This window comes from Alexandromys fortis, unplaced genomic scaffold (genome assembly GCF_014885135.2).
Source record: "Alexandromys fortis isolate MF-2015 unplaced genomic scaffold, M_Fortis_MF-2015_v1.1 scaffold_102, whole genome shotgun sequence".
Classification (NCBI taxonomy): Eukaryota; Metazoa; Chordata; class Mammalia; order Rodentia; family Cricetidae; genus Alexandromys; species Alexandromys fortis.
This window is the reverse complement of record NW_026067984.1, coordinates 2,650,338-2,722,426: the sequence shown is the minus strand read 5'-3', so window position 1 is coordinate 2,722,426 and position 72,089 is coordinate 2,650,338. Positions and strand designations below refer to the sequence as shown.

At 41.6% G+C, this 72,089-nt stretch overlaps 2 protein-coding genes and 1 long non-coding RNA gene across 4 annotated transcripts; 1 reads left to right on the top strand and 2 right to left on the bottom strand.

Annotated features, from left to right (window-relative positions):
* Window positions 1-11,628: 11,628 nt before the first annotated feature.
* LOC126511547 (uncharacterized) lies at window positions 11,629-21,429 on the bottom strand. Of its 2 annotated transcripts, none has more exons than XR_007594720.1 (3): window positions 17,115-21,429; window positions 16,102-16,274; window positions 11,629-15,224 (listed from the first exon to the last, which is right to left on the bottom strand). It is a non-coding gene; the product is annotated as an uncharacterized lncRNA (long non-coding RNA). The 2 variants fall into 2 exon arrangements; XR_007594721.1 differs by having other exon boundaries at window positions 16,102-16,237.
* Window positions 21,430-21,547: 118 nt separating this feature from the next.
* On the top strand, window positions 21,548-36,881 carry Tdo2 (tryptophan 2,3-dioxygenase). The gene is made up of 12 exons (XM_050158726.1): window positions 21,548-21,691; window positions 21,903-22,008; window positions 22,705-22,795; window positions 25,289-25,359; window positions 26,349-26,476; window positions 27,719-27,905; window positions 29,524-29,631; window positions 31,516-31,627; window positions 32,681-32,738; window positions 33,968-34,047; window positions 34,879-34,969; window positions 36,330-36,881. Exons 1-12 carry the CDS (start codon window positions 21,657-21,659, stop codon window positions 36,481-36,483), a joined length of 1,221 nt encoding a protein of 406 aa, XP_050014683.1. The 5' UTR covers window positions 21,548-21,656; the 3' UTR covers window positions 36,484-36,881.
* A 2,352-nt stretch (window positions 36,882-39,233) lies between these two features.
* Window positions 39,234-56,274, bottom strand: Ctso (cathepsin O). Its single transcript, XM_050158727.1, has 8 exons — window positions 56,100-56,274; window positions 49,992-50,097; window positions 49,309-49,448; window positions 47,212-47,379; window positions 45,948-46,069; window positions 43,179-43,342; window positions 42,427-42,519; window positions 39,234-40,581 (listed from the first exon to the last, which is right to left on the bottom strand). The coding sequence occupies exons 1-8, from the start codon at window positions 56,205-56,207 to the stop codon at window positions 40,547-40,549; spliced, it is 936 nt and encodes a 311-aa protein (XP_050014684.1). The 5' UTR covers window positions 56,208-56,274; the 3' UTR covers window positions 39,234-40,546.
* Between the last annotated feature and the right edge of the window lie 15,815 nt (window positions 56,275-72,089).

Here is a 72,089-nt window from a genome sequence, read left to right as displayed (position 1 = left end):
ACTTTTGTTAATAAACTTCAATATGAATTCGCGTGTAGAAATGCTGCCATCTGTTGACCACGTTCTGTAATTGCATGCATCTCTACTGGAGTCTGTAGGTATTGTCATAATATTTCACAAACATTTATTCACTTCAACATAATTACATTGGACATCTATTTAGAAACCCCATTAAGTTGAATCGGAGTTAGTATGGAGGCAGAATAAGAGCCCTCGGGTGATGGAAGGGCAGGGACTTGGTGCCCCCTTTATCCATTCACTTCCGTGAAAACTAAGCAGGGTGAATCCTGCGAGATGAATTCCTCAGAGAAATCTTTCTTTGGGGTTAAATTGCAGACTAGGATACAGTCGCAGACTTCAGGTCCTCCTGACAGCAAGAATCTACTCCCTCCCCTTGTCTCCGGACCTATTCCTACAGTCTTTCTGGAAGAACTGTAGAACCGCCTGGTGTTTAAGTACCTATAGGAGAACCAAGGTGGCCTGCTTGCCAGATGCGTGCCGCTTGAGTTGCTGAAGGAGGCCTCTTCCTGTTGCTAGGTTTAGAAGGCTGGTTCTCACTGGCTGAGTGTAAGGACAGCAAAAAGATGGGGTTTCCTGGGAAAGAAAACTTTGGACCAGAAGAGGGAAGAAAGCGCCGACAAGATACACTGTCTTCTTCACAACCTGACCAAGGCTCAGGGCGTGAACGCAAATTCCCTTAAACTCCACCTTCTAAGTTCTTGTTTTCAAGTCTGCTTCCTCTTTTCTAGATCAAAACATATTTCCCGGGGTGCCTTTGTGTAAAGACAAAAGAGGAATGTCCCCAAGTCCTGCCTATTTTCAGTGGCTAAGAGCAGGACTCTGAGCTGTAGGACAAGAATGTATTTGGACTCCTGATCCTACTTTCTCACTGATAACGCTCATTCCCCACCTCTCTCGGACAATAAAATGAGCTTCCCAGCATCACTTCCTCCCTCAGTTTGCCTTTTTATTAGTGACTGAATTCAATTTGAACTTCAATTTCTCTGCCCAGTTATGCACCCCCCCCCCTTCTCCATTTTCCCTCGCTTTCTTTTCTGAGATCAAATATCCCAGGATCCTCCACATAGATATCCCTTTTTTTTTTGTTAAGGGACTTTGCTTGACTTTCTAAGATATCTAATGAAAGATAAACACACAGGAGTTCACTTTCTCTGGCTGTAACAGCCGTTTAGGATGAGGATCTATGACAGAAGATAGATTTGCAAGCCTCGTTTACCTGACCCACCCCGCTTTTTCATATACAAACAAAACTAAGGAATCGTCCACAGTGCAAACTAAAAGAACTGATTTATCTTCCCCCTGCGCTTGCAGCACCCACAGCAAATGATGACTTATTAATACTGATAAAAAATGCTGGGCAGGAGAGTAAACAACAAGCCTCGCTGACCTTTCACTGAGATTCTGGGCTCGAGTGATAAATGAAATCAATAAGCACCGTCTAGAGGACCGAGTTTACTCTGGCCCTGGTCCCACTTTATGCTGTTGCTTGTGCAGCTCCTGAAGGATATTTTCATTAATTTTTTTATGTAAAATATTGGACGCTTTAATAAAAATTTTGGCTCTGTTGAGTTGCATGTGCAGCATGATATTAAGAGATTCTGGCCACTGCTTCTTGCAGCTACTGCGAGGGTGGGGAGGGGACCCAGGCTCTGCTCAAGTGCTGCCATTTGGTTCTGACTTTGCGATTTTGTTACAAGGTGTAATTTTATGTTTGATTTTTTTCTCCTGTGGAGAAGGTATGCCCATACCTAGTGACCTAGTGACGACTTTTCCTCCTCCTCCCTCCCCATCCTCCCCACCTTCTGCTTTTTATATTCCGACAAGATACACAATTTTGAAAAATAAACCCCTAAACATATTTAAGAGAATAAGTAATTTAGAAGTTTTAGTTTGGGTTTAAAATCAGGTAAAACTGAAATGGACAGAACCAAGTTCTACTATAGGCTGCAAGTACAGGTGAGTTTTCCTTACAGTACTGTTTTGTTTTCAGGTTTGCAGGCATAATGTCCCGGGCAGCCTGGTTCCAGAGGGATTGCAAGCAACCTCCACTAGCCATGAACTCCCCAACTGGGCTATACTTGACCTGGCTCTGAGTTCTCACTCAGTCCCTAAACAATCCTTTAAGTTACCGATACCTTTTGTTGCCCTATGTGAATCTTGTCTGAGATTTTCCCATTGATAAAAAGCCTACGCAAAACTTTGCTTAGAGGAAACCCTGAAAGCCGTGGTACCTCATGGATCAGGTATTTGCACTCAACACTAGTTTCAAAAGCTTCAGTTTGTTTTGAGATAGGGGAATTTACTAGCAAAAGTGCAAATATAGGAAATGAAGACTCCAAGAGGCAAAGAAAACAACTTCAGTCAGAGCCTGAGTCCCCCTACAGTCAGAAGACTAAATGCATTCTCAAGGTGTCTGACACTTCATTGTATGGACCCACGTGGACCCACACACACCAACGCCAAGTTACACGCAACAAGATTACATAAAGGTCATTTTGAATTAGGGTGACTAATTCTTTTAAAAGGTTGAATTTCATGTTGGTACTGTTCTTTTGGTGGTGTTTAATATGGATGCAGACTGATAATTTTCTTGTTTCAGAATTTCTTAAATGCATATGTTTTTGGGTCAGATCCATTTCCCACATCCTCAATTCCAATTCTTTTGGAACATAAATTTTGTTATTGTAACTAGGACTTGGCCAAAGTAAATACAGTCCTCACCATTTTTTTTTCTCCCAAATTAATGTATTCTTTTATAAACCCACCGAGTTCACTTAGCATTGTCAGTATGCACACGAGTGTAGAACTGTCTATCAGAGCATGGGTCACCTATCAGGGACTGCACCCTGAAGAGATCCGACCTTCCCCTCATGCAGCAGCCACAAATTGCCAAGTTCCTCAGCTACGGGTAGGACTTCAGGAGCCCCTTCTTCCTTCCTCTACATTGGGACTTGAGCTGGCTCGATCTTTTGCAGGTCTTGTGTTCACACTCATAGCTGCCTGGAAATTCATGTGTGCATTCAATTTTTATAGGACACAAGCAAGAAGCAAGTAGTTAATATGTCATGTGTACTTAATACAAAATCCACGTATCTGAAGTGAAAACATGTAGAGTGACCTCTGGATTCAAAGGAACGCCACGTGGCCAACACCAGCCTCAGTCCTTTAAACAAAGGAGGCTGACCAGAAACAGCGGGGAGAGTGAAAAGTCTCTGAAGGACACTTAGCCCGTTTAGTTTGCTATCTGTTGGTGCTTATTAGATGACAGCAGGTAGGCAGGCACTCTGAAAATACTGGGTGGTTGACAAAGTGATCTGTCCCAGCCTTGTACTAACTTAATCTTTATGTTAGGAATTTTCAGTATCGTATTTTGAAAAATGAAACCTAGTCAAATGGTTGAGACATTGGTTTTACACAGGCATGGACTATAGGAACAGCTGAGTTAGCACACGGCAGGCTCAACAGGTTCTTTCTGTGGAGAAAGATGTTCTATCGGGAACTCACCAAGGCCAGCTGGACTGGATCTGAAAAAGCATGGGATAAAACCGGACTCGCTGAACATAGCGGACAATGAGGACTACTGAGAACTCAAGAACAATGGCACTGGGTTTTGATCCTACTGCACGTACTGGCTTTGTGGGAGCCTAGGCAGTTTGGATGTTCACCTTACTAGACCTGGAAGGAAGTGGGTGGTCCTTGGCCTACCCACAGGGCAGGGAACCCTGACTGCTCTTCGGGCTGAGAGAGAGGGGGAGTTGTTTTGGGGGAGGAGGAGGGAAATGGGAGGCGGTGGTGGGGAGGAGACAGAAATCTTTAATAAAAGACCTGGAAGCTCTCAAAAAGCACCCAGATAAGGTAGAGGATTTGAACACATTTTTGACAAACACTCACAGCCAGATTCCGCCCTTTAAAAATGAACAGCAGCAGTGTTGCTGGCTTCAGTCAAGAGGAATTGAGCAAAACTCAAACAGGTAAACTGGTCATGGTCAGCAAAACAAGCTCAATGCCAGCACTTGCCTGAGGGTGGAGCTAAGATGCAGAAAAGTTGTGAATCCCCCAACGCAATCCAGGTCCCTACTCTGTAGCTCTAAAGCATATAATCCAAGTGGTGCCCTCATTCCATCTCAATGACCCCCTTTTTTAAGGTTCTTGTAGACCACTGGCTACTATGAAGACTCTCATTTGCCTTTATAGTTTTGGAAACACCAATCTTCATTTTCCATTTGACTATAGAGATGAAAGAAATTGGAACTGAAGATCAACTACATTGCTATGATTTGTAATGAATTTCACACCAGTGTCTCCTAGGAATAAGAAATACATCTCCATATAAGCACAGATGTAGGTCACCTTCAGTACTCAAGTACACAAAACCATACATGAAACACTACCTCTTAAGAGCACACAGAAGCAGAAGTGTGACATAGTAAGCAATTTGTTATGAAGGAGTTAAAAGTCAGAGCTTACCCCTAAAACTCTTTTCCTGGCTAATTCCCTAGCCTATTCCCACACATTTTTCTAACCTTTTCTTGACTTGCTGCAAATTCCCCTCATCAGGTAAAAATCTAGATCTACCAAAAAAAGAAAAAAGACTCACTTGTAACTTCTATGAACTCCCATGATGAATACAGTTCACATCAGACTGTCACAAACCCTTTGGGAAGATTTTGTGATGCACTCTGGTTGTACACAGCACAATATTAAAAGGCCATTGTTGGCCTCTGTACGTTTAGCTACTGTCTCTTCTGCATGTCAGAGAAATTTGGCCAATATTGGTCAATGTCATTGTGTCTGCTCTCCTTGAGTTCCTCTAAAGTATTATATACAATTCCCCTGAAATTCCTTTTGTTTTGCCACTTCTCTAGAGAAAGGGGGTTTTGTAAATACTCTTAATTGGTTTGGCTGGTGGGTAACAGTGTTTGGTGATGGGGTCACTAGTCTGTTCTTATTTTGGCCTGGTAGTAAGTCTGTATTGCCTTTCCTCTTAGGAAATTATACAATGAGCACACAGATCTGTCTGCTTTTTAACCTCAATGCATCAACCTCCCTTGTTAAGTTTTATCTTCACTGAGAATTATACGCGTTTTATCTCTTAATCAGAACATCCTTCAGGATGAATGGAATATACAGAGCTCATTCAAGATGAACAATCTTGGTTGAAGCCCTATTGAGCAATTTATGTTCAAGTGATCTACAGTCTCCAAATAGAACTTTATAAATATACAATTTATCTAATCCAGAATCAAGGATTAGAGATTCCAGTTTTTACTTGTAAGTAGTGGTCTCTAATCCAAACGTGATCTGAAACCATTTGTTTACATTTTGTTGCTATTTATTTTCAAAACCTCCTGTTAGATGCTTCGCACAGCACATCTTCACTCAGGATTTTCCAGTCTCCTTTTAATTGTAGGTTAAAGTCAAACATTCACGGTAGGAGCCACATAGGTGACGCTTCACACGGCATCATAGAGAGAAGCCCCAAGGTCCCAGTGTCTTCTGTATTTGTGACTGTACCTTCCTTCTATTGGATGGAATCTTCCAGGTTTTCCTTTGTGAGTGTATCTTTTCTTTTCAAAAATTAGCAAGCCGGCTATTTTAATAAAAAAGACTATCTCTCTGCAAAAATCTTTTTATGCCATGGCTTTAAGAAAAGCCAACGAACCTTGTTGGAAAGAATGGTTCCTATGATGTTTAGAGAATGATAGTGTTTGGTTCCTATCACCCTTCCTAATATTTGCCGATTGGAATTCTTTGATAAGAGTTTGAAGAGATTTAATTTCTGTTCTCCCAGATTAAAACATGATTGTAATTTGCAAATTCATGGTCTATTTAATTGTATACCTTATCATATTTTGACAACTACTAAGTGAAAAATTTAAATTTGCATTTTTCCTAATAAAAACTAATTAAAAATAAGCTTGCTGTACACTTTTCCATTAAGTGTTATGCAAAACCTGTTATGGAAGAGCAACTCTGATCTTGAGAATTCAGATTTGTAATGTTTGAGATATTGATGAGCCGAAACCAGGATCCTTAACTACAAGAAAGGAGACAGCTCATGAAAGATTCAGCCTTCATTTGTTGGAGTGTTTATGAAGAGAAGTGGAGGGGCAATGCCTGATTTCTGAATGTTCCTTTGAGTAACTATTCATGCTTTCTTTATACATTTTATAGCTCTAGGTTTATACCAGACATTAAAAACAAAGCTTCTATAACTTCGTGAGTCAAAGAAAAGGTGAATGCCATAATTTCTTATTTTATTCTGTGTCTGTTCTATGACTGTAAGCTAGCAGGATGCTGAACTTGTTTTCGAACAGAATTCTGATTTTTATATTTCTATACACCGACTGAAGAAAATGCCCATACTTAGAGACCTGGTATGTGAAAAGCAGCCATCCTTTGTGCTATACACAGGAGCAAGGCAGATAGAAAGACGTTGTGTCAGTGACATCATTAGTTAAATGCACCATGGACATGTGAGCTTTTGTAAGTCCCACCCCCTAGTCACTGTGCTCAGTCTGAGAAAAGGCACTTGGGAGAAATGCTGGTGGACTCCTTAGCCATCTGTCCACCGTGACCCGCTATTGGCTCAGCCTGCGGGAGGGTTCTGTTTGTCACACATCTACACCCTGGTCAGGGAGGACACAATTGCCCTTAAAAACTGAGGTATTTCATGCACAGCTATCAAAAAAATGTCCTTGTCATTGGTCAACAGAGAGGGCAGGATTCCACTAATGCTTAACTTGCAACTCGTGAAGCTGCCAAGTGATGTGTTTGTATAGCATAGGACACAGCGGGTCAAGGTTACCGGAAGGAGATTTCTCCGAATATTCACACTGAAATTTTATGTTCCTTTCTGTTTTCTCAATTCTGAACTTTTAGTTCTGTGCAATAGAACATCTTGGTAACTGTTGCCTGCATTCCAACGCCCTAGAACAACAACATCAACAAATTGCTGCTATTATAGCACATTTGGACATTATTCTAATGGGGATTATAAATTATATGCTAATGCTTCTTCTGCAAAACAAAACTGAAGATGACAAAACCAGGTATAAAGACAACCAAAAGACGGCAAAATAAAAACTAGAAAATCACATGGAAGACTGTACACTACAATTTATGAAGTTCTGTCATGTGGATTTTGCATACCACAGTGGAACAAGTAGAGTCTCCATAAACAAACAAAATCTATGGTCTTCAAAATCTCAGAATGAGATCCCATTTGGGAGGGCTTCTGGCAAGATAATTCTCTAAGGGTGTTATAAATAAGATACTTGCAGATTTAGGACAGACCCAAATCCAAACACTGGAGTCTTGATGAAGGGCAGCAAAGGAGGCAATGTGAACACCAGGACAAAGAGGGGAGAAGGCAGTAGAAGTAGAAACGGACACGGATAATAGAGCTGTCTGTCTAAAGGACTCAAGAAGTGTCTGAAGCTGGTAGAGTCAGGTTATAAAACGTCTTTAGGCTCACTTAAGGAGAGAAAACAGAATAGGAGCTGGAAAGATGGTTCTGTGGTTAAGAGTATTGGAGCTCTGGTCCAGCACACCCCATGTCAGCCAGTTCACACTGACTATTTCCTGTCCATGGGTCCGATAAAGAGACTCAGACCCCAAAGTCAGCCCCCAGTACCACACCTTCAAACGAAGCCACACCTGCTAATCCTGCTCACATTCTAGCGACTGGAATTAAGGCATTCAACAAATATATTAGTCTATGGTGGTCATTTCTCATTCATACGACCTCATTCTACTACTCCCCAGTCGCCATAGGCTTCTAGCCATGTCAACACAAAACACGTTTATTTCAACTTCAGAAGTCACCATAGTATTTTCAGTCTCAACATAGTTTAAAAGTTCCAAGTCTTCTAAAACTCAAGACAATCTCTTAATTGTAACCCCTTATAGAATCAAACAGCGGATTACATATTTCCAACATAAAATGCGCATTCTCATTTCAAAAGAAAAGATTGGGGAGCAGTGGGGAAACCCTGGACCATGGTATGACCAAATTGGAGGGGCTCACACACCAAACATGTAGTTCCATAACTGGTATCAAATGGCTTTAATGGCTGGTTCCACTCCCTGTCTGCAGCTTTTCCTGACAGACTTCCTACAGCTCTGGCACCTCCAACAAAAGATAGGCTTCACTGACAGATTCAGACAGCATCCTCCCAGGGAAAACCTGCCACATGCTGGGCTTCAGCGACTCTCTGTAACCAGAGGAAGATGCCACGGTCCTTTATACTTGTACATTTTTCATGATTCTAAAGCCAGAAGCACATGACTGATGTTGCACCTGATTATTGCAAAAATGTTGCAATATTTGGCCATCGTTGGATGCAACGTGACCCTTCCTTGAATTACATTTGCATAATCTTTGCTTCACCGTTTTTCGGAACATAAAAATTCCCCAGGCATTTACTTCTCGTAAGTTAGAAACATGACTGAGTGTGGTCCTATCCCCTTAGGGAACCCCTCCTATTCCATCTCACAGCAAGCTTCTTACACTTCATTCACAGCACAAGGCTTGATTCCAGAATTAAATTTAAGATCCTTTATTTGGCATGTGAAATGAGAAAATAGTTATTAAAAAAATAAATTAAAATAAAGATCCTTTCTTAAACTATCTCCCTTCCACCCCAACAGCGTGCTCCCATCCACTGCAGACTTAAAGATTACTAATAACCAAGAGAATCAATATCAGGCTATCTTTAAAATCTCCTTTGCCAATGAAATTAGTCCAAAGCTTTTTAATTTGACTTCAGGCAGATTTTAAGAACAAGGGCAGAGAGCAGTCACATCCTTTGCCAAAATATCACAAGAATGGGCTTAGCTCAGCTGCTCGTTCCTCTCCAAAACCTCTTGAGCAGAGCTTCTGTAGTATACGTTTATTCTCAGGGCTACTGCCTACCAGGCTCCTGCTAGTAAAACCACACAACTGTTTACCTAGTCCGAAGTCCCAAAGCTTTCCACGTTTCTCCCAAAACCAGCACGGTAAAGTTTATCACACGAACAGCCCAACTATCTCAGGTGCTCTTCAGTCACCGTGGCAAAAGAACATAACCAAGACAGCTTACTGAAAAATAAAGCTTTCCTTGGGGGCTCACAGTTGCAGAGCCCATAACTATTATCTCAGCGAGCATGGCGGTAGTCAGCAGGCATGGTGCTGGGGCTGGCGCCGAGAGCTCACCCCCTCCCCTCATCCATATGGCAGAGAATAACTGGAAACTGCGTGGACTTAAAAACCTCAAAGCACAACCCCCTCCAAGACCACAAATCCTAATCCTTCAAAAGATCTGGCACCTCTCAAGACTAAGTTCAAATATATGAATCTATGGAGGCCCTTCTCATCCAAACCACTACAAGAAGCTTGGCAGGACACATGAATCTCTCTCTGGAGGGAGGGATGTTGCTGCTGAATGATGCAATACAGTGGCCCTGGCACGGGAAATACAATCAGTAAAAGCTTTTACAATCTAGTGAGACAATATCATTCATAATCTAGCCACACTTTCACACAATTTTCCTGATCAAGGGGACATGGGGGGAAAAGTCAGCGTGATTGTTGAGCAGAGTTGTATGTTTGTTTGCTCTGGTTTTGTTTTGCTTTTTAACATAGGGTCTCATGATGTCGCCAGGTCTTTCCTGGACCGGTGGGGACTTCCTCCTGACCTCGCTTTTCCAGTTCTGGGATTACAAGAACATACCACACTTGGGAGTCTGAGTAGCTCATGGTGCGTGTTCACAGGGTAGAGCTGATAGTCCGTATGCACAGTAGAGCGCAGGATACTGAAAGTACGCGTATCTTAGGGCAAATATGGGAAAAACGTCACGACCAAAAGTAACTTGTGAAGGAAAGGGTTCATTTTCTCTTTTCCGGGAGGCAACACAGTGGCTCATACCTACCAATCTAAACTCCTTAGTCTGAAATCTTTAAAGAAAATGGTTTGGTTTTGACCAATTTGCTCACAGGGAAGAAGACAGTGCCCAAAAAACAACCGCAGAATACCTTTGTTGTGTGTGATATTTTACTATTTTGACTTTTTGGGCTTTTTTTTTGGGGGGGTCTACCACCCAGTTCCCAAATAAATGACAGAGGTTTATTCCTAGTTATGGATGCCCTGTCTTAGCTTGGCTTGTTTCTTTCCAGCTCTTCTCAACCTAAAATATCTCAACTACCTTTACACCTCGGGGCTTTTATCTTTGTTTCTATATGCATTTCTTTCCTTCTTACTCTGTGTGACTGGGTGGCTTGGTGGCTGCCCCCTCTGTCCTTTTCTCCTTGTTCTCTTGCTCTTCATAAATTTCTCCTTTTATTTCTAGTCTCTGCCTGCTAGCCCCAGCTGTCCTTTTCTCCTGCCTCACCATTGGCCGTTCAGCTCTTTATTAGAACCATCAGGTGTTTTGGACAGGCCACGAGTCACAGCTTTGCAGAGTTAAATACAGCATAAACAAAACTCACACAGCTTAAAACCACATTCCCTAACACTATAGATATGTGTTTATATGATCTTTGAAGGTCTCTTCATCCCAATAAAGCTATAATCATTCTGTGTTTCACATGGTGGTAGGAGGCAGGGGCTCGTTCAAGTGAATGCATGCGTGCAATTCATTAGAAAGACAGTTATTGTCTACCCATTTTATGTTTTAGAGGGAGGTGGGTACCTGTAAGTTCTGTGACCCATAGGGCTTATTTTAGGAAAATAGACATGTGAAACTTAGATTGCCTAACGCAGTAGAGATGTTCAAATTTAAATGACTCTTTGGAAGGTTCCATAAAATCTGTCAAGTAACTAGTACGTAGAATATACTTTGAGAAGTCCTGGACTGGCAAACACTGACCACTGCCTGTTCTCATTAGACCTTAACATCTCACATGTGGAGTTACACTTTCTGGAACTGACATGGTAAAAACACGGTGAAAGAAACACCGTGACGGCCACGGCGATTTGAGAAGTGTCTGTTCATAGGCTCGCGTGTTTGAACCCGGGGTCCCAGCAGACAACACTGTTTGGAGAGGTTACAGAACATTTAGGACACGAACCCTTCGTGGAGGAAGGAAGTCACCTGAAGCAGGTTTTAGATAGTGGCTTCTCCCACTTCTAGTGTGTATGCCCGCCCCACCTCATCCCCTCTCTGCCTGCTTGTGTGTTAAGATGGATTGCTTAGCTTTCTGCTTCTTCTCCCACGTCTTCCCCACCATTATGGACATCTAGCTCTAGAACAGTAAGTCAACTTAAACTTTAAGTTGCCTTTGATCATAGTACTGTAGTAGGCTACTGAACTATAGTTATTCTTAGGAATACGTTTATGAACAAGTGTACTTTAAGTGTTAAACTATCTTTGGTAAAACTGGTCTGTGGACCAGCCCTAAATTCCTACACAAAGTGATCTCTGCTAGAGCTTAACTGCTTGACAACTGCTGTCTCTTCGCTTCTTTTTTTTAAATTTATTTGTTGTTAAAGATTTCTGTCTCTTCCCCACCGCCGCCTCCCCTTTCCCCCTCCCCCAATCAAGCCCCCCTCCCTCATCAGCCCAAAGAGCAATCAGGGTTCCCTGCCCTGTGGGAAGTCCAAGGACCACCCACCTCCATTCAGGTCTAGTAAGGTGAGCATCCAAACTGCCTAGGCTCCCACGAAACCAATAGGTACAGTAGGATCAAAAACCCATTGCTATTGTTCTTGGGGTCTCAGTAGTCCTCATTGTCCGCTATGTTCAGCGAGACCAGTTTTAACCCAGGCTTTTTCAGACCCAGGCCAGCTGGCCTTGGTGAGTTCCCGATAGAACATCCCCATTGTCTCAGTGTGTGGGTGCCCCCCTCGCGGTCCTGAGTTCCTTGCTCGTGCTGGATGGAAATAGAAAACACTATCCTGAGTGAGGTAAGCCAGACCCAAAAAGAGGAACATGGGATGTACTCACTCATATTTGGTTTCTAGCCATAAATAAAGGACATTGAGCCTATAACTCGGGTTCTTAGAGAAGCTAAATAAGGAGAACCCAAAGAAAACATATAGGCATCCTCCTGAATATTAACCTTCATCAGGCGATGAAAGGAGACAGAGACCCACACATTGGAGCACCAGACTGAAATCTCAAGGTCCAAATCAGGAGCACAAGGAGAGAGAGCTCTCTGCTTCTTTAAACAATGTTTGCTGCAGACAACCTGATCTGCCCTTCTGTAAGTAACACAATTGCATTCTCTTTCCCTTAAAAACCCAAGCCAACCGGAGGTCTAAGATGTTTCCCCTTAATCTGTTTGGGACCATCCTGCATCAGTTAAGATTTCACTTGACTTCTTCAGGTCTCTTGGGAGTTTTTCCCTTCAAGGACTTCCTAACAGTACTTTAGGACCACAACAGCAGAGTAAATACTACAGCTACGCACTAATAATTATTGATCGGTGATAGAGTGTTTTAACTTTCTCACAAGAAGCAAGAAAAGTAGATTAAGTTTTCACGGGAGTCTCTCGCGTTAGAGGAAGAAGAAACTTGAGTTTGTTGGGGGTTTCTTTCGTGGCTCCGAGTAGCAAGCCCATTTCCTTAAGATATTGCGGTGCAGAGCACCCTGCCCATCTGCGCTCTATGCGCTACCATACAGTTCGTGAACCACGCAAGGGGCTGGAGATTGAAACATACAAAGAAAGACAGACAAAAAGACAGGTTGTGCTTGATGCTAGAATGCCCCCTTTAGTGTGTCCAGGGGCAGCTTTTATAGAGATAGCCACGCCCCCAGCCAAACACACCAGAAACCATTCCCCTGCCATCAGGAACTCCCGAGGGTCTCGTGCTCAGAGCAGCTGTAGGCACTCAGATCAGGGGAAAACAAGTTGTTTACAAGAAATTCAGCATCTGGGGGTTCACAGCTTCCAACACTGTGGTGTGGTTCAAAATGAGAAGGGCGCCTTAAAAGTTTCCTTAATTTTTAAGCCTTGATTGAAATGTTTCTGCCATGATGTACCTTTTCCGTGGAACCCCTATCACCTCAGGAGGTGTCTGCTCCTGAATTTCATCCTGCAGATGTTCACTATGCTACATCTTTGCCTCCACTGTGTTTTCCTATCTCAGTGAAATCTGGTGTTTTCATTGCATTCAACATACACTCAGAATTGCTACTGTCTGTTTACCCTGTTTGGTTGTTCTTTGTATCAGTTATCTGACAACTTGTTAAAAGTACACACAGATGGCCATGGGCATGCCTCTGAGCAAATACACTTGTTATCATGGAAAGCCGTCTGAATTCTCTACCCAGGACCCATGTGGTAGAAGGAAGAAACGAACTTCTAGAAAATGTCCTTTGACAACATAAAAAAAAAAAGTAAATGAAGACTATGTTAAAACACCATCCACTTAATTTTTTTTAGAAAGAAAACTACTTCAAAAATCTAGAGGATTGACGTTAAGAACAGAGGTCGCATTAAGTCAAAAGACTTTAGGGAAACAAGTAATTTCTTGAATTTCTCTGACAAACATCTGTAGGAAAATAACTACAAAATAAAAAATCCACTGCAGGAATGCTAGATTCCAGAGCACTGCCTCCCAGAAATAACCAACTGTTAAAGTAATTCATATCCTCTACAAATTTGTGAAACAAATGTTTTAAAATAATTATAGACGAAATTTCATTGAAAGTGTTGAATATTTGATTTGACAATTAGTATGCAGCTCCGTCTCTGCAAATCAGCATCCTCAAAGTTATAAGCAAACACGTCTTCTAGTCAGACTCACTGACTCTAGAAACCCTGACTAAATCCACAGGTTCCTCTAGAGGACTGCTTGCATCGTGGCTGGGAAAGAAAGTGCTGGGATGTCACTTTTGTCAGAGGCAGGGGAGAAAGCCAGGGTTGAATGAAGGTATTTGGCAACTGCAATTAGCTAACCATTTTTGTTGTAGTTGTTGCTTTTCTGATGCTAAATTAAAATGCAATGACTAAAGCAATTTGAGGGGAAATGGATTCATTTTTACCCTCAGAGGTGGGAAGATCAAGGCATCAGGTGATTGCTCAAAAACAAGTGGTCAGATTGTGCTGTTGGCATTAAGAGAACATGCTGGCCTTCAGCTCACGTTCTCCACTACTGTCCGGTCCAGCATGCCCTACCTAGGGAATTGGTGCCGCTCACACTGGGAAAGTCTTCTCACTTCAATTAATACAGTCAATATAATATCCTATAGAGATACCCAGGGACCAGCTTCTTAGTTGGTAATAAGGTCTGCCAACTTGATAATGAATATTAACCATCATTTTGTCTTATTGGGAATCGCAGAGATATTGTAATGTTTTATTTTAGGAGTAGAAGAAAAGAAAACTTCATGTAATCAGAATTACTTTTAAAGCAGATTCATACTATCACGCACCTTAAGACCTGAAGTAAAATAAATACTTTGAAAATATTTATATACTGCATCTTTTAAAAATAATTTCATTTACTTCTGATTTGAGTTACTGAAAGCTGTGTCAAAGTTGTTTACCAGCTCTGCTTCACGAGCACGTGTTGCCTTGGCCTTGAGGATCAGAGGATAAGGTTTTCACCTGTTGGCCCACCTGACCGTTGGGTATATAAGCTTCCGTGGTGCTATTGAATAAGGGGCTTCTTACCAGTGACTAGAGGTCCGTGTCTGTTTTCTGTCTCTATATGTTTCAACCTCCAGCCCCTTGCCCGAAGCTTAGGAACTGTATGGTAGCGCATAGAGCACAGACAGGCGTTGTGAGCAACACCTGGTATTTCTGTAACTGAGACAAAGGAGACAAATACAGGAAAAAACTATTCATGTGATTGTGATCGCTTATACCGAGAAAAGAGTAGAATTCATTAATGTGTCCTGGTGGAAAACCTTTCACCGCTAGTAAGAATACATCAAATGACTCAGCTAGCTAAGACCCTGTAGATGTGCATGAGCAAAGCTCAGGAACGCTAATATTGAGACCTGTACAAACTATGGGTGGGGCTCCTATGGCTCCAACAGAATAGTAATAAGATATAAATTTGAATATATTAGATGATCTATTTTATTGCATGGATTTTTCTTTGGGATTAAAATGCTGTCGTTGGAAGTGAGCACGCTCTGTCTGACATTCACGCAGGTCTGTGTCTCGTGCCTCTTGGCATCTGAGCTCTGCTGCAGCTGTCCTCTTCACACAGGTGCCTCTTCTCATAGACTTTGTTTTTCATAATGCCGCCTCCGAGCCCCGTTTCAGTTTCCTACAGCCACAACGTAGTCTATCACCTTATTTCTCAATTGTTTTAGTATTTCCTTGTTATTTCTCTCTCTCTGCTACTCCTAGCCTCATGAAAGAATTTGTCTCTGCATATCACTTCAATCCTGCATTTTCCAACCCTGCTTGTGACACAAGGGTCACATCTGAGTGAAGGAAATCCTATAGGACAAGCCGAAGTAGCCTTGGAGCCAATGCAAATGAGCAGCCACTAGCATCTGTAGTTGCTGTACTGTTGTGTTTGTGGTGTTGAGACTGAACCTCCGACACGTGAGGCGAGCAGATGAGTCATGTGCTGGATCTCCAGGCATTATTCTAATACACTGTTTTAAATAATCCCCACTGTTAGCCAAAATGATGGCATTTTCTAAAACATGGCCTATACTTAAAATATCTAAAATGAATTAAACAGATAAAGAATGTAGATAATTGTAATCATTTGATTTATGAATGTATGCGGGACAGGATCCCTGTGTGTCCTCATGATTTTTATCATATTAACTTAGGTACATTTCTCCCCATTTGACTGGTCACTGTGCCAGATGCTGAAGGAAGTATGGAGCTCTGAGACTTATGTTTGCACTATGCATTGCTTCCTGCAGATACCACTGCAACCACCATCTGTGTCAGCTTCATATCCATGCAATTAAAAAAATGAAAATCAAAGTCAAATAAACAATCATAAAATGAATTCACGTACTGAACAAGACAATTTGAGGTATTTTTAGTTGTTCAAGTGTATAAAATATCCTTTTACAGAGAGGAGAATCGGTAGAGGTATGATCTAATCATTGGGATTCAAGCTGAAGTCTGCATAGAGAAGGGGCATAGATGTCACATGAGGAAATGCTTGGCTTACATACCAGCTCTATTAATGAACAGCTTGTGTTGCCTTGGCAAGGCTGGTTCTCAGAGGACTAAGCACAGGAGCAAGCTGCTTGCCAAACTCAGGAGGCTGAAGCCTGGGGAGGTTGTTGGGTCTGGAATTTTCAGGACAGTCTGGAGAGAAAACTCATCTCAAAAACAAGAACAAAACCTGGATGACAGATTATTAATAGTCTAATTAATTTTAGTGAAAAATAGTGATTCCAGCAGAGTTCCTGGCATAGAAAAACCATTTCAAAGATAGTTTCCTTTTGTTTCTACAATTAGTAAGTTTTCTGTAATCATTTTTACAGGTAGCTTTACAAACATAAGGCATTGATAAATTAATCTTGAGAATTAAGAAGTGATAGTTGGATTAAGAAATGTTCATGTACCTGACCCGTTAGTACCCAGCTCATGGCAGTATTTAAGTGGTGAGCTCACAGGAAGAAGGAGGGAGGTCACTGAGGCTGGACTTTGGAAGTTTTACCTTTTCCTTGTTCCTTATTCTGTGCTTGATCTGCTTTATGTGTACCAAGGCATGAACAATATCTTCCATTACACATATGCACACACATACATGCAGACTACTTTGACCAGGGTGTTCTGCATGGGGCCCAGATTCAATGCAGCAAAGCCCTATAGAGTGAATGTGCTAAAATTATGTGTTCAAATGAACTCTTTCTCTTGCTAAGTTGTTCTTTCGATATCTTTGTCAAAGTGGCAATCAAGAAACTTTATCTTAAACTCATCACTTAATTCTCCAAATTTTGATACAAATGTATCTTTATAGGCATTACCCAGTATCCCTATGGTTTTCTCTGGGAATCTGTAGAACCTCATGTTTCCCAGAGTCCTATACTCCAAATGCCATTGGATGCCTTCTTGAAGTCAAAATAAGTTTCTTCCAAATTCTTCAGATTTTTCTGCCAACCCAATGACATCCCACCTGAAGTGACTGAGCTCATGCAAGAGCAAGCTGGTTCCCCCCGACTTTGTTTAGTGTTCTCACCTTCCAGGTCCCTATTGTGGGAACTCTTTTCAGCCTGAGGAAGTTCTTTCCTGTCCATTTCTGTCAGCTCCCCTTCACCCTTTCGGCTTTGAGAAGCATCATCTGTCCTGTGCTCAGGACTTGGAGGCACTGGGGCACTGTCAGATTCTGGGACTTTAACCCAGGTGTGTCTGTTGAACTTGTCCATATTGGACATCATAATCTGAGTTGATAAGGACGACTGACCAGGTCTCTTCCTCTTCTGTGGCAGCCTTTAGCCAACCAGCTGAACCTCTTTCCACCCAAATACTAAATTCCCCAGGCTTCTAGAGGACCTAGCTGGTTGTTTCCAGTCTCACCGTTGAGCAGGCAGCTATCAGAAGTTTGTAACATTGCTGACGATAATTGTGCTTCTTAAATGTTTTCCAAAAATTGTGCATTGTGAAATAAAATCTTTATAAAAGTTTTTAAATATAATTTTGTATTTTTTGATAATTTTAATATTTTCTCAATTATACACAATACATTTTTAAATTTTAACTGAAGGAAGGACTAATTTTAGCTCATTTTACTGCTTGATTAATTGTTTTCTTATTTCAGCAATTCCCAGAGTATGGAGAGGAAGCCCAGGATCCTGGTATATGCTAGGCAAGCAATCTATACATAAGCTACATCATCAGGCCATTTTTGAAAAAAACATTAATGGCCAATGTATCATGTTAATCCTGGAAAAATTTATCTTTAAAATGAATGTTGATTGAAACTTTACCACAAGTTGCACCAATAACCAAGAAAAGCAGGTTTCATAATAAATTTGTTTAAAATATTTGCAATTTAGCCGGGCGGTGGTGGCGCACGCCTTTAAACCCAGCACTCGGGAGGCAGAGGCAGGCAGATCTCTGAGTTCGAGACCAGCCTGGTCTACAAGAGCTAGTTCCAGGACAGGCTCCAAAGCCACAGAGAAACCCTGTCTCGAAAAACCAAAAAAAAAAAAAAAAATTTGCAATTTATACCTCAAATTTCAATGTAATTTAATTTATAATGTGTGTTTTAGTAAATACAGAAATATAATAATAGTAAGCATTTCTGCACAAACACCGTGTTCTACAGCCAGACTGAGAAAGACCCTGGGGTCCTGGTCATGTGATAGCTACCACGCTGTTCTGGGGCCTTTGTTTCCTTATTCACAGGATTTGTAAAATAAGCTACAGCCGCGCCCACTGTCCCAGGATGCCTTTTTCCCCCCCTTTGGGAGGTAATAAAGAAAAACTTCTACAATTACTCAGAAGTAGCAACATGACTTGAAATCAATAGTTTCTTTCCTGCTTTTTCCTGCAGTCCACCATCATTGCTACTAAACACACCTGTGCTTGGTCTTAAAGAGATGGTGGAGAACTCCAACTTGTCTAAGTTAAAACCCAGTTATGGGATTCTTTCTCTTTCTAGAGTCCCATCTATGGAAACGAAAGAAAATAGCAGCAACAAAAGGTACTTTCAATATAGTGATTTAACCTGTCGGCTGTGGTGAAGGGTTGATGCTTCTTTGCTTGGAACTTGAAGCTTTGTAGGAAGGAGTTGTTTCCCAAATGTGATAGACCTTATGATATAAATAGAGATGAGTTTGCCTTTCTTCAAAGCACAGCCCCAGTAGACCTGGGGAGTTATTGGCTGGTGTTTCTGGGCAGACATCGTGAAAGGGGTATGGAGGTTGGGACACTAAGCAAACAAGCGGGAAGTAAATAACAATAAGTCATTCTAGGGCTGGAGAAGATGGCTCGGTGGTTTAGGAGTATGTCTTAATTACAGTTTACAATTGCTGCTAAAAGACACCATGACCATGGCAACTCTTATAAAGAAAATATTTAATTGAGGGGTTTGCTTGCTGTGCAGTGCTTCAGTTCACCATAACCAGAGGCATGACGGCATACAGTTCATCATAACCACAGAGGCATGGTGGCGTACGGGCAGTCATGGTGCTGGAGAAATACCGAGTGTCCTACATCTTTCAGGCAATAGGAAGTCAGATGAATGACTGTCAACATCGAGTGAAGTTTCAGAAAAAATGCTTCACAACCCACCCCCATAGTGACACACTTCCAACAGAAAAAGATTAAAGGTGTACCCTCCAGACTCAAGGTCTGGATTAGAGGTGTGTGTCATCCAGCTTCCTTCAGCAAGGCATTTCCCCCATCAGGCCACAGCTCCTAATAGTGCCACTCCCTATGAGTTTCTAGGGGGCAAATACATTCGAGCTAACAGTATTTGACGTTTTTCAAAAGGATCTAGGTTTGGTTCCCAGTATAACATGGATGTTCAAAAGAGTCTGTTCCAGGAAATCTGATGCTGTCTTCTAGGCTTATTGGGTATGATGATGTGTGATGCAGGACATACATGAACACAAACAGTTACACATATAACAAAAGGAATAAACTCTTAGACATGGATATTGACATCTCTGTAGTCCCAGTTCTCTGGAGGCAGAAATAGTAGAGTCTCCAGTATAAGACATCTTGGGTTCGGCCATTCCTCAGTCAGTAGTCAACCAATCAATCAATCATCAGACCATGTCAAGGATCTGAGCAGCTAAGAGCTTCTAAAAAATATTTGAATAGGAATTTCAACTTCACTCAGAATCAGCATCTCAAAGTTAAGAACACTAGAGCATTTATGGCTGGCAACTTTCCTACTAGCTTAGTACTTTCATGTCTGCTGCAATATGTAATTGTTAAATTAAAAAAGGTAAACAGTTGACTTGGGAGGTGGAGGCAATAAATGTAGACAATAAAGCATATAATGGAGTAGATTGTTTGTAAAAGGAAGAGTGGCTTGTGTCATTTCTATCGAATGTCCAGATCTAGCCCAACCCCATTTCCAGCAAATACTTTTTTGTCTCTGTTCTCACAGTATTGTCTGTTCTCCTGAAATCTCAAAAGAAGATCTAGAGAGCAATGATTTGCTCTAAAGATTCTCTAGTTTTCATGATTAAAGCTCACATGAACTCAGAGACTGAAACAGCCTGTACAGGGTGTGCACCATCTGCACCAGATCCTCTGTGTATGTATTATGAATTCCAGTTTGGTGTTTTTATGAAATTCGTGAGTGTGGGAACAAGAGGGCCTCTGTTTTTCATGCTTTCTCTTGGCCTCTCTTTTCTTCTGTTTATTTTGTCCAATTCCAACACGTCAGTTTTTATTTTCTTACTATATTGTTTTATTGTTATCCATTAGAAAACTGTTTTCTAATGAAAGACAGAAAGGAGTGAATTCAGATGAGAGGGGGAGGTAGGCGGTAACTTGAGGGAGTAGAGGGACGGGAAACTATAATCAAGATAGATTATGTGAAGGAAAATGTCTATTTTCAACAAAAAAATTCTGTTTCACTTCTCTATGCTTCACATTCTTGACATTCTGTTACTGCACACCAGGGTGGAAGAATGTTTTGTCTCCAGGATTCCCAAAGATGGTTTCTGGGATCCTTCATGCTGATAATTCATTAAAATTTGAATCTTCGAAGTATGAACCTCAATTTTCCCTCTAGCAAATTTACTCAGTAATATATATATAGTTACATGCACATATAGTTACATGCAGTTGGAATTTGAGTTTGGAAGATTAACCAGAGATCATTGCTTTCATCTACATAGTCCTTGAATCTATTACAATACCTAAATGTTATCACTAGGTCTTCTACTTTGAGTTAGAGTATGTTTTCTCAAGAGCTGTGTAAACTTTCCAATATAGGAGCTGAGATACAGCTCAGGACAGAGAGCTTGCCCAGCACACATGGGGCACTTGGTTCCATCCCTAGCACTGAAAAGTAAATGAAGGGAATAGATGGGAAGGGGGAGGCATTGAAGAACAAGGGAGGGAGAGACAGAGATTTTAAGATTTATATTGGAATATAGTGTTCTGGCTGCACATATGTCTGCAGGCCAGAAGAGGGCATCATATCTATTATAGATGGTTATGAGCCACCATGTGGTTGCTGGGAATTGAACTCAGGACCTCTGGAAGAGCAGCCAGTGCTCTTAATCTCTGAGCCATCTCTCTAGCATGGACTGGGTGTGTGGCTCTCAGCAGAACCAGCCCCATTCAGTGACTTCTTTCTCCAGGAACATTTCAGTTCTTGTTCCTCCGAGAACGTAAGAAATTCTTACTTGGAGAGAGTAAACTTGTTTTATAAACTCGTCTTTAGGAATCCCTACCCTAATAGAAAAGCTTTATTGGAATTAAGCAGTTAAACGCAAATGTCTGTGAAACTTGTCCTCTATTGATTTATTTGATGTCTTGTGTGTTGAATATAAAAGCACAACTTGGCGAGTCAGAGGGTTTGATTTGGCTCACTCTTCCAGCAAACAATCTGTGGCCAACACGGTCAACCCTCAAGTTACTGATGTTCAGCTCTGAGCTAGTTAAAAGGATTGCCTGGCTAAGAGTGTAAGATGAGTGCTGATAGGCCGGGGCTAGTAATCAGGACACATAAAAGGCAGCACAAAGATATCTGGGAAAGTAGATACTGTCACGAGCCTAGCAAACCTGTGCGCTCCTAAGACACCTCAGTACCATGAGTGGGTGCCCGTTTTTAGGAAACAGTGTGGGGTAAGTGTTTATCTCTGTTCCAATGAAGGGGGCCTCCCCAAACCCAGCCTATAAGCAGGAAATTTTCTAGACTTAGATTGCCTTACTTATTTATTATTATATTCACTTATTAATAAACCACAGGAAAAAATAGTAATAGAATCATAATGGCTTATATTGTGGTCACTGTGTTTTCCAAGCTCCTCTTTTGTGTCGTTTGCAACAACTACAGATATTCTTTGAAAAACTTATCTATAGAAGACAGTGAAGAAGACAAAGCTCAAAATGGCGTAAACAGAGCCAGCAGAGGCGGGCTTATCTATGGGAGCTACCTGCAGGTAGGTGGCAAGGACTCTAGCCACCAACGTCAGCTTTCCTTGCCTGTCTTTTCTCAACCATCAATAGTTTTCTGAACCTTAGGACTCAGCTACTCACAACTTATCTAAGCCTTTTCAAATCTGCTGCAGCAAATTAAGGGCTGAAGTGTGCCTCCCTAGAAAAGGCACGGTCAGAGCTGAAAGTACTATATCTAGGCAGAAGGTTGTGACAAACTACAGTGCAGATGGTAGACGGGCATTGCTCAGCATGTATGCAGAGATGTGGTTAGAATCCCAGACGACCTTAAAGTCTTCAAATTACTCATCACAAAGTGGAAACATTGAAGGTATACAGAACTTTCTCGAAATCACCAGTAAATAAAGGGGAGCTTCCAGCTAGGAATTTAGAGGTCATCATGGTTGGCGTTCGGTTTAAAAATTTAAGAAGAAAAATGGTTAGAGTTCTGGTTGCCTCTTTTGATGACTTTGTAAGCATGATTGATAAGGAACATAGTGCCTTCCAGGAGCCTTTTGGAGGGAGGGAGAGGAGAGGGTTGCAGACTTGCAGCTGGCCACACAACGGGTCAACTCCCACCGCACTCACTTCAGGACGGTGGCGTTTGACAACCAGCATGGCAAATCTGCTCCTTATTAATGTGTCTTTCCAAAACTCCAGATCTGAAATCTCAAAATCCATCTTCTCATTTTTCTTTAAAGTTGGAAAAAATTTTGGATGCACAAGAACTTCAAAGTGAAATAAAGGGAAATAAAATCCACGATGAACACCTTTTTATTATAACCCACCAAGGTAAGCCGCAAGGGTCACACAGAGGGGACAACCGCTTCATCTGGAAGACATTAGACAACTAGACACACCTGAGCCTCTCTGAGCATCTGTCAGTCATCTTCATGGTCCTACCCTATCAGTTAGATTGCATGGGACTCCTGTTTTGTTCTGAATTCGGGAGAGACTTTTTGGCTCTTGAAATTTCACAAAGGATTTACAAGCTAAGAGGCTATTATATTTTGCTTTTATGGAGCATTAAAAACCCCATTTTCCTGAAGTAAGTCCTTTTAATTTACTACAAATTTAATTTGATTTAATTTCATATTTTTTGCTTAGATATTTTTAAAATTTTTATTAATTTTCTTTTATTTTACATCCAAACTCAACTGAAGTTTTTTTTTTCTCTGCCCATTCCTTCACCCTACCTCCCCTTTGCCCCCACACCGTCTCTGCTTCTACAAATATATATAGTTTTATAAAATTGCAGCATTAAACAAAACCACATAGTTTTGATATTTGGTAATATATTTCAGAACTCTAATTTCTGGATAGTCAGAAGGGCCTTGCACACTGAGATTACATGTCCATTTCCACAAATGCATATATTAATAGGCCCATGACCCCAAATATTAAGAATGCTTGCTGTGTGGTAGTCAGTTCTGTGTTGCGTTGTGTGTCTGTCCAGGAGCTTTGCTCTGGTCTACACACTCATAGACTTTGACCTTTCAACGAGTTCTTGTCCTTTGTTCAAATGGTTTCTTACTTCCCTGGGTAGCTAATATTAGAAATTTTTTAATGAAGAAATTAATGACAGAGTTGGCTCATTGTGTTATGTCTGTTTTGTATTTGTTTAATTCTTCCTTACATTTTTATTGGTGGCTCATACCAAGGTAAAATCAGTAAGAGAGGAACCCTGGCTAGTTAGCATGAATGAAATTTAATGATAATTTTGAATCCTATCTCTACTGTTGTGAATGACAGTCTTAGACTGCCTAGATTTCAGACCTCCATAATCAAATGAAGACAATTATTTTGTGATCCTACTTGTCTCCATGATGAGGAGATGAAATCATACACAGCAAACTTAGTCTAACACATAGTAAGCCTGTAATAGAAGGTGGATATTGTAATTCATTAGTGTCCACACTTTTAGTTACAGCTTGCTGGCAGTGCCTCATAGGACAACCCACACAAGGTTAAACCTGGGAAGAGACATAGAAAATGATCAGCAAACATTTGATTTCCTCATTATCTAAATATAAACATTGATTTTGCCAAATCTTAAGCATTATTTAAAAATGATATATCACAATCATAGCCTTTACCCATAGAATGGTATCACAGGTGATATAACAGGGACAACAGATTGTTAACTTGTGCTCATCTAAGTAGTACACTGTTGACTTAGTTCACTTATTCCTTAAGGAAACATCCAGTCACAAGCATTGTGCTGGTTACTGAAGGAAAACATAGATGGATGACCATGATGAAAATCCTTCTGCTGTGGGGTTGATATGCTATGTGAAGGACAGCTAATGGGAAAGAATTACTTTGCTTGCCCAAAACAATCTAGAAACACAAGACTGTCTTCCATGCCTGTCATGTTCTTACTATAAATATTGGGAGTCTGAAGCACAAGCTCCCATTTAAAGGAAGATAACGGTTTGATCACTTCACGAATGTATTGACAGGCTGACGTCAAAGAAAGGTCTCTATTCCAAACAATGTTTTAGTAACGAAATGTTTTAGGTTCTAACTATGCATCTTCTACTGGGCTTAGGCAGTAGGAACTTTGATTACTAGTTGTATTATTTGGTGACTCCCGAGGGAGGGGAAGGCAAGGTATTACAGACCAACCCTCTGACAGTCCTAACAGAGATGTTCTGGCAGAGTTCAGGCTTAAGTGATCTAGGACAGAAGTTGGGAACTCTCAGAGGATGTGCTGCCTGAGACTGACTCCCTCAGAAGACAAGGGGCCTCTCAGTTTGCAGTGATGAGCCTGGGGCCTCCCTGTTGCTGTTTGATCAGTCAGCCGTCTGCTGTCTCTTCTGTCTTGAGCGCACAAGTCCCTAGAAAGGTGCCAACAGTGAGCAGCCAAAACCCAAGAGTCCACAAGCAAACAACAAAACCTAGATTTACAAATATAAGACTGTACAGTCCTTCATTTAAGCTTGTGATTGCTAATTTCTCAGTGGAGGGACAAAGCAGAGGACCAGGCGTCCATGCAGGCAGTGAGAATGGGTTGTGTGTACTATCATAAAAGACCTAAAGAATTATTCTGTTGTCAGCCTCCTCAACAATAATGAAAAATGGAATAGAGAATAAAAGAGAATATCCAGTATATCAGAAAGTTAGGAAATAGAGATGATTAAAATTAACTGCTTCTTTCTAGTATAGAAATGGGTCCGTGATCATATTTTGTTAATTTTAAAGTTGCATGGGTGTATCTGTCATCTAATTATAGTCAGTCACCTGTAACTTTCTAACTAACTTTTTTTTTAAAAAAAATTACAGCATATGAACTCTGGTTTAAACAAATCCTCTGGGAACTCGATTCTGTTCGTGAGATTTTTCAAAACGGCCATGTAAGTTTCAGTGCCATTAAACTGCATCTGTGTGCCTTTTATAAGTGTGTACAAAGTGTGAAGTGGGCATTTTATCTCATATTTAGTAAAATACCAAAATCCCTAGCGAGTATTTGGAGATTCTTTCTGGGAAGCGGTTTCCTCATATTTTCAAAGTCTTGAAAGTGTTTTCAAATGATTCACTGCTCCCTTAAGATTTTTTTTTTTTTTAAGTAGAGTAGATTGTCAGGCTAACTCGTAATGATCCTATTGGAGGTAGCAGAATTTTACTTCTACTTAGCTTTACCTATGACAAGATAGGCTAGATGAGGGAAATGGAAAAGAGTGGGAAGAGGAAGAGAAGGGGGGGGGAAAAGGGTCGTAAGACAAAAGACGAGAGAAGACAGAATAGCGCCCAGCAGCTAGAAGAGCAGCTGCACCCACCTGTCTCCTATTCAGACACTATAACAGGTTCCCTCTCTGAGCCTGTGCTTCATGAGCTCTCTCGCTCTCTCTCGCTCTCTCTCGCTCTCTCTCGCTCTCTCTCGCTCTCTCTCGCTCTCTCTCTCCCCCCTACCCCCTCTTCTACCCTTTCATGTGACTACAACACCATGGCTTGTCAGTAGCAACTTAGGCATTCAATGAAGAATAGATTAGAGTTAGTCATTTACTGAATCCTTTGCTAGAAGTCCCTCTGGTATGTTGAACTTTCTTCTCTGAAATAAAACAAAAGCAGAAACATGCTTTGAAATCAGAAAGTCATTCTCCTGGATAGCTTCTAGCTTGCCTCTGTGACAAGAATAGAAAAAAAATTCCAATTTGTAGACATCTCTTGCCCCTCAGAATTGTATTATCTTCACAAATACGTTAAACAAATACGGTAAACGTTAGTTTCAGCTGTCTCTGTTAATATTTATAGAAATCTGCTAGCAATGCATTGCCATTCACAATGTATCCTGTAGCTTCCCACAATCCCACTGCTGAATGGGGGTTTCTTCATTCCGCACCAGGTCAGGGACGAGAGGAACATGCTCAAGGTGATGACCCGGATGCACCGCGTGGTGGTCATCTTCAAGCTCCTGGTGCAGCAGTTCTCTGTGCTGGAAACCATGACGGCCTTGGATTTCAACGACTTCAGGTGTGCACTTCCCAGTTGAGAAAGCAGTGGGCTGCACTCTCCTTCAAAAGGAGGACGTGTGGCATAAAGGAGAGGCCTGTTTCATTAGCACTTGAAAGACACTGATTCTGATCACAAAATATTAGAGAAGAGGTTAAAAACATTGCATGTCTCGTTTTCGATATAAAAGTAGACAATCAACTCGTTTCAGCTTATCAAGGGACTTGTTTTTCTCCATAAAGGATAGTAGACACGAAGTGGCTTAAATAGCTCACAATATGAAAATGCAAGAAATAGTAGTGATGTATAAATATGTCAACCAAAATGTCAGTATTCATTATATACTCTTAGTTTTAGCTCTAACCTTCTGAACGCACACAGCCATCTGTACATGTGTGCGTATTCATATCTAAATCTGAATTCGAATTTACGTCTCTAAAAAGCACACATGCAGGATTTTTTTTTCTAAAATTAGAGAAGAAATTTTCTCAAATTTACGAGTCCATCATATGGCATAATAGGTGATGTTCCAAACAAGTTTCAAAGAAAGAGAGGGGGGCGGGGGGAGGGAGAGGGAGAAGGAGGGACCGAGAGAGAGAGAGGAAGAAAAAGAAGTCGGATCATTTGTGGTAGCATTTAAGAAACTAAACTCTCAGCATCACTTAGAAGAGGGGAAGAGTTTTGAAGGCTTAATCACGTCTTAGATCGTCTTTGTCCGTATTAGGCAGCATCTTGTTGTTTGTACTTGCTTTCTCTCACTGATGCTCATCCAGAGAGGAAGATGGATGATCATATCCATGATTAGCACTGGTAGGAGGGAGAGGTTAAATAATATTTGTATACAATCTTTTGCCACTGTGGAAAACACAACTTCCTGATGTCCACCTGTCATTTTTCTTAGAAAAGTATGACACAATGTACACTATTATTTATGTGCATATTTATTCAATATATCCTGGAAATGTGTTTAATTTACAATGTCTATAAATTAACATATATTAAAATATGCATTGCACGTCTTAAAATATATATTTCACAACTATGGAAACCAACTTCAAAGTAGGTCCAAAGTGACAATAATGCTTTTATGTACTTCGTTTTTTATTCAAGTAAGAGGCTTTTTAGGTAAATTCCAGGCAGCTTTCTCTGTGCTCCTGATAGCTATTCTGAGCTATATCCTCTCTTTACAAGAAACCTTACAGGGGTATACAATCTCATCTCTCCCTTGCTCTCTTCCCCCCTCTTTCTCCTGTTTATTCTCAGAGAGTACCTATCTCCAGCATCGGGCTTCCAGAGTTTACAGTTCCGACTGCTAGAGAACAAGATAGGCGTTCTTCAGAGCTTGAGAGTCCCTTACAACCGGAGACACTACCGCGATACCTTCGGAGGCGAGGCCAATGAGCTGCTGTTGAAATCAGAGCAGGAGCAGACGCTGCTGCAGCTGGTGGAGGTAGGAGCCTCGGGCTCAGCCTTCCACATACCAATCCAACTTCTTGCTAACTTCAGGTCTGCTGCATCAGAATTCAAACACTCTTATCAAAATAAGGCTATATTCATGATAAACAAAGACAGAGAAAAACCCTACTAAACTTGTAATTAAGCTTTCTAAAATATTTAAAATGTTAAAATATTAAAAATCTTATTGAGAATTCAACACGATTTATGTCATTGTATGTCAATATCCAAGAGTTTCATCTCATTAAATCATCCCATCAAATATTCCTACTGAGCAATATGCAATTAGTTGATTTTTTTTGCCTAGATTTATTTATTTAATCAACTTTGTTTCTCTGAAATATAGAATAATTAAAATTATGCTGAGAATTTTTACTAATTAAATTACTAAGAATGTTCTCATCATGAAAATTCTCTTATTTAGATTCCATGGGAATTTACAAATAGTGTTCATGATTAATTGAATTTTCATGATACAAAGTTTGACTTGATTTTTGTCATTAAGCTTTTCTCTTTGCAAATTAATATTTTTATCTAGTGAATTGCAGCCTGCCCTTAAGCTCCAATGCGTTGAAAGTGCAGGCAATTAGCTTACTATTGCCTACACATTGTTGGAAAACTTAAGACCGGGGGAAGTGAATAAAAAAGCTCATCTCCAAACTAAATGCAGGCTCAGTAAGGAAACGATAGGTGTTCATACAGCCAGATTAATTTCTAGACCACGAGGTCATCTGCAATCTCTGAATGACTGCAGGAGGGGCTGCAGAGCTGGCTCAGTGGTCAAGAGCAGTTACCGCTCTTCCGAAGAGCAGCAGTTTGTTTCCTTGGTTCCTGATCAATTCAAAGATTTGGAACACCAGTGGCACTGTTGACTGCCTTCTGGGCAGCCTCTTTTGCTTGGTGGGCTTGTAGTACAGCTACAGTTTCATCAGCCTTTGAGCGGAGAGACTCTGGAGACTCAAGCATGTGGAGTAATTCGGAGTTATCAATCTCCAGCAGCACGCCAGCGATTGCTTCACTGTGGAAAAGATATCTAAACATCGAAAACTTAAAATATATGATAAAACATTGCAAAATATAAGATAAATACAAAAAAAGGAAAGGAAACTTTGAACCTTATGTACCGAGCAAATGCCAGGTCTAGCAATCTAGTGCTAGTCCTAGGTTACTTGATTTAAAACAACAAATAAACAAAAAGTAGTAAAGTATAAAAACAAATTAATGTTTTATAGACCCTGGGAGAAGAATTTTCAGCAAAGTATGAAAATTTAAAGTATTTCTTTCTTTAATATTGTAATTCTTTATCGTGGAATAGCTTGGGATGTCAGTTCTGTTTTAAGTAGAAGAACTGATAATTAAGAAAAGGTAATTTGGATTATAAAATTCTTGCTTTAATAAAAATTCCTTAAACAGTGGGGGGGAAAAAAGAACAGCAGTTTGTTCCCCAGCACTCACACAGAGAGGCTCACAACCCTGGCGACTTCCCTAGGGGATTTAGTTTGCTCTTCTGGTCTCAGCGGCTACTGCACCAAGTTTTATAACTATCTCAAAAGTATGAAGATATTAAAAGTTTATGCTTACCAGGTACTCATCTAAACAATTGTTTGCTTAAGGCATGGCTGGAGAGAACACCTGGATTAGAGCCACATGGATTTAATTTCTGGGGAAAGTTTGAAGAGAACATACTGAAAGGCCTAGAAGAAGAATTCCTAAGGATACAGGTAATTAGGAATTCATGCCATAAACTTATTGTGAAAAGAATTAGAAATTTCTCTCAAATTGCCCGTTATTTTCATAATTTTCTTTACAATCTGTCTTTTATAAACGCATCATCTTGAATTATATAATACCTGACTGGCTTTAGCTTTCCTCATAGGGATAAACATGATGCCAAACTAAGATCTACATTATAAAGCACAATTTCTACCTGTAGTGAACAACTAGTATTGATACAATGTTTTATCCTTCTTAAACTGGATATTGTGATCAATTCAAGGCAGGAGTGGCATAGGGGAGAGAAACTAAACAAATATATTTAACCATGTAACTTTTGCCGATGTTTCTGCTAGATCCTTTCCATTGGCCACAGACAATATCGGTTTGTTTTTTTCTTTTTCTTTTAAATGAGATTGCTTCCGAGGTCTCTCACTGTCTTCAGGACTCAGCTTCTCTAGTCATTCAGCTTTGCCACTTTGAGCAGGGACTTTGAAAGCGCAGACGTTGACGTCCTGTGTGACATGGGCTCTTTCATCCTCACCGTGGACCTTTGTGACAGCAAATCAATTATTTAACTTCTTTCATAACTTTTCTTGCAGGCAAAATAGAAAGTAAGGCTATCTACCTCAAAGGGTTACCATGATACATTTATGTTTTAAAGCATTTCAATAGCAGTTGAACCTTGGATCGTTTAAAAGGACAAGTGCTTTTTACCACTGAGCCGTCTCTTCCAGCCACTCAGCACTGTTTTTGAGAGATCTCTGAACACTACCAGCTTTTTATCTTCCAGTAGCTTGCTCATATTTTTCTCCTACCACCATGTCTTGAGTGCGATTTCCACTAAAGTGAAGGTCTATTCAGTGTCCCATCCCTTCCACCTGTAGGCCTTTTAGTTCATTCTCTGAGCTACAGCCTTAGTTGTCCTTCCAAAGCAGAAACTTGATGACCTTCCCCTCTTGCCTAAATCCCCTCATGTATAGTTTCTGTTTTCAAGAAAAAGATAAACATCTATGATGGGGACCCTAAGGTTTTTCATATATCAATTGGTCGAACTGAATGGGGAGGACCCACTAGCTGAGCTCAGTGCTCTGAATCCCCTTAGCTTACAGTGGTTGCCACCAGGCAGGCAGACCTTTCCATCCTGCCAACCTTCTGACTGCTTGTCATTGCCTGTGGTGATGCTTCTGTTCCAGTATAGTGCTATCCCTGGCCACAATGTGGTGCGTGGGTGACTAATTGCCTCACATCCGTATTCCAACAAGATAATGTGTTTGAGGCGAGGTGATGCCATTTCTGCTCACAAGTTTACATCAGTCACTTTCCTGTGAATTTATTAAATGAATAATCATGGCAATAATATTACATGCAGGCCCCTCCGCACGGTGCTTGCTCTGATGGATCGAGGATGGGTAATCTGGCTGAGTGGTCTATTACAGCCAAATTAACCAATTGCAAGTGGAACTGTAGGGCATGCAGATAAAGAGACCTGCTTTAGCCAATCAAAAGATAGTAGCTAAATAAAAACAGAATGTAAGCCATATTAAAGAAATGGTTCTTAGACCACAAGAGGCAATATAGAATTTAAATGGAATTTATAGTCTTTCTGATTAAGAGGTAACATTTTCTAAGACTTCTAATGAAGAGTATTGGATATTGTTAAATTATTTAAATGCAAGTAAAATGAGAGAACAGGAAGTATATGGATTATTCCTTCTTGAGGATATCCTCTCCCACATTGTAGTATTTTCAGTACAGATAAATACTTGCTGGGAAGAAATACTCAAGGTACACCCTCTCTACAAGCTGAGAATTTGCTTCTCCTAAGGCAGGCATTCTAAAAGTGTAGTCTATTCTCTGCTTGGGAAGATTAAAGCAGTATTTCTCCTCAGGCTTTGGAAGAATCAGAAGAGAAAGAGGAGCAGATGGCTGAGTTCCGGAAACAGAAAGAGGTTCTCCTGTGCTTGTTTGACGAGAAGCGCCACGAGTACCTCCTGAGCAAAGGTAGATGCGTTGTTCTCAGTCTTACACCTCAAGGGTGTGTGAGCGAGAATGAAAAATGCACCTGTAGGCCTGTCTATCGAGCCTGACTTGGGGGAAAATCTGATGAAAATTGTTTTCCTACTTGGAGAAGTAAGAAGTAGGTAAATACGGTGCCTGACAGCCCTTCGTTAACAAGTTTGCTGGTTAGATATACTTACAAGACACTAGGAAACATTTCCATACTATGGGCTCCACGTAAGGGTGTTAAGGGAAAGTTTTATTGTAAAATTCTCAAAGTTTTTAGAAATAAGCAAGACAGATGTAATAACTATAAATAATAATAATTGTATAAAAACAGACTGTAACACTAACTTTTGAGGTCAGCCTCGAACAGGTGCTAGGTTTCACTCTATAAACCATCAGAGAGACATGGCTAACATTTGGCTCTTGCAATGAGGGATGAAGCATTCTTTTTTTAGATCACAAGCCACACTCTTGTATAATCATCGCACCCCCTGATATTATGAAGCCCAAGTTGCCTTAAAATCCCTGATCCTTACTCAGCTCTTGAGTACAAGGTGTATACATATGAACCACCACATCCAACGCAAACAAACAACAAAACAATTTCTAAAAGGGAATAAAGTGAATCATTTAGCTTTTGATTAGTGAACCACTGTATTGACTCAACTGGAAAATACTATATCATGAGAGTTACAAATTATATAATGCTGTCCTAGTATATCACTGAATATATTTGAGTGTCTATAACACATATATGTATAATATTAAATATATAGGTAATATATTAATCTGCTTTTAGAACCATAATTACTAAGTTCAAGCTAAGGAACAAAAGTGTAAACATTATTTTTTCTCTGAAAACACCTAAAACATTTAAGTATTTAAGATGGTAATTCAAATGAACATGACTGCCTTAAATTACCTGTCAAGCTGAGACTTGCTGTGAACGCTAGCTTGATGGTAACATCTAGGGCATGCAAGGCCTTGTGCTCCTTCCCTAGCACCAGAACGAGAGATTTGAATGCAGAGAACTCACTGATTGTCTTACAGGTGAGCGACGACTGTCATACCGAGCACTCCAGGGAGCACTGATGATCTATTTTTACAGGTAAAAAAAAAAAATTTAAAGCGGAAACTGGTGTGAAACTGAAGAGATGTTTGGGAGGATATGCTAAGGATAAAGACCATAGAGTGCAGTCAAAATTCAGTACAGTAATTCAGCTTTAGAAGCAAACACAGAAAGCAGCTCCGGTGAACGGCAAGTTGGCTGTTGGTGCACAATGTGCACACAACTAAATATATGTTGGCTATTAATTATAGGAAGCATGGTGTGTCAGTCGTTAAATGGCCCCAAGGGCCAAAGCTGATCTTTTCTTAGAAGTTCAATGATGAAATCATTATTTCATTAAAAAATAGTTTCAGAGAGTTGTCTGTTTTTTCCAGTGAAAATTTGAGGCCAGTGAGCTGAGTGAGTGGGTAAAGGCACTTGCCACCGAGCTAGAAAAAGACAGCTGACTACCTCCAATGGTCTCCTGGTGGTTGTTCCAGCCAAGGTGTGCACACACCCTGGTCCACCCCTACATAAAGGAAATGCAATTAAGATTAAAATGAAAAGAAAATTCGGCAATTGAGAATGTCTCATGACAGGTTGTCTGCTTGGTCAATGGTTTTATATAAAATTTCCTTTACAGTCTAAAAGGTTTTCAGGGTCCCCTGAGTGTTCACTTCCATGGGGACCATGAACATGTGCTCAGCCAGTGAGGATTACATTTCCAAATAAGCCTCAAGGGACTGTTAAAGAATTTTTTTTTAGTTGCAAATTTTCATTCTGCAAATTCTCTCAGATCTGTTTCTTCAGAACCAGAAGAAACAAAATCTTTTAACGTCACTTTCTCGCCTTGCAATAAACAAATGTCCTAAGTAAAATATGTGTCAAGAATGTTGATGACTTAGATAAAAGAAATTCAAGCATAGGAAGGGCTATAGAAATCATCTGTTTTCATGTCTTAGTGTCTGCTTAGAAGCATTTGATTGTTGCTAGAATTCTATTTAAGATAAACACATCTCCCTTCCAGTAAGATAGTAGTGGGCAGGATTCTTCTGGCTGGTTACTTCATACATATCACATGGACCTTTCTAGATTTCACTCTAATACTGGGCATTGACTGGTGTTTCTCCCATGTTTTGAGGTAAGGAAACAAAGACAGAGAGGGCAATCCAAAGGTAGTACAGCTCCTAAATACTAAGTTGCCTTGGGCCCACGCACAGCTACTCTGGCTTGCCTTGGTGCCCTGCATCTCCTCAATCAGTACGACTTCCGACTGTTGTTTCCTGTAGGGAGGAGCCCCGGTTCCAGGTCCCTTTCCAGTTGCTGACCTCGCTGATGGATATAGACACACTCATGACCAAATGGAGATGTAGGTACTCTTCCACCAGGTCCCCTCACCCTCCTTTTGTGCCTTTACCGCATTGCAGGGATCAAGAATGTTTTATTTCCTTTTAGAATAAAAAGGGAAAGTGAACTTTATGTCAGGCTTAGTATATAATATCTCCATCCCCATGCCAATGTGTTAAAATTAAAGTTATTTGCTTTACTTTATTTCATAAGTTTTTTGATAATTTTCTGGTTGGTGTTTGAAACAGTGGGTTTTTATCATATTTACATACTCACACATCACTGTCCCCTGTATTCACTTGGCCACCAACCTCCCCTTTCCATTCCCTACCTATCTGGTACCTTCTTCCCTGCACATGGTCACCTTTCCATGTTCATGGATGTGCTACTAAGATTACACACAAATGAGAGAAAGCATGCAGTCTTTTTTCTTTCTTAATCCCCCTTAGGACTCCCTCATACCCCAGTTTCTCCATCCCTCCCTAGAACTTTACACAATGACCTCTGGTGCATAATTTCATTTTTTAAAAATTTTTCCTGGAGGTGTAGGATCCCACAGAGAAAGAAATGGGAAGGACTCATGAAAGCCTTTACATGGCTCTGCCTCCCCATTTTTGTGGTCTACGGCTAAAAGCAATGAAGAATGAAGTGAATCTCTATGTAGCCTAGGTCACAGGGTTGCTAGGCAACCCGCTGGTCTCCTCTGGGGCCCGTGTTTGACGTTTCCATCTGGCTAAGTGATAAGGTGTCAGCCTTTACTGAAGCAATAATCATTACCAGCCCTTTAGTTTTAGAACACTGCTGAGCTAATGGCAGAGCAATATTCACGTGATAAATTTGTGTGTTTGCCTAGATAACCATGTGTGCATGGTGCACAGGATGCTGGGCACCAAGGGTGGCACTGGGGGATCCTCAGGCTATCAGTACCTACGCTCAACCGTGAGGTGAGTTGGGGGCAGATCTTGGCATTTACAGCTCTGTGGATGTCATGTTGGAAAAGTTACACTTGCCTCTTGAGTGAAAGCAGCACATTTAGTTAACTACTAATGTTCCTATGGAAACTCAAGGTATGAAATTCTCAGATACAGAACTTCATTTCCTAGAGCAGTCCTTCTCAGGGTGTGGGTCATGACCCCTCAGAGGTCCAATTACCCTTGACAGGAGTCACCTAAGACCACAGGGAGCCACAGGTATTGACGTTGACATATCTACATGGACAGAATTAACCTGGAGAATGTTTCTAGTGCCTCATCTCATTTAATCCTCACAAAGTTCTGGCCAGAGGAAGTCTTGTAGATTTTTATTCTGGAGTTGGACTCTTCCGTTTCGTATTCACGGCCCCTTATGTGACAGGTGACAGAATCAGGATGGCAATCAGATTTAGTTGGCGTCAAAGGCAAGTTTTCTTCCTCTCATAGAACTTTGCCAGATTTTACTATTTTAAAGCTATCATTTAAAATGTCTGGCTATCACACAGAAAAGCAATTTTCATATGAAAACCACACTGTAAATGTGTGTAATGAAGCCAAGATGATATTTAAATTTAGTAATCCTTCATAGAAGTCACATGACAGATACTTTGCAGTTAGGAAATATTTCCCAGTGAGCAACAATGAAATCCATATTTTAAGTATATTACTTTACAGACCAACCCTTTACAATGAAAAAGTAAGGGGCATAAAACAATGTCTCAGTCATTAGAAATATTTGCTGTTCATTAAGAATTTGATACCCAACGCCCATGTAAATCAGCTTACAACTGCCTGTAATTTCAGGTCCAGGAGAGTGATTCCTCTGGCCTTACCAGTACCAGCACTTACATGCACTTAATCCCCCCATACATATACAAACACACACCCTACACACATACACACACACACACCCTACACACATACACACACACACACCCTACACACATTCACACACCCTACACACATACATACACAATACACACATACACACAAATATTATTTAAAAATTAATAAATCTTCCAACAAATAAGAAATAATGTCACAACCTTAACTACGTGAAAACAACATTACAGCAATGACTCTAGGTTTAATTTGGATCACTCCGGTCTGAATTAAGCACATTATTATTGATAAACATTAATCTGGAATGTGATGAAAAGTTACATAATCTTAGTACCAATACTACCTACAAACCAACCTATATATGTTATTTATGACATGTATGATGTAAGATTCACTATTTATGGGAAATGTTTTAGAAAAACTATCGAGCAGAATGTTTTCAATTTTTCCTATTAACAATCTAACATGTGCATTGCATGTATGCTTCCAGTGACAGATACAAGGTGTTTGTGGATTTATTTAACCTCTCAACATACCTGGTTCCTCGACACTGGATACCAAAGATGAATCCTATCATACACAAATTCCTCTACACAGCCGAGTACTGTGACAGCTCTTACTTCAGCAGTGATGACTCGGATTAATGTCTTCTCAGTGTCTGGGGAAACTGCAGTCTCCTTAGTCCATCTTTTATAAGTTTTTATGAATACATGTTTGGAGTAATATATTTATATATGTAGCTCAGTGACATGGTGTTCTGGCCCAATCTTGGAAACAATCTTATAATCTTGTGTATTGTGGTGATGTAAGATTAAGCACTATGATAAGAAATAATTCATCAAAGCGGTAGCATCATCCATATGATGTATTCCTGCTAAAATTCAACATACATTTAGACTTACTCAATAGAACCACTTTAAATAATTATTACCTCATTGTGTCATGTCTTATAAAGCATATTGAACACTTACTTTATATTAGATATGCATTAAATACTGTCATTCCATACAAAATTTACTCAAATAAATCTTTAAATAATTTATTTAGGTTTTGGTTGTGCATTGCTTATAAAACATGGCCTTGTTTGGGGATCTTGAACAGTGCCAGAAATCTTTTTGAAGCTTGGCCTAAGGGATGTTACAGGATTATTATTTCACCAGCCCCAGAACTCAAAGGCACTTAAAAAAATACAGCACAGGAACCCGGTTCAGCTTCTGGAATACGCTCCTCCTGAAACGTTTTGAAGATGCTTTTCTCTCTTCTGTGTCAATATTAGCTGTCAGAGACGGCTTTCTCCCTTACACTGTAGCCCCTGAGAATGACAAAGCCTGTTTTCCCTGCTCTAATGCCTGTGCTGGGGCAGGTCAGTGCTAACACAAAGAACGTCTGTAGAAATGAGTAGCAGTTCTCCAGGGAGGAGAGATCTTTGCAACCCACTAAATAGGCCAACTGGCCAAACGGCAATCACGCTTTTCTAGCAAAGACACAGTGCACTGGCACCTGTGAGGTTCCTGGAATTAGTATTTCAAAAATGTAAAGAGGAAGATGACAGCGGCTTTCGGCTACGTGGCTTGTGTGTATGTACTGCGTGCACGTGTGCACACTCACGCATGTGTTGTGTTTACATTATACACCCTGGTAGTTAAACAGATAATAATCCAGAGGCAAATACCATGGGGACTAGAGGCAACTCTCAGAAATCAATAAGCTGAAGAGGAAATGGCGAATTTGTCCTTTGCTAACTACATGCTGACGTACACTCTGACGGAAACCCCAGTTTCTCTCTAAATGGGGACTAGGTTTTCTGCAAGCTTCACTCCCTCTCATCAAAAAGCGCATAAATAATAGCTGGTCTATGACTCAAATGCTGGGGAATCCTGGAGTAAGTTCTACCTATCACAGTTTCTCTAGTAGACTCAATGATTGGGTTCTTTATATTTTTATTTCTTGGTGACTAAGCTATAGATCACTGCAAGAACTTTTTCTTTCAAAAGCTTCAGTAATTCTTAATACAATTATCACAGTAATTTGTACCGGAAGTTTCCCCAGTGGGCCCCATTAGCCATCTCTCTGAGTGCTGGGGAGCTACTTTAATGGCAACTCTCAGTGGAATTTCAAAGTTACTGCCAAGCTTTGATTTCATATGCCGTAGGGACCTCATGAAATCACTTCCAGGACCTGTGGATGACTTACTTCCAGCATGACTAAGTGTTAAGTAATGCACTGACTGGCTCGGCCTTGGGTTTTCTGAAGTTGCAGCACCCATGAGCCGGGGGAAGATAGGTTATCTCTCACCTACAGAGGATGGTAAGATAGAGACGGGCCTCTCCGTTCGTTTGAAATAATTTGCAAGCTATCTGACAGGCATTAGGAGATTCCCAATGGTTTAAAACTCGAGAGCAAAACGATAACATCATTTTGGAGGTACAAAATTTGGAAAATGCAGTAAGTGCATTACTGTAGCATTTTTCAAAGCTGTCTGGATTCTGCTCTGGGGATGATAGTGTGGGAATCGCTGAGCTAAAGGTCATTGAGTTTAGTTACTAATAAATGTTGTCAGAATCAATGGAGTTACTTATATCAGGCTCTAAAGAGAAAGTAAAAGCAAAAAGGGTGTGAAGTCATGGAAAAAGGGAGATATTTTACATACATATATGTACATATATGTATATATTTGGCAGGAACTACACAAAGATTGTTTGAACTCTGTTTCACTGAAGGTCATCATAACTTCATACAAAGACAAAAACAAAACTGAACAGCTTTTGCGAAGACATTTCCTAGTGACTATCTGGCCAAGCTTGATGTGGATTCTCTGTAGCTGAGGGCAGTTATTCCAGAGAAGAACAGCTTAAAGATCTTTCTTCACATTAGCAGTAAAAACCCCTTGTCTGCCTTTCCTTCGAGGGCATACTCAGTACATCCCAGCAGCGTGCACTGTGGGACAATAACCTCATTATCTATGCGGCATCTGTCTCAGTAGTTATCTGAGGCTGGTTGGGGATAAGTGAATTGTGGAGATGAGAAGACAGTAAGACATATGCCTCCCAGAAAGGATCAGTGGGATGGGGGAGGAAGGAGGCAGACCAGAGGAACAGGTTCTTAGGTGGAGTTGACCTGATTGGGTACCTAGAATTCCCTTGACTTTATGAGCACTCACACAATATCAGCGCTGCTGACAGAACGGCATGGGAAAGGGGAAAGGACCACTGGGTGCTGAGCAGCTTTGGGAGGATGGCGAGAGGGGAGTCTTGGACAGAGTGGGAGGTAAAAGTGCTTAGGAACAAAACCACACTGGATATATGCATTTGGATCCAAGGAAATGTGAATATAAAGCTTATCAATACTAATAAATATCTATTAGCACTCACAAATAATGATAATAAGCCACACATTTAAGAATAAGTTCTTTTTAATTCAAAGTCAAATATAGGTAGTTTTATTATAAATGTTATCAAAATTCAGAATACGTGAGCGGTAACAATCATTTTGAAAATTTAAAACTTCTTTTACATTTGAAACCGGGTTTCACAAAACATCTGAAAACATGTTGAAAGTCAGGAATAAGAACTACAGCTGAACTCAATCCCTTTCTGGAGTCCTTGAATAATTAGACTACTCTGTTCAAAACCACTAAGAACGGTCCTCTGCTATTTTCCCACACTCCAGTCTCTGCACATTCTTTTGAGATTGCTTCTCGTGGAAACAGGAAAGAGAAAAAGGAGTTTTGTTGTTGATTCTGCTGGTTAAGGAAGGGCATGAACAAATAGCAAAGTGAGACCACCATGTGTCAGAAATTTTTTAAATCAGAGATTGAGCAGTAAAAATGGAATGCCAAAAATGGGACCGAGTTCTGTTGGACTGGAAGGTGAACCATCGGGAACACATGGGAAAGTATACAATAAAGGACCAGAGAGATGGGAAAATGTGGAAAATACTTTGTTTTCTACTACAGCAAGAAGACGGCAAGAAGAGAAATGTATTGGATCCTTGACAGTGAAGCACTCTAGAAATTCTGACTCACAGGAAGTGGCACAGGATACTTCCTGTCACCTGGTTGCCACATGTTTCATTCAGCTAGGTTCTCTGTCTGGAGGAGGGACTTGCATAAGCTGTTTTGTGCATAGTTGTTCTTCTGTCTAAGGTAAGGGTCATTTGCTGAGGTGACACATCAATATTTCAACTCCATACGTATGGCCCTCCCTCGAGGAAGGCTGCTGTGACTGGGAGATACACATCATGCGGGGCTGACAGTTCCAGAAGATGAGGTCACCTACGGCTGGTGATCACAAGCCACAAAGGAAAACCAATTCTGATTGTTTCTTTGATCCAACCTGACCAAAGTATTCCATTATACTACACAGCCAGACGACAAAAAGTCAGCAAAAATCCCAACTGCTTCCAAATGGAGGGCCTGATGAGACTCCTGATCCCACCAGGCTCTCTGAGTTCCACACTGTTCCAGATTTCTTTGGAGGCCCATGTGCTGTGGGGAGGGGTGATTCCAGAGTGATGGTTGTCCGTCTCTCTGCAAGACTGGGATGATCTACCATTGCATTAACAGTGCTAGCTGGCCCTTAGGACCTCCTACAGGCAGTTGCTGAAACTCGACCGTGAATAATGCTGAGAATTAAACACTACATTCGATTACACTCTGAAGAGCATCATATTTTAGTTGTCTCATGATGACTCCAAAACGTAACAGGATCACACAAAGACAACAGAGACAGAGTCTGCAATGCCTAAGGCAAAAAGTAAAAAAAGAAAAAAAAGGTGTTAATAATCAATTTTCTCACGATTTGCTTTGCAAAATTTAATTTTCACTTAAGTTTAGAATGAGTTAGTATCCATTAACCAAATTAATTTAATGGTATACTTTGCTGTATAATAGAAAGCCAATATTGAAGGGAAAAAAATCAAGCTTTAAAGTACTTGCTAACTGAATGAGTGCATACAAGATCTGTACTGCCCTGACATGCACTGTATTCCCAAGGAGAAAAAAATATAAAATTTATTTTAAATTATTTGAAAACTTGAACTCTTAGGTTTCATTAAAATGTAATAAACTTCAAATCTAAGTTTGTCTGGCTTTCTTATTGCATCAGAATATATACCTTGACACCATAGTAAGAAGCATTAGCAGCCCATTTGAAAACTAGATGTCATTTTAATGACCCACAATCTGGAAATTTCCTTGGATCATGGAATAGTCTCTGCCTTCTGCCATTGTTCATTGCAATAATGTGGACAGCACTGGGTATACAATGTTCAGGAAATACAGTCAGGAAGGATTTGGAGCCCAGGACAGCCAGGGACAAGAATGGCCTCTGGAGACTGTGAAAGCAGATATAGGGGAGAAAACATCTGGGAGACAAGCAGAGCCATGGTCAAGGCAATCATGAATCACTATCTGCACTGTGTCCATGGCGAGAGCTTTGAACAAAGTTAATTTTGAGCAGAAACTAGTCACATCTCACTGCCACGTTCGGGCACTATGAGTCAGCAGCAGAAGGGCATAAATAGCAGCCTCAGATCTGTGAGTGTCAGTGACGCAAAAGTAGCCATGCTATCCACCGAGCAGCAGGGGCCTGGGTGGCTGGCTGTACTCTACAAGGCCGGCTGTTTCCAATATGGAAATCATGTCACCGTCTAATGGCACGGGTTAGTTACCGATTTTCATAGTCTCTAGACAGCGGTCACTAGAAGCAAAACACCAACCCTCAAATTGGGTTGTAACTCTTCCTCACAATCTGAAGGGTCTGCAAGTCGTGAAGATCTGTGTGTCACACTGTTGGAACTCATTGGCCATGAGAAAGGAGTGTCTCTACATGCCGTTTAGTGTAATTCCAAGCAGATAAAGAACATATGAGGGCTTTCCAGACCGAATCTCACACTGCAGTTCTGAACACAGCTTTCAGCATCAGCTTAGAGCCCTGAGCCAGCACTTTCTGTTTGTTTTTGTTAGGCTTGTTATACAATATAAAGGCGCCTGTGTATTTGGTAAGCTGTGCAGTTTCTGTAGGTATTCTGTGAGCATTTTGCAGGTGGCAAATTAAGAAAAAAACAAGTGTGATGTTGACTCAGATTTTCATCCACTGACACAGAAAAACTGATTCCTAATTGTTTTTCATTTCATGTGTTCCTTGCCTTTGCAGTGTTAGAGATCAAACCCAGGGCCTTGAACATGCTGTACCCATGTTTCTCCCACTGACCACATCCTCAGACCTCCTGACAGGCTAGAGCAGCAGAGGAATTCACACATTATAACACATGAATTTGAAGCAGCAATGTGGCTATGGAGAAGTCCAGTCTCCTAAAGGAAGTGTGTAATCTGTTTTCTGAAGTAGTTGCCTGTGCTAAGCTATTGTACATGTTTTAACACACATGCATCATATTTTGATCTTAAAATGAATACATGTTTAAAAGTGCACTAGGAAAACTTTATTAGTTAAGGGAGAAGCAAAAAAAAAAATTAATACCACAAAGGGTCACTAAGTCCATTGGAAGCATTCAGGTTTGTCCAGAGGATATAATCTAAAAGCCCTTGATATTTAGCCTAGAAGTTTCAACACAAACCCATGACTTACCACAGACATTTCCTCCCATTTTCACATGGGCGTAGCCTTCTATTCCCCAGGAGCTGCCCCACGAATTTCTCACCATCCAGTATGGAGTGTTTCCTACAAAGGAAAGATGCTAAGACGCCCTGATAAAACCTCTATCGATTAGGAGCCCATACATTTCTGTATTTAAATTTGAGTGTGCTATAAATCTATTTGCTGCAAGAAAAATATCATAGATGTAAAATAATTTACAGTTACTCTCTTCACGTTATTTTGTCTGGATGGCTTAGTAAATTTCAATTGGGCTTACTGTCTCATTCTACACTGTGGAATCTGACTGAGTTCATTTTGTTTAATTCTCAGATAAGACAGGACAAACTCATTGCCAGGGAATTAGAAGATGAGATGTTAGGCAAGTATGACAAACTATCAAGTATTTATCTCATGCCAATAGTTACCCTAAATATCGCATATGAAGCATGCATTTCACATGAATTTAAAGGTATCATTCATAGATTGGAGTGTGGCTCAATGTCCAAGTGCTGGTCTTTGTATATGCAACCCAAATGATTGAATGCCCAGCAAAACACTCCCCCCACATGAACACACACACACATGGGGTGGTCTAAAGGAGGGAGAGAGATACTCAAAACCTGATGAATCTGTCAAGATGACAGTCAAGAGGCTTCTGAGACACAGCAGGGCATCTCAGTATCCTCTGGGTAGCCCTAGCTCAGCGCTCCATCTTGGGAGGGATTCGGCGCACTGGGACTTACCGGTTCTATCAAATCCTGTGATGAGAACCGCATGGTTCGCCTCCCCACTAGAGCAGTGATGTTGGATAATGCCCCCCAGGTAATCCTGCCAGCTCACTGCATCAACTATCACCACCAAAGGGCCGAAGCTCAGAAGTGCTTTTGCCATTTCATCTTCTTGGTCACTGTGGAAGGAGGATACGCATGGGTGAAGAATTGAACTTTTAAGGTAAAAGTGAAAAAATGAGAGCTCGATGCGACAGTAAGTCACATCCTCTCTCTGGATCCACCGTAGGCCATAATCGCTTCCTTCCCTTTTGTTATCTGCGGAGCTATTCTCACACGCCCTTCTGAGTCATAGGGGCCTGGCCCTGAGGACCAAGAGTCCATGGAAGATGCCTAGAGTGATGGTGTTTTGCTTTGAGCCTAGGTGATGTTTGCATTTGAGTCCCCTGCCCCTTTGTGATCCTTTTCAGTGTCTGTAAAATGTCTCATGGAGGTTTGAATGGATCAGTGGGCCCTCCATGACATGTTTTGAGAGCTCAGAACAGGAGGAGATGAGTGGGTTCAGAGTTGGACAGGAACAATCGTCATCCCCAGCCTCATGGTCCATAACTCTCTCACCTCCAGTCCTAGATGCATGCACATCACACAAGGAGTGAAACAGACACACCGGCAATCTGACCGCTAAGAGCTGAGGGAGATCCCAAGGAAGACCCTCCATCCCAGCACTGCAGTGCACACTGTCGCTTCCCAGAGTGAGACTCCCGGTTCTGTAATAAAGCAGGGCAGCACAGCCACCTTTATCTCAGTGGCACCCTCTTCTAAAGGTGCTGCGCACCACGCCCCCGTGTCTGTGCTCTGTGCACTAGTACCCAGTTCACGAGCTTCGGGCAAGGGGGCTGGATGTTAAAATATACAGACAAAGACAGCGGCACGGGTCATCCTTGAATGCCCCCTTTATTGTGTTCAGGGGCAGATTATATAGAGATAGCCACGCCCCAGGCAAACCCACCAGAAACCACTCTCCTGCCATCAGGAACTCCTGAAGGTCTTGTGCTCGGAGCAGCTGTAGGCACTCAGATCAGGGGATTACAAGAAATTCAGGATCTGGGGTCTCACTGCTCCCAACATAAAGGGTCTTGAAAGGTGAGGGATATCAGTTCTGATGAGGCTCAGAAGTGTGTATCTCCCCTCTGACCCACAGCTCCTCAGTCACTGGCCTCAAGTCATAGATTCTGGCTGAACACGAAAGCGCTTTGCCCTGCTGTCTCCTTCTTCTCCTAGAGCCTCTGTTTGGAGCAAAATTCACGATGCTATCCTCCTCAGCCATTGTCTCAGAAGTCACTTTTCAGTGAGGCTCCTCTAGGACCACATATTTCCCTTTCCCCTAGAACAGTGGTTCTCAAACTTCTTAATGCTAAGACCCTTTAACACAGTTCCTCAGGTTATGGTGACCGCCAACCAGAACATTTTTTTTCTAGTTTGTATTTTTAGACACGTTCATTTGCATGCTCTTTTCTGACCACTGGATGTCATCATGCAAGTTTTCATAATGCATGAATATTTATTAAAATTCAATCGAGTGCAAGTTAAAATTGCAGTCTCAAACTTAATGCAGCCTGTCCCTCCGTCCAGTGCTTAAAATTATTATGGTTATGAATCATAATATAAATATCTCATATGCAGGTATATGATGTGCAGTCATTTACGGAAGCAAAGTTCAGGTTCTTAAGGTTCCTCCCATGCCGATCTCTGGTGCTCTGGGAACGTCTACCTAGATTATATTAGAGGCTTATGCTTCGCTCAAGGATCTGATTTCACCCCATTGCCCACTTCCCACTGGCAGACGCCATCTGTATCAAGCATCAGTAACTCACAGGACATTCTGTGCCTGTGTCAGAATTGAATTTTTTACTCCCTCTGATGTTTCGATAATGGCACAATAATCCAAAATGCATTTATCAGTAGGGCCAGCAGTTGGTGGCTTCTTCTGTTTGTAACACTTCTATTCTAGACCTGTAACTAAATGGCCTAGATAATTCTCTGGCTAGCTTTATTTTTTTTTAAATGTGATTTTAATTATATTAATGATTATTTATACTTGAACTTATTCAAAGTTGCCCCATTTTGCAATTTCCAGCACCACTTCTTCCCCTTTTCCAGTCTCTTCTTGCCCTGCCCCCCCCCCCGTCATATCCACACAGCATGCATGCTACATACGTCCCCACTGTATCCATGCAGCATGCATGCTACATATAATTTCATCCTATCTATGCAGCGTGCATGCTATATACATCCCCATCATATCCATGCAGTATGCATGCTACATAACTTATCTTCAATACCGTCTTAGTTCCGAGTTCTAATGTCATAGGCTCAGGTTTTTCCAATAGCTGCTTACTTGAGAACTCATGGAATACAGTGTTCAAAAGGGATTCTTGTTATGTACTCTATGAGCCATGCCATGTGAGGTTGGACAGACCCAATTATTATGACAGATTAAGCTCACATGTCTTAGCATCTGAATTTTCTTAGTGGTGGTAGACTGAATTGAAAGGTATTCATTCAGATTTCTTATTTTCAGTGTGATGATACATAAAAGTATCTGCAGATTCTCTTTAAGAGATGTCTGGGACACCCCATGGTGATTATCAGTTGAACTTCTTAGCAGAAAGTTAGTTGTGAGCCAACAGTGTGCAAGAGTAAGTGTGCCTTCAACCAAGTCATCAATTCTGAAAGCAGCACAGGTTGTGAAGAACACGAAGACACAAAAAGCAAGGCATTTACCTGAAGTCATATGCAGAAAAGCCTTTGATTGAAACTCCAGCTTGTGATTGGGGAAAATAGCGACACAGGCCATTTTGTGCCTTGAAGGGGTATTCTGAATCTTCCACCAACTTCACCTGTGTCTGGAGGAAAACCGTCACTAAATGTTCACTTCCAGCTCTTTCAAAGGTTAAGCAGAGCTTACTTCAGTGCCGTCAAAGAGGTCAGGACCCACCCAAGCAGCCTGTGGGCATTGTTTGCTCTTAAGGATCTAATTGGAATCACCGGGTGCTTGCATCGAACATCCGAGAACACATGAATCCTTAACTTTGACTTTTGATTGTCTTTTTACGCTTTTCCCCTCTAGTCCCACCGCAGGCATGTTAACCAAGTCATGCCATCCTTCTGAGGACATGCTAGGGCAACACATTTCCCTTCTGAGGCTCCTAATACTGAGCTAGCAACGCCTTGAGGCCAGACAACGGCCAAATGTTCTTGCTATGGCATGTCGTGATGTGCTGCATGCTTTTTGGTTGCCCGTACAGGCAAATGTGCTAGGCTTATTCAAAGAGAGGAAACAAAATCACTGTTATCTATAATGTGTCTAGAGCAGTCACTGAGGTGTAGTGGTTGCTAACGGGAGGGCATTTGGATTTGGACAACACTGACTGTATGGCTTTTACAGTGGCCCCTCATTTTCTTATTTCATACCACTGATACTGGATGTGTAAGCATGCCAGGGAGAAAATTATAGAAACCCTGAAGGGGGAGGCCAAGGGCTTAGCAACCAGTTTTGTCCGGAGACATGACTCCCACTTACAGTGCTCATTTCTTCATCTACGAAGAGTTATCAATCCAGCTGACCCGTGGTGTCTCGCCTAACACTGCCATCCAGGACACCTATGGGAACCAGTGACTGTGCTCTGATCCCTCTGATACACCATGTGACAGGTCTCCACATAGAAAATATGGAATCTTTATAATATCCTTCTGAAAATGTGTTTAAGATGTCTTTACCTTGATATATTGATGGCTAATCTGTCTGGAAGCCATGACTGCTACTATCATCAGGGTCTGTAATGTAACTCATTTGGAGCTATGGTCTAGCATACGACTGACCCTGGCTTGAGTCCCTTGCAATGCATCTTTTCCTTGATTAAGTCAGTCAACCTTTGTCTACTTAGATTTCTGATCATTGGACCTTGCTTAATGGAGGAAAGTGATTAGATTCTGTGTACACAGAACATAAGAGGAACTCCGGGATTCAGAAAGCTGAGATGGTTACCTCATTCAGCCAGCTCAGAGCACTGAGAGGAGAGCCGCCACTGCAGCCATAGTTATTAAAGGAGCAGTCGATGACCTGCTGCACGCTGAGGTTGTCCTGAGGTTTCCCTTGGATCCCACGAGCCGACTCTATCGCACCCACGACGCTGAAGGCCCAGCAGCCACCACACTGCCCAAAAGACAGGGGTAGCATATATTAACACAGTGTCTATGTCAAACATACTGGTGTTTCTAGATGCAGCAACATAAAAAGTAACAAGCAAAATTTGCAGAAAGCAGAAACCTATATAATAAGCATTCGTTCAAAATGAAACTAAAATTCTCTTTTGAGCGTTGACATTTAATTATTGATGGAAACTAAATCAGTAATGTACCTATCTATTACCAAGTAAGTCAGTCAGGCTAATGAATTAGGAGAGGCCAAGGAAGCAGGTGGAAGCACTACAGTTAGTCAGTAACTTAGGCTTAGGAACCACTGTTTCTCAGAAAAGAATAAATGGGCTGCTTCTAAGGAAAGGAGGAAACCCAAGGGATGGAATAGGCATCACATAAAAGTTTGCACAATCCATAGAAAATGCAGGAAAGAGGAAGAGGGGGGAAAGGAGAAATTGAAAGCGAGGCTTCATCATAAGACCAGGTACTGCAGAAGCAGGGCGATAAAGTCTTGAGTGTACTTGGCAGTGATGCTCTAAGCAACATCATGGTTTTAAGTGGTCTTATTTAGCCCCCAGCACCCATGGCATAGGAAAATGGTCCTCAGCTGAAGATGGAGTGATCTCCAAACGTGAGTATGACTGGGGACATCACACCCACAGCTAGCATGAGACAAACCACCGAGCATGAAAAATCCTACCACTGTAAAAACCATACCACCAAGTATGTAAATTCCTCTGGAAAGGACAAGATTCATGCAACATCCACTTCTTACTACCACAAGTGCAATGACAAACTAAATGGCATGGGAGTAAAATCAATAAGCAATCATAAACATTGAACTTGAGAACTAGGAAAAAGCATCCTAGCTAGAAAAGAGACTAACACACTGGGGTGTGCAAAACCCTTCAGTTCCTCTTCACGGGGAAGAGGGAAGGATATATTGGCATTTCTAGTGCAGATGCCCTGTAAGGGTCATTCTGTGGCTGGAGAGCTGACTTTCTCTTTCTGGCTACATTGCTTGTGCTGATGATGGGATACACAGCAGTAGGAGAAGTGGAAAGGAAAAAAATTAAAGAAGCACATACTCTAGGTGACCTGCTATGCATCCCAAGTCATCCCATCCACAGAGTGCTACCGCATTCCTTCTGCCTTGAGATACCCTCCACCCCTGACTTCACAGTGCTCCACAAACTCCACTCTCAGCGCCCATATCTGGATGCACACTGTGGGTCTTCTTCATGCTGAATTGCTGGATCTATTACTGTACTTATGTATTAATTGATTCTTCAACAAGCACAAAAAAAAAACAGTGTCACCTTGTTTGTGAATTCAATATTTGTTTGTAAAAGCTTCACAAAGCTTCCCCACACCATGACCTAAGCTATGTCTCCATTTTCCCTTTACTGTCAATCAGACTGATCTGTAACAAGTGTATGTAGCCTTGAAGCTACACCGACCAGACTTCTGTGGACACTGGTTGGGTGGTATAAGGCCTTAGAGGGAGTGAGCACGCATACCAGGTTTTCCGAGGGAGCTCACACGATGAAGTGAAGGTTAAAGATCCAGACCATGTGGGTGGCCTCATTTCACTCTACTATGTGCTTTTCCTTTGAATCACTTTACACAGCCAGTAATTGTGTTGACTTTCCCCCCACGAGTCCACAGGATTCCTGGTTTGCGCAGTATGGTTACTGGGATGTATTCCTGAGGGAGTGTGCTGAGGGCAATGGTCACAGATGAGTGAGCACACCCGGGCAGGTTGAAAAGCCAGGGCTGGATAACTATCCCTTGTCCTTCAAGGAGCTATCTCTTCCATGGTGGATAACTGAGGTATGAATTTACCTAGAAAACCTCCTGGGTTTCTTGGCAAGTTTGACTAAGCTTCACCTTGTGGTGATTTTTAATGCTCAGACAGCGAAGAGCAAACGGACGCAGAGCTTACCATCTTCTGGTTTCTCACTTGGTTTACAACATGCTTGTCCCTCCAGTCAAATTTCAACGGCAAAGACACATTGGGGATGGGCGTCTGCCCTGCTGCTGGGTATCTGGGAGACCAGGCAGCTTTGCTGCCTAAATACAGAGCTGGTGATAAAGAAATGATGGAGAACACATTACACGAAAGGCTTTCCTGGAGCTACCTAGCCAAGCTGTCACTTGAAATTCTTCCTCTGTGCTTTCCTGTAACATGAAATACATCCTCCTGAAAGCCGGAAATGTAAATTCCTGCCGTGGGACTGGAGGAGATGCCACATGACTTGCTTGGTAGAATTAGGGCAGCGATGGAAAATACGCACATAACTGACATTGCTTCTTTTATTACTACCCACAACACCATGGATATTCTGAACGAATATTGGTGCGAGAAAACTACCAATGTGAGGAGACAATTGCTGCTTGCAGTGGTGTGGATGTGCCGCATGCAAGCATACTTAGTTCTTAAACCACGGTTAGCTGAGAAGAGTCTTAGTTCACTTCCCCTATGCTTAGCACATGGTAACCATTTCGAAGTTGGCATTTTAAAAATGTTAACTATCACACATTTTCAAGGCTTCCCATGAAATCATTTCTTCATTAGACAAAGAAGTTAGAATCATGAAATTAACCAGTAGTACTTCCAGACCTTACCTTTGAACTCTTCAGGAAATAAATAAGAAAACTGGTTTATTCCATAGAAGGCAGTGGCGTTTTCATGAGAGAAAGAGTTCAAGTATCGGTGTCTATTTAGACTTTCCTGAAAGAATGAAAACAAACATTTTATGTCTACTGCTTCAGCTCTCCAAAGCCATAAATGTATAACTAACTTGGAGGTATTGTGGGTACAAAAGTCAAACTTGATTTTCATGCTGGGGAAAGTATGTCTTATGTGTCTGTAACTCTTCGCCCCCACACATTCTGGGGGAATCACACACATGGTTTTTAAAGTGTTGACAAGCACTGGACACTGGTGACACACTGAATTAATTATGATATGCAATGCGTCTTCCACATATTTGTTCTCTGTGCAGAGTAAGGCAGCTTAGAAAAGGACTAAGCTGATAAGGGGGGAAGGGGTCCAAATCTCGTCGGGTTACATCCAGGGTCATTTCATCTGGAACAAAACGGCTTTAGAAAAAAACGCGGTTCTGGGGTCTCCCCCGAAGAAGATCAGGCTTTCTTATCTAGATGGAAGAAAAGAATAACTATAACGTTGCATTTCATCATCATCATCCTTACGTTTGCCTTTTCTATGAAGACGCTTATGTACCCCCAATACCAGTTAATCTTGCAGGTTACATGGAAATTCGAAGGACCACCGTTCCCCATGTTAGTGTGTGTGCATGTTGTCTTAAGGACATGGTGTTTATGTATATGACTCAGAAACCAATAAGCAAACCAGGACACACTTATCAGTTTGCTGCATTACACTATGTCACCCACACTGAAGACACGCTTGGAACACAATAGCTCCACAACAACCATCTGCCCTTTAATAATGACACATGTGAAATTCCCATATGACCCCTTAATACACTTCATCAGCTTGTTTTAGCAAGGCCGTGGCTGAGACTCATTCTTTCTTACTGAACAAGACTAGAAGGACTGCTACCCAGAGAATTTGAAGAGTTCATTTGCGTTCCGGGTAGTTAATTGCTGGCGAAGAGAGGCTGTGAACGTAATACGCTCACGCACTGAAAGATGAACAAAATGTATAAGGTAGTATTCGCATGACACACATGACGACATGAACCGCTGACCAGCAAACTGCACAGGAACCTACAGGAGCCGGTCATAAGATGATCATTTTCTTAAGCAGGAGACGACAGGGCAGGAAGGAGAATGCAGGCTGCATGTTGCATGTGGTAGTCATGGGAACATGCACGACAGGCCCCTGTCTGTGGGAAGTTTATCTGCTGGTGACTGCACGGGCAGGAACCCACAGCAAGGAGCTGCAGTTGCCATGGTGACCAACAGCTGATTCCTGAGTTCTAAGGTTGGCTATAAGGGCAAGACAGGAAGAACTCCCTGACGGATAATTCTTAAATAATAGCCACCTGGTGATTTGAAAAGCCTTCAGAAATCCCTTGATTTGAACAGAAAGAAAACAGGACTTATCTCACAACCTCCTAGGTCACTGTAGTCTAAGAGTTGATCCTCGCACTATCCCCGATCTCTCATATCTATGGCCTATGGTGAGAGCAAAGGGTGGAAATAAGACATAAATTACCAATACCAGGAAAGAAAAGATGCTGACTACAGTGCTTCTGGCATTTTAATTATTTTAGACAACTTTATGCTAATGAGTTTGATAATTTGCATGAATTGGACAAAAGCCGCTTGAGACACAGATTACTGAACATGGAAGAAAAAGAAAACTTCAATCTTCTATCAATTCATGACTTTGAAATTGTAATTGAAAATCGACCCAGGAGGAAAACAGTAGCTCCACATGGCTTCAGCAGTGAGTTCCCTACAACTAGGAAAGAAATAACAAGAAATATACACACACACACACACACACACACACACACACACACACCGTGGAAGAATATATCTCAACCTAAACAAGACCCTGTTGCCAAGAATCTAAACCAGAAAAGACCATCTGAAGGAAACAGGGTTTATGCATGAGTCACTACCCTGGAAATGAATGTAAAATCACCAATGAAATATTACCAAGTCAGCCACCGCAGTGTTCCAGACAGACGGTACATCGTGATCGAGGGGAACAGTTACAAAAATGGTGCGCTGATTAGCACAGGACAGCATATCAACATGATAAATCATTTTAATGGAACAAGGGAGGAAAAGGAGACAAAACGACACCATGTTCTTCCCTAAGAAGATATGTGCTGTCTCGATGCAACAGCATGCTTGTGGTTTGGAGAGCTAAGTCTATCTGGCTGCCAAGTAGTTACAGTAACTGTAATGAAAGAGAACAATATCAGACCGATCCATCTTAAATACTCACGGACCTAACTGTAAAGGAAGAGAAGAGAGCCGACAGATCTCCTCTAGGATGTGGATCTCCTGCTGCAGGGCTCCTATGAACTTTCACTTTGCCCAAACGGATACCCCTTGCAAATTCCACGTCAGTCTTGTTCTCGGTCCTGCAGTTGTCCCTACCCTTTCACAGCTCCCTACAGCCGTGCCAGGGACCGTCTACTGATCACTGCTCATCTCCTGCCAGAAACACCGTGTTCCATATCGCTTCCTCCCTACCGCTAATCTCAACCTGCTCCTTTAAATTCTAGAACACTGAAAATCCCTCCCTACCAGCTTCTGAAGAATCACAGTTCTCTAACATCCCTGTGTACGTAACGCAGACACACTTGATTTTCAAAGGCACTGGAATAAACATGTTAGCATTGAAATGCAATCTAAAGGTACAAATCCAACCTCTCTGTTCCCCACTTTCTTCACTGACAAATTTGGTCACACTACCAGAATATAGGGACTAGTTAAATATGGAATTGTGGGTACTATGCATATTTTGACCGCCGGCAGAATGAGCGTCCTGCTAAATATTCCCAAGCTGTATCTTTCCCCCTTAGAAACAGAATATTTTGATTATAGAAAACATCATTCAAAGATCCCGCTTTCGCCTTACTTGGGTTAAAATGCAGTGAGTATTCCTCATGGCCCTACAGATAAAGACTAGCTATTGCAAACAATCTGGTGTTGTACTGGGAATAAGACTTTCCAACTGTGGGAAACAAAGTAGCGGGATCTCGTTTTGTTTATAGGTACAATGCCTTTCAAAAACATCTAAGGCTAGCAGCTTATGGGGTATTGCAAAGGTCCTCAATAAACCCCGCTGGGGAGAAGGGTCAGGGAAATTTTTTTGCTTGTTAATAATAAGAATAAATAAAATACACAATTTTTTTCTTTTCATGTGCTCAGTAGTATCAAGAGAAGAAAGAAAATACTGAGGGCCAGTTTGTTGGGCTTTCTGTTCCCTAGGAAGAATGTTCACAGCTACCAAGCACATTAAAGGTATAGCAGAGGGAAGGAAGGGTTAGTTAATGGAAGCACCGGTCTAAGCTCTGCCTGTGAACTGCTTGTTCTGCAGGGAGTACTTGCTTACTTCATTGCCTCTTCCCAGAGCCACAAATGGGTAGATTATTATCCTAAAGTCACCCAGCACATGATGTGTGGTTGGAAGGACATATCCTTTGTGGGGCTTTGTGTCTTTTTTTTTTTTTTTTTTTTTAGCAGAGAAGGCCGTGGAACCTGGATGTCTTTCCCCCATTGCTATCTAGGCTTTCTTTTATTCGTTCTGCTTTTATTTCCCTACCAATATCAGGAAAGATATTCCCTTGGGCTGATGCTCATGCTTGTAGCATATGCCCCTCATCTTTGCTTATTTCAAAGGTGGAAATGGGTTTTCATCACATACCAAGGCTGGGCTTGAACTCCATGGCTCCAGTGAACCTCCTGCCTCAGTCTTTCAAGTAACTAGGGCTATGTGAGCTCATCCCATGGCCCATTTTGCAAGGGCATTTTATTCCAGCACTTTTCTGAGCTAATTATTTGTTGTTTTTTATCCGTCCTTACTGCAAGATCCTAAAGCACGGTGTGCAACAAGTCACTTCCACGCATGCGTGTAAAATGCTCTCCCTGGAAATGCCTCAGGTTTTAGCAGATCCAGCAAATCTAAGCAGGAACAAATATACATAGACCATTCTCAGCATGGAATCATTGCTGGGAATTTCTCTTAAGACATGGGAATTGCAAGCCTTAGACTCAGGATTCCCAGCAGAGAATTAAGTTATCACTTATTACCATGGGGACTGTTTGCATGTGTTTTATTGAGAAAATCTATTTTCTAATGTATAGGACTTCCTATGCTGTTTTTAGAAGTGAATTACAGTGTCCCCATATATAACATGCTTTTGATTTTCTGATAGACACTGCATTGCATGAGCTTGTCTCAAACATCCTAATTATTGTGACTGCTGGCGTCCTCTGCCATGCCCAACTTACATATGTTTGTGAAACATGTCATTGTGATATAGCTCCTTAGCATCCTTCACATATATTATTTTCCACAGTTCATAACACAGGATAAATGACCCATAAACTGTTGAACAAGTAGAGGTCAGAGGGACAAATGAGCAAGCATATTTTGATCTAAGTTTTTTAGTTTTTGCTACGTTTCCATTTAGACACTGTGTGCTTCAAGCTAAAAACCATCAGAAAATATCAGGAGAATCGTATCACAGAGCATTAAGTCACCTCTTTAGCTCTCAAGCAGTCACGGATGATGTATATTTGGTGGAGATAACCCAGGTACCTATGGGTCACCCATCATAACCACTCATTTAAAAGTGTTATAATAATCTACTTAAATTAATCTGGGATGCACACACAATTTAATTAAGACATAGCATGAGCCATTGCAGTCTTAAGGCACAGCTCCTCTAATTGTCTTGTACTGGGGATAGGACTGAATAAAAATGAGACCATGAGGCAGGCCACAGCATCCGTGCCTCCTCGGTTCCTGGCTGTTGATGCAGTATGGCCCGCTGTAACACACTCCTGACACACTCATCCTGATGAGTGGCTCCTGGAAGTGTGAGCCAAATGACCCTCCTTGCTTTAAGTTACTCTTTTGGGTACTTTGTTTCAGCAACAAGGAAAGAAATGATACAATTACATGGTTGGACTCCAATATACAAGATTAAAAAAATGATAATCTATTTAGCCAAGGAACACATTGTCACCCCAGTGTCCAGTTCATCAGGAGATGATGTCAAGGACAGGACTCAGTACCACACGGGCCAAGAACTTCAGTGAGAAATGGACGCTGCTTCTGGTGTGGTAACAATAGAGTAGCTCCAAAGTAACGAACAGGAGGAACGAGTGCACCGCTTGGATTGAGTGAAACACAAGGAATAACTGGCGCCAAAGAAGGCCTGACGGTCGGCTTCTGGAGGTTTCCAAGCCAAGAGGACGAGCAGAAGAGGGCGGAGCTATGGAGTCCCAAGGAAATTTCAGAGAACAAGAATCTAGCCGAAGAAACACTAGATACACCTCCAGGGAGAGACTTTACAGAACTCACACGGATTCTTGATTTAGGACAAGTGAGTTTTCTTTTCTAATAAAACTGTGATGACATCTTTTCCGATTTAAAAAGCTGTCAGTTAGCATCAGCTAAAGGAATTTAGGGCAACTATGAGTTTGAAATTCCAGTCGGTGTCCCTAGTTACCGGGAAAATGTATCCATGGCCATCTGATGGGTCCATCTCCGAATTTTAAGCTTGGGGTAAAATTGAAGGATTATTGTGAAAACTTTTTTAAACAACCCGGATGAAAGGCACTGAAATGGTTCCTTCTGTCCTACGTCAGTCTCCACCAAGTCAGAAAAGAACCTTTTAGTAACACGGTACAGAGTCCGCAGGACAGGGAAATCATTAACCCTGGAGATCAATGAGCCTGGGGCTGGTTTTTGTACTTCCAATAACTGGAGGAGGGAGCTCGCGCCCCCTGCAGGCGACTTTCTAAGCGACAGGCTAGTTGTGGGAAAGGAGAAAAGGAAAGGCTTTAGGATTCCAAAGCAGAGGGTGCGTCTTTCCCATTAGCTTTGCTTCGGACACATATTTTGGTGCTTTGGGGCGCATCACATAAATCCCTGTCCTGGGCAATCAAAGCTTTAGGCAGCAGCGAGCGCTGCTGGGAAAAGGTGCGCCTGGAGCGTGGGTCCCTCCCGAGGAGCCCTGGAGCAGGGGACAGGTAGAGGAAGGAGCTTGGTACCCGCAAGGCGGCCGCCTCCCGCTGGTGGCTCCGCGGCCAGGTCCGGGCGACCCCGCGGCCCAGACAGCAGCAGCAGAGCAGCAAGAGGCTCGCCCACCGTGGCCTCATCCCGGCGCCCGAGGTCCTCCAAGCACAGCCTGCTTTCTCTTTCGGTTCCTCGGCTCCGCCCACCGCCCGAGTCGGGGCGCAGGCCCAGAACTAGGAAGCTGCTGGGTCCCTGCTGTTCTTGTTGTTGGGTGCTTGTTGGCATTGACAAGGACCTTCTGTTAGTGAGCTTCAGGGGTTAGCTTCTTATCTAGTTGGAAAGAGACCAAGGCCTGATTTATACAGCAGCGTGAAGATACGAACTGCGGCGTTTCCTGCCATGTGGATTAAGCCCATTATTTTTCTTCCAGTCATTTCAAATTGAGTATGTGTTTGTAGAATGTGTGTAAATTGAACTCAGAAAGTTTTATGTAGACGCGTAACCATGTGCGAATTTACACTGCGCTTGCATGCTACGGATGCTTGCCCAATATGTGACAAGATTGTAGGGCCACACAAAAGTTTCTTTGTGTCTAATATTGTGGCCGTTTCTCCCTGCGAAGAAGATTGCACCGGCTTCTAAAGTTTGTGACTTTAAAGCAGTTCGTCTAAACACATCATTATATGCCGGGCATGTTCTGTTTGCTCCTCTAATTACTTCCCTGTTAAGGTAGTTTTAATTTTCTTTCTGTTTTATTAGGTCGTTTTCTTCTTGCTTAGCTTATTTTATAACCCATTCCCTCCACTTTCTTCCACCTACTTTAATTAATTGTTGCTATTTGCAAAAAAAAAAAAAATCTTGTTTTCTTTTTACCACAGTCCTGGAGAACAGAACGCAAAAGGAACGAAGGGATTCTGTGCCAATCAGTCACTATCACGGTCCGGTCACACACATCTCAGCTCAAGGGGTGTTTCTGGTAGAGTGGGCCAGGGCTCTCCTTTAAGTAGACTGGGTGACTTAAAGATCTGGTTATATATCACATATTCTGGGGACCCTGGGGAGAAGACAGCTGCTTCTCAGAACGGTATGTGCAGAGACACAGGAAATGCAAACTCTGAGTTTGGAGTGAGTCCTTACAGTGTTTTTCTATCTTCTTCCCTCTCGGTTTACACACCTCTCTTTTGCTCTTTTGTGCTCTTTCTCTTGGCCAAAAGCAGATCCTTTATGAATGACGATATCCAGGTTCCCAGAAGTGGGAAGGACCTGCATCATTTCTGCCTTAGTGTCTGCCCCTTTGCGAATCTGAAATACTCTATGGCTCATTTTCTCCCCCTCTTGTCTTTGATCAAAAATCCCCTCCTCCCCAGGCTTCCCCTGGTTGTCCTTCTTAAAACAGAACGCCCTCCCCAGTCTCCACCCTACTTCTCTGACGCTGTTCCATTGCCGTCTTAGCATCTGCATCGTTTGATCCATAGACAGCGCTGTTCTGTAATGTTCATGATGGCAAAGATTTCATTTTAGTCTCTTAGGCACCAATGACATTTAGTGGGTATTCGATCAGTAAACATTTGTTGTTAGGAACTTAACTTTAGTTAAAATCAATTTTCTTTGGATCGCAGCGATTATCCTTAGGTTGACCACCTGAACATAAAAGTCCCAACTCAAAGGATTCTGGATTACCATCAGAAAACTAGCTTTAGTTTAATAATAGCAAAAGAGATGAGTCAACCAGTAGGCGGGTCCCTTGTGAAAGGATTGTTGGGGTTAGCACAGGCAGGAACCTGTGGGCTTGTTATCTCCATGATATCAGCACCACCAAACTTCCAAAGAGGAACACTGTTCCCCATGGACCGTGTGAAAACCCACCTGTCACCCCTCTTCAGGTCCACATCATACTTTTCATCACTGGTTTTATATCGGAGGACATAGTTACTCCCTGTACCTAATAAAAACCAAAGGCATAAATCAGCTGTGGGCTCTGCAGATGCAAGAGGCCATGACACCCACTGTGAAGGTCTGAAACCTCATTTAAAATAGATGGTATTGGGCCCCAGGGGACCAGGTTCATGGACCGTGTCAGCACTACAGTGGGTGCAGGAAGTGACCGTCACTCGAGTGACGTTCATAACACGTTATAAGCAAAGAGGCCTCCATTTTCTCCTTACTATTGCGCCTTCTGCAGCCGTCCCTGTGACTCAGAGAAGACAGTAATCCTCTTTGCCAACCAAGACTGTAGCAGAAGTGAAATGCCCAGAAAAGCAGACAGAATCTTCTCTGAGATTGATAACCCGGCCGTACCAGCCAGTGTCCTATTACTGTAACGAAATACATGACATAACCAATATATAAAGAAAAATGACTTATTTTTGGCTCTTATTTATGAAGGTTTCAGTCTAAGATCAGTCAGTCAGCTTCGTCCCTTTGGGCATTTGTCATCGATGAAAGATGAAGGCAGACAAGGTAACCAGCAAAGGCGTGAGCCTGGGGGCAGAGAGCAGGTTCAAGGGCATGCACGTGGTGACCTAAAGAACCTTCACTAAGGTGCGGTTGTCTCACAGCTGCATCACCTGGAGCCCAAGCCTTTAACAAGGGGCCCCTCAGGCGACCTCTGCATCCAGACTACAGGAGCAGCTCTGGTTCCGCCTTGCATAGAGGGACCGGAAAAGCGATACTGAAGACCCCTCCTTTCTAGTCACAACATGGCCTGCATGACCATCTAATGTGGGATTTCCCTCTGTATGCTGTGATTACCATTGATAGATAAAGGAACTGCTTTGGACCTATAGCAAGGCAGAACTTAGGTAGGCAGGAAAACTAAGCTGAATTCTGGGAGAAAGGAGGTGGAGTCAGAGAAGCCATGTAGCCCCGCCAGACAGACACTGAACTTTTGTCAGTAAGCCACAGCCATATGGCAAAACACACATTAATAGAAATGGGTTAAATTAATATGTAAGAGTTAGCCAATAAGAAGCTAGAGCTAATGGGCCAAGCAGTGATCTTAATTAATACAGTTTCTGTGTGATTATTTTGGGGCTAAGCTACTGGTAGCGAACAAGTGGCTCCTTGCAACAGCCATCATTCCAGTATCAGTTCATGCAAGAGTCTGAAGGTAGTCCTCATTGTCTGCTATGTTCCGCGAGACCGGTTTTAACCCAGGCTTTTTCAGACCCAGGCCAGCTGGCCTTGGTGAGTTCCCAATAGGACATCCCCATTGTCTCAGTGTGTGGGTGCCCCCATTGCGGTCCTGAGTTCCTTGCTCGTGTTCTCTCTCTCCTGGTGCTCCTGGTTTGGACCTTGAGATTTCAGTCGGGTGCTCCAATATGGGTCTCTGTCTCTGTCTCCTTTCATCGCCTGATAAAGGTTAATATTCAGGAGGATGCCTATATGTTTTTCTTTGGGTTCTCCTTCTACCGAGACCCCAAGAACAATGGCAATGGGTTTTTGATCCTACTGCACCTATTGGTTTTGTGGGAGCCTAGGCAGTTTGGATGCTCACCTTACTAGACCTGGATGGTCCTTGGACTTCCCACAGGGCAGGGAACCCTGATTGCTCTTGGGGCTGACGAGGGAGGGGGGCGGGACTGGGGGAGGGGGAGGGGAGGGGGGGGGGGCGGGGGGGGGGAGAGACAGAAATCTTTAATTAATTAATAAAGAAATAAATAAATTTAAAAAAAGAGTCTGAAGGTAGAAATGCATTCAGTATGTTCCACAGACCTAATGGAAATAAACGCAGGGGTATAGGGTTTAAAAAAGAAAGTAAAAGGGTGGGCGATGTTAAGATAAGTAACAAGCAGACATCATGTAAGAATGAAATTATAATTATTTGTTATATAGAAAATACACAGTTATTTCAAGTGCTTTGAGAAGGGTTTCATCTGGGAGAAGCAGTGCCAAATATCTACTGATTTTTTTTTTTAGTATAAGCATACACAAGGAGGGCAATGGCATGAACAACTAATATCTGATGGTTTGTATGTGGGGATCAGTTTTCTTTAAGAATACAGACACTGGTAGATGACCCAGGATGCAGGAGATGCTCCCATACCCGTAAGTTTATGACCTCCTTGGGTTTTATAGTTTTAGAATCAACCAAAAAAAAAGAAGACACGAAGTTAGGATAGGATGACAGTGGTCTTCAAGGAGTGGGACATGAATATGACATTACATATATGACATTATCAAAATTAATAATAATAATGAACATATACAATAAATAGCATTGCATAGGTGGAGGTAATTCTGTCAAATTTTGCAATATAGCACTTGGAAGTTCCTTCAACCTGGTATTAGGTATCTATACTGCATATAAAAGTAATCTCCAAACACAGGAACTCCAATGCTCAATCTTGTGCACTCTTTTCTGTGGATTGACTACCAGACAGAGGCAGGGCTGTGATGGCTAAGGGTCACTGATGGGGTTTCAGGCACTGATGGAATGTGGTTGCAGTCATCTGAAGTTCATGTGATTTGGCTCCAATCTGTAGATAAGTCTCAGTTTCCCTAAGGTTTGGGCAGCATCCTTAAAACTCTAACATGCCAACTCCTCCCCTTCCAAGGCTGTGTGGGCACGGCAGTTGTTTTCCTCCAGAGTAACTGAGTGCAGGTGCAGAGGATGGGCAGGGAGTGAGACCGTGACGTCAGCAGGGGCATTGGTAACCCTATTCTCTTGTCCATCACAGACACAGAACCTGTAACAATAATGCAGAAGGGAGAGCACAGACGTAATTTGTCCATCCTCAGATCCTTACGCCAGCCTGGTAATGATCGGCCTCACTTTACACAGAAGGAACCCGCTCTTGCGATGTTCAGGAGTTGTTTCAAGGTCCCGATCACCTTGTGAACTCTTCCTGAGCTGTTGTCCCCAGAGCCCATGGCCTTTCAGCTTCACCAGGTGCTCTGGGGATGCTCAGTGTGCACCTGGCTTCTGATACGACTTTTATTTTTTATCACGGTCTCTCTATCAATCACGTGTCTGTAAAGCGGGCGCCATGAGCTTTCTATACTTGCACATAACACAGAGAAAAGCCTGACGTTTGATAGTGCACGTGAGTAATTGTCACCCAGGTGCTGAACTGTTTGTTTCCTGTTTAATTTGTCACCTGGTGTTATGGGGAGGTCGTCATTCCACGAGGGAATTAATTACCTAGGGCCGGTGCGAATGATTTCATTTTGTCGTTTTTTTCCCCCTGATAATTTATGGCTTTCCCAGACCCTCTTTAATGTTGTAGCCTAATACTACCCTAAAATTTGCTATGTAGTCCAAATTGGTTTTGAAATCATGTTCTTCTGTGTTTGTAATTTTTATTTTTTTTTCTTTGGGGGTCTACTACCTAGCGCCCAGATAAACACGTGGAGACTTATTCTTATTTAGGAATGTTCCGGCTTAGCTTGACTTGTTTCTAGCCAGCTTTTCTAACTTAAATTATCCCATTTTCTCTTTAGCTATGTTTTGCCTCTGGGCTTTTTACTTTTCTTTATTCTATATTTCTTTCTTTCCTTCTTATTCCGTGGTTGGCCGCATGGCTGTGTAGCTGGCCCCTGGAACCCTCCTCTCCGTCTTCTCTTCTTGCTCCTTGCTCTCTCCCATAGATTTCCCTCCTATTTATCCTGCCTGCCTGCCAGCCCCTCCTATCCTCTCTCCTGCCTTACCATTGACTGTTAAGCCTTTGATTAGACCAATCAGGTGTTTTAGACAGGCAAAGTAACTCAGCTTCCCAGGGTTAAGCTAATGCAACAAACAAAACAAATGCATCATTAAAACAAATGTTCTGCAGCATGTAACACATCTTAAACTAATATTCCACAACACTCCTTCATCTTTTAGAGTGCTGGGATTATATGCTAGCCCAACACAGAGGTGACTACTAATGTCAGGTGTCTTAATTACTTCCAGTGGCTTTGAGAAAATACAGAGACAAGCATAATTTAAAGGAAAAGGGGTTTATAGTTGCTCACAGTTCAATGGTTCAGTCTATCGTGGAGGGGAAGCCATGGGGCAGGAGCCTGAAGTAGGATTCATATCACATTCAGTCCATAACAGAGAGCAATGATTTAGACCGCTGTTTAGCTCCTTTCCTCCATTTGTATGGTCTAATATCTCAGTCAGGAAAAAAAATACCACCTACAGAGGGAGGGTCTTCCCAGCTCAGTTACATCAATCAAGATAGTCCTCCACAGGCATGCCCATGAGCACACCTGGGTGATTCTAGATTCTGCAAGTGGACAGTCAGTGCTAAACATCACACTCTGACACACCAGTGTGATTATTTCTGCTGCTATTGGCGTGAACTGGGTCTCCACACTCATGACAATTGCCTTTATCATCTTTTATCGGTAACATTCCAGATGGAAGATATAAAGTCTGAACATACGAATTTCTAGGGAAGGGACATTTAAGTTTCCCTGCTGATTAGAAAGAAAGAAAATGCTGTGTGGTGGGCGCCAGGAGTGGGCAGAGCCGCCATCCTTCAAAATGATTCTGTACAGTTTATCAGGCACAGTGGAAGACAGCGAGTCAGGTTCCCAGAAAGGCAGGCCAACCAGGAGAATGTAGAATTCCTACAGTCAACCTCCAACAAAGAGGGATAATAGCGCTAATGAAAAGCCATAATGGGGATAGGATAAGTTCTTCTCCAAATAGCTAATGGAGAAAAAAAAAAAAAAAAAGCCCCGAGAAACACCTGAAACCATGAGCGGTTTCCATGGCAACCCCTGTTTTTATTCTGAAGGCATTTGAGTCAAGGTGAAGAGATAAAAGCTTTAGGCCTGCTGTGTGTATGCCTGATGGGGAAGGCATTCTAAGGCCTGATCTTAGCTGCACCAGCTACTTCAGCAGTGCCAGCGCTCTCTCCTCTCTCTCCCTCTCTCTCTCTCTCTCTCTCTCTCTCGCCTTCCCCTTTTCTCTCCACTCTCATACTTTAAAATAGCAAGCAGGTGGCATTTTCATTGTCTGAGAACATAAATCTGGTATCTTTAATCTTGCATACGTCATTTACTTAAGGTTTCATTATGGTTTAGTAGATATCTGTTTCCCACAGGGGAAATAGATCCTGCAAGTATCACATGCTTTTGACCTCCATTAACTGTGCAAATATCATCTTATCCAGTGGGTGGATGTGAGAAAAGGTAGGCTCACACAAGAAGAGAAAGAAGAAGAAGGAGGAGGAGAAGGAGAAGAAGGAGGAGAAGGAGAAGTCTAATTCATAGTGATATAATGCTAAGAGCTGTCTATCATTAATATAAAGGGAAATGATTTTTGATATTATCTAAGTATAGTAATTATTCTCTAATCTATTTCTCTTGAATATTTTCATTCACCCACCAAATACTGAGAGCTTTTGTTCATTACTGACTTTTATAGTCACAATAAAAGGACATAAGAATAGAAAAAAAATGAGGTATTAGGAATTACAGTTCTGGAACTGTGATTTCTGCCCTGGAATTTGTGGAGAGATTTTGCTATATGAAATTGTCCTGCAGGTTCTTTAGTTATATGTGGTTCCTTAGAAGATCTAATGGCATTTTCAGACACTCTAAGTTGTACTGGGAAAGAGAGAGTCCTTATTCTGGGTCTTACGGAGAAATTGAGACAATCAGAGTGAGTTCAGTATCTTCACAAAGCGCACATCCTCTGACAAGGGAGTTCCTGAATCCGGCCTGTCAGGGAGTGGCTGCCATGTAACTAAACAGAGTAGGGTAGGAGAGGAGTGTGGCTCTGAACCCAAGACTCTCAGGATCACTGGGCAATGGGAGGCAGGGGCCTGCAGAGTAAGCCCCTAGATGTTGTTTCTGTTTTTCAGAGGACACAGTTTCCTGGAAGATAAAGAGCATCTCAGGCAATCTGTCAGTGCTTGGACAGGCGGAGGCTCTCCTGGTATCTGATTCTCCGTTTCATCCAATTCTTAGTTCTTCTAAGACATTATGCTTTTAAAGCCACCATCGTTTTTGTAAGAACTAAAATCACAGCTGCTGCCCACCCTGTGTAACTTCCTACTTCCTGTTAATTATAAAATGTCAAACTGAGGGCCTAGAAATGCTGCTCTCTTACCCTGGGTTTTTAATTACACCCCTCCATATACACTACACCCCCACACACCATACAGAACTTCAAATAGAGCAGTTTACCCTACTGTGATAATAAATTGATAAGGAAACTGTCATTTATTGGTGGCATAAGGCCTTTGATCTCCATTAATCATGAATATTGTTCAAAATTTGATGAATAAATGCAAACTTAACACTTTGCACTTCAATATTCATAACAGGTATTCTGTTAATAGAGCTACCCCATTTTATCAGATATTTAAGCTTTTATGACTGTTTCCATGGACATGCCCCCTATAAATAAAGAAATATGAGAGAATAAGATGCTTAAGGTGTTTGGGGACAATGCAATATTGAAATTTTTTGAGTTATGTAATTAGTGAACACAAGCACGATGTTGGACTTAGCTCTCATTTTCCATCATGACCTTTCAGAACATTTCACAAGTCTTTTAGTCCCATCATCTGACTAGTACATATCCGGAAAAATATTTATATAACCTAATGAATTAATTTTAAATAACATTTGTGAATTCATATCATTTATTTTATGCGAAAATTTATATCCTTATTGTTCATTGAAATATTATAAATTTGTAGATATATGTTCAAGTTAATTTTGTTATAGATGGTTGTGATGTAGGATTCCCCTCTGTATGCTATGAATACCATTGATTAATAAAGAACTGTCTTGGGCCTGTGCTGGGAATAGAGGTAGGTGAGGAAAAGTAAACTGAATGCTGGGAGAAAGGAGGGTGAGTTATTGAGAAGCCATGGAGCTGCTGCCGGAGACAGATGTGCTGAAACTTTTGCTGGGAGGCCATGACCTCGTGGTGATGCAGAAATTAATAGAGATGGGTTAGTTAAGATGTAAGTTAGCCAATAAGAAGCTAGAGCTAATGGGCCCAGCAGTGAGTTAAATAATATAGTTTCTGTGTGATTATTTTGGGCTTGAGCAGCCGGGAACCAACAAGCAACTTCTTACAACATGGGTTGAGTCATAACCTGGAGACTAAAGTGGCTGAAGAGATTTACTGTGTAGTTTGTGTGCTAATCTGTGGTTGACCACATGAGGGCAGCATAGTATCTCTTAAGACAGCACATGAAGGTGGGGCTAAAATCTGGTGTTAAGCCCATGTAAAAATCATGAATATAAAATTAAAGCTAGAAGACTCTATAATGGTTTTTTTTTATCCAAACTTTCACTTTCCAACAGAATGAACTGAGGTCCAAGGAGACCAATTAGCAAATCCCCTCACGCAATTGATGTCTTTGAAGGTAGAGTGAAGAACCATTTGGCATTAAGAGCCGCAATAATAATTACCTTAACCAAGCACCTAGATATTTTAAGAAACTTCGTATTATGCACTGATACTGTGTGTGAAAACATTTTGGCTGAAATTTAATATTTCCAATAGGGAATTATCCTCAGAAATGTTCCTTTCTGGAAAAGCAGACAAAGACAGAGGTGGAATAACATTTCCTAAAAGACATCAGGAGAAGCTTGAAGGCAGAACAACGAAGCATGGATTTCTCGGCGTCTTCGTTAGTATTTCTGTCACAACCATGCGTTTGTGAGTCCTCTTAAAATGACAGCATTGTCTCTGAGAAACAGCAGAACCCTCGGGAACAGGGCAGAGCAGTTCTGCCTAGACGTTTCTCATTTTTATTTCTGCACACCCACACCTTGGTTATATAACAGGCAAATACATGCACAGACAGTCAGAGCTGTGGAAACCCGTTTGCCACTGGTAGCATCCTGGCTGCAATACCAGGAGGAGGGAGTGCTTAGGTCTTTCTCAGAAAGACCCTTTTCCCACACTTCTCAGGCAAATTAAAGATTGATGGAAAACTTAGCTAAACAGAAAACCCTTCCTGTCCAACTGGACCTCGCCCTCCCCCTCTGTCCCCGGCAGGTCTTTCCCTGTCTTCTCAGTTCTTTCCTATCCCGGCTGTCTCTATTGCTAACCGCAGCATCACTCCGGCAGCCTTGCACAATGGATCTGTGGTAGGTAGTTGCTGCATCATCCAGAACAGGACCAGGGAGGGCACAGTTATTCTATTATTCTTGATTCTAGATGTTTTTGTTAGGCTGTTCTGGAGATGTTTGCAGTGATAGAGCAAATAAAGATACTTGCTTTCCGTAATTTGAGTGACCGGCATCAACTCAGTGGTCAGTCCGAATAACAATAGCTTGATCCCTTGGACATCAGACATGGGAGAGCCGTCCATGGCTGCCTTTAATGCTGGACTCTGGCTTTTCCTGCCCTCAGACACAAATGGACACTTTAGTTTTCCCCAGATACGAGCTTTAAGGTCTTTGGACCAGAATGCACATCAGCTTTCTTGGTTCTCAGACCTTTAAAACTGGGCCTAATCTTGATCTTCAAACTTCCTGCTTGCTGACACACCCTGTAGACACTGGGGCTTGCCATGGTCCCTAACTGTATGATAATACCCCCCCTCTCTCTGTATGTACATTGTTGGGTGTCTTTCTCTGAAGTGCTCTAGTAATGGAAACTCATATGTCTTTAATACATTTTCAGTTAAAAGCTGAGATCAATTTTTACAGCAGTTTATAAGTTGATACCATTATTAATTCAATGAATAATGTATTGCATCAGAAATGATCTAAGCTGACCCTGGCTTCAGTCCTCAGGGTTCTCACTGTGTCTGGCACTTAGTAGGCATTTAATGGGTATGTGCTGAACGCAGGGACACACAGATCCTGTCCATTTTTACCATTTCTCTCACAGCACCAGGGTCGTTCCTGCCTTCATGTATGAGAATATTAAGGTTATTAGCTTACTGCAAAGAAAGTGCTTAGCATTTTGTTGCTAGGATACTACTTGGTGCAGCTATAAAGCTATGCATTTATAATGTTCTACAAAAGGACATGTGAGCCGAGGAAACCTTAAAATAATGTGTAAAGAGCAAAGGCAGTCTTGAGTGAATGGTTTGACGTGGGCATGGCAATGTCAAGGTCCAGTACCTTAGACTCATGTGAAGGTGATAAATCCTTCCTGATTAGGGTGAAGCTCAGAAATGGCAACGCTTAGCCTAGTCTGCGTATAAATATTGCAAGGTGAACAAAAGATGAGCGACTTCAGCTTCCTTCTCCTGGATGGTTTCAGTCTGAGACCGCTCAGAGAGACACCTCCTACTGAGGCTAGAGAACTCTAACTCACTGCGCTGTCTGTAGTAACTGAGCCAAGGGTCTGAGTTTCTCCATGACTGGTGCCACTTGTGTAGCGTACACATCTGACCTCAGATATCCTTTGTCCATCTGTCATTTTTTCAGTATCTCTCCTATCTTCATTCCCTTCCTGGTAGCCCTTAGTCAAGACAAGGTGCCAAGTCACACAGGATCCAGAAGGATATAGTGGATTCCACATGTGATTAACCTACTGATGGGGAACCTCCTTCAGCCATTGCCTTTGAGAAGCTAGATCAGGTTGGGAGTGGCTTTAGGTACCAAAAAGCTATAACCCAGACCCAGAAAGACAATTATCACATGTACTCAATCATAAGCAGTTTTTAAACATAAAGCAAAGAAAACAAGCCTATAAATCACAATCCCAGAGAACCTAGACAACAATGAGGACTCTAAGAGAGACATACATAGGTCTAATCTACACAGGAAGTAGAAAAAGACAAGATCTCCTGAGTAAATTGGGACCATGGGGACCTTGGGAGAGGGTTGAAGGGGAGGGGAGAGGCAGGGAGGGGAGCAGAGAAAATGTAGAGCTCAATAAAAATCAATTAAAAAAAAGCCTGTTCGCCATACCAAGATGTTGAATTGTGTTCCTGTTCCTCATGGTGATCTGTGAGTTCTCTTTTCATAAAGAACCCATTATACTATGTTAGGAGCTAGCGTGGGATTTCTTTATTCAAGTCCCTCCCTCGTCTGACGCGTTTCCCGTCAACCTACAGTGAGGATTATTAACATAAGTTCCAGTTTCTAGTCGGTACGCTAACTCAGGGTTCTTATTTAATTCACTCTAATAACGTATATAAATCCCTCAGCAATCCAGCTTTTGGTATGACCCTACTCATTCAGACAAAGCCCAGGAAAGCGACTTATATTCCAGATGTGCAGGATGAGCGGAAAGGAGGTCTTTTTACTCTTCTGAGGAAAGCTGGCTGTTTGGGGTGGGCTGCATGTGCTACTGCTGGACACTGTGACTGTCTTTTTCAAAGTTTCTCAGTGACCTTGCCCTGCCCACCACAGTGAGTCTTCTGGGAACTGTGTTCTCTCTTCCCCAGTTCGCATTCACACCTGGTCTTTGCCTTCCTGTGAACTTTGAAGGCCCTGTGCTCACTCAACAAGGAGGTCCAGTCTCTTCCACAACACTGCTTTGGTTGGTTCATTTCAGTCTTCTGAGATTTTAAAATGTCTTTCTCAACCTTCTTCTCTCAAGCAACACACACACTAGGGACCATTTTCTTCATGATACACTACATCAAAACTATGTTTTCTTTTTCATCTGTTTGGCTCATTTATCCGTGACTCTTCCGTATAACATCTGGAATTTCATGATGGCATAAGCTTGTCAGTACTGTTGGCTATTGTATTTTATGACATGTCCAATGCCCTATCCATACCAAAGTGTCAATAACTTAGAAATGAGTTATAATAAAAATGTAAATTCATTTCATGAGAGTTGGAGTCATATTCTAACCAAAATCTATTGTTTAGGACAAAACTTTAAAGTAAAACTTTTGATATTGTTTTTGAAGTGTCTTCTATTAAAAACACTCTTTAAATTTGTATAAAATTTCTAAATTTTAAAATGTGTATAATAGTGTGATTAATTTTCATATTAATGTTTGTATGTCTTAAATTAAAATGAATAATTCCAGGAAATTTTTGTTAGTGTTTAGTACCAACTGACCACGATTCTACAAAACTTGAAAGGTTAAAGCTCATTCTTGCTGTCGCTCGAATGAGGTTACCAAGAGATCAAAAGCAGGGCATGTATTATGTGTCCAGGACCTAGAAATCTTCATGATAGAGGCCAGGATGAAAGCATGAGCTAGCTGCCTTACCCTACTGTACTTCATGAGCTTGTTGCTGCTTAGCGGGGTTTTCTGTTTGATTGTTTAAAATAAAAAATGCAGTATATAAAAAGTAATTAGGTTTTAAGCCCATTAAATAGTCTAAATTCATTACATAGTTACATTGATTTGTAAATTTTTATATCTGAGAAATAATTACAATTATCCTTAAGAAGATGAATCATTTAACGATAAGACAACACAGAATCACAGTTTTCAAGCCTGCCAGGCTCCAGAGATGAACCCTGTGTCTGACCAATGGTGGTTGATGAAATGTTTGAAGTACCTAGCTCTGGCAGAATAAATAACAATAAAGATTTGATGAGATTGAACATATGGGGCAGGGGCCCACGCTAAATAAGAAAATAAAATGCGGTTTGGCAAATCATTACCAAAACACTAAGGAAAATGAAAGTGAAGACTGTGTGCCATGTATCCAACCTGGCGAGCTGTCTGCCACAACATTGGAGGCCAGAGATGCAGCTCTTCCAGGTCTGGGCACATGTAATGTTCAGACCTCGTGTTTGAGCATTCTGGTGCTGATGAAACAGGAAGTAGAAAAGATGGAGTCCGTGTCCTACGCTGAAGCCTCAAATGGCATATTGATGAACTCAGGTTATGTTCATGGGGCCTGCACTCTTTGCCATGAGAAAAGCATGTCTTAAGGAGCCTCCTTCAGCCTGGACACTGAGATGAAGAGGCATCTCAGTGGAGTGCAAAACAGCCTAGCCAAGTGCTGAGGCCATCAGCTCATGCGCAGAACACTCGCCAACTTAAGCTTGTACAAATGATTGTTTCTGTTCCATTAAAGTTTAGCAGAAGTGTTTGTTAGCTAGTGTTTCTGCAAGCAGAAGCCCAGTTAGCTCACATAGGGACAAAGCACTGTTAAATACATAGAGAATTTATTAAGGGAAAAATTAACAGAAAAATACTTACCATAATTGAAGATAATATCAGATATATTTGAACCAAAATAATATTACCAGCCTGGAGTACAGTTTTAAAGTCTCTATCTAGCATATTCAGAGCCCCGAGTTTGATTTCCATCAGGAATTTACACATGTTAATATCTCAGAACAATCAGTTAGGCAGGAGCCATTCTCGCCCTTGTGGATGCTGTATCATTTCCTGATGCCAAGAAGCACTTCTGGTGCAAGACTCTGAAGAGACCAAAGTGCCTGCCCAGCGAATCTTCCCAGTGAGCTTATGGGTGACCTTCAGCAAGCTGTGGGTGACCTTCAGTAAGCTGTGGGTGACCTTCAGCAAGCTGTGTGTCATTTTCACATTTTCATGTGCAGCTGCTGGCTCTTCTAATGTGGGAGCCCTGCCATGATTCCCCTACATTGTAATAGATTAGTCTTGTATGACTTTGCATTCAGCTCTTTTGTTATACAGAGTCCATTCTAAACAAGGGAGCGATTGTGGCAGCATCCTCATCTCTCAAGCACGGTGTTGCAGATCAAAGCTCTGTCAGCCAATTTGTCTGTTCTTCAAATGCTACCAATGCATTTGAGCACACGAGTGCTTTCCTTTGGGGTTTCCACCTCAGTTTTTTAGCACTATGAAGGGAATGTTGCTCTCTTTAAAGTTACTGGCTGGCACGTTCTCGCAATGTTTGTGGAGAGTGAGTATTCAGTAATTGTTGCTAATTGCCTCTGTTCTCCACTTCACATTGCTACTACAGACCTGGCAAAAGGCTCTTTGTTCAGATGAATCCCATCTTTGTTTCCAGACATTAATCATTCTTTTGGAAGGAATGAACACTGGTGTCTAAAGTAAGAAGCAAAGACGCATTACACAGAGAAGGAAAGTTCTAGCTGGTTTATGCATCACCAAACACACACACACACACACACACACACACACACACACACACACACACACACAGATTTCTGAATTAAAGGCCCAATTATTTTTTCTTTCAAATACTCAAAAAATCCAATTTCTGAGACAGTTTCATGAGATTAGCCTAAAATAGGCATGATCATTACCACATTAGTTCCTATTTTTATCACATCGCTTAACTAGCACAAAGAAAGAGTTCAATAATTTTTAAAAATAAACAAGTTAAGTAAACAGAAGCATATTTCAAAGATAATTTTGGATTTAAGTACCTTTAAAGTCAAACCTTTGATTACTGATTTTGAGACTATGAGTTAAATCATGTTATATTCAGTATCACCAATCTTGTAGGTCAATAGCGGTAGATGCTCGAAGAATAACTTACATGATGGGTGAGCTATAACCACTCAGTAGAATCACCTTCATCTCCACTGTGACATTTTCTACACATTAAAGATACCAAGGTTAGAGACCCCATGATTACAAGACCTAAGTGAAGTTAGTATCATTTCTTACAAGGGACAAACAGTGTAAACCTAGAGGATATTGATTTTTCACAGGTACCTGAGCTATTGGTAACTGACATTTATATTTTTGTTCATCAAAATCCCATAGCATGTCCCCAAAAAATAATAAAAATTGACAGATTTATAGATTGGCATTTTTCTACTTTCTGTCTTTAATGGGGACAGTACAATCATACTAAACAGAATTTTGTTTCTATTAAGATGAGACAATAAGTAATGCTAATATAAAAAATTATCTATCAAAAATTTCCCTATAAATGCAATGGCTCCTTTCTTTTGTTGGTGACATTTTAGGTGATAAACTCTGGGATAGCTCATGGAACAAGGCAGTGGTTCTGATTTTTAGTTCTCTGATGGATGAACATTTGGAAAGGAACAGACAGGTATGGGGAAAGCATATTAAAATCATTCACAGAGACAGGGAGGTCTTATCTTCAAGAGGGCAAAAGGAGTGACTGGATACCAAGCTTCTCCATATTTCTGCATCTACACACAATTTCCATGCTTTCCAGATTCCGCTGGAGGGGCTCTGTGTCTATTGTGGCTGTTTTGAAGG

Coding starts and splice junctions, on each gene's coding strand:
- Ctso (XM_050158727.1), bottom strand. CDS start 56,207: ATGAGGCCACGGTGGGCGAGCCTCTTGCTGCTCTGCTGCTGCTGTCTG. Junction 47,380..49,308: donor AAGTGAGAAACCAGAAGATG/GTAAGCTCTGCG, acceptor TCTTTTGGGCAG/TGTGGTGGCTGCTGGGCCTT. Junction 42,520..43,178: donor CACAGGATTTGATAGAACCG/GTAAGTCCCAGT, acceptor TTTCCTTTGTAG/GAAACACTCCATACTGGATG.
- Tdo2 (XM_050158726.1), top strand. CDS start 21,657: ATGAGTGGGTGCCCGTTTTTAGGAAACAGTGTGGG. Junction 22,009..22,704: donor TCTATGGGAGCTACCTGCAG/GTAGGTGGCAAG, acceptor TTTTCTTTAAAG/TTGGAAAAAATTTTGGATGC. Junction 29,632..31,515: donor AAGAATTCCTAAGGATACAG/GTAATTAGGAAT, acceptor ATTTCTCCTCAG/GCTTTGGAAGAATCAGAAGA.